Source organism: Humulus lupulus, chromosome X (assembly GCF_963169125.1).
Source record: "Humulus lupulus chromosome X, drHumLupu1.1, whole genome shotgun sequence".
Classification (NCBI taxonomy): Eukaryota; Viridiplantae; Streptophyta; class Magnoliopsida; order Rosales; family Cannabaceae; genus Humulus; species Humulus lupulus.
The window spans coordinates 77,002,610-77,074,698 of NC_084802.1; the positions used below are offsets into that span (position 1 = coordinate 77,002,610).

At 38.0% G+C, this 72,089-nt stretch overlaps 1 protein-coding gene across 1 annotated transcript; it reads left to right on the top strand.

The window, feature by feature from the left end:
• The first annotated feature begins 53,947 nt into the window (after nucleotides 1–53,947).
• Nucleotides 53,948–55,262, top strand: LOC133805980 (uncharacterized mitochondrial protein AtMg00810-like). Its single transcript, XM_062244122.1, has 3 exons — nucleotides 53,948–54,058; nucleotides 54,410–54,643; nucleotides 54,741–55,262. The coding sequence occupies exons 1-3, from the start codon at nucleotides 53,948–53,950 to the stop codon at nucleotides 55,260–55,262; spliced, it is 867 nt and encodes a 288-aa protein (XP_062100106.1).
• Nucleotides 55,263–72,089: the final 16,827 nt, after the last annotated feature.

The following is a 72,089-nucleotide window of genomic DNA, read 5'->3' on the forward strand; positions in this document are numbered from 1 at the left end:
TCTAAAAGAGTGGGATTGATTTAGAAAGCTAGCAACTCCTATCCAAAATTAAAGCACAAATTGGTCAACTTTGCTCCACGTGACAATATTGTGAATATAATCTCTATTATTTGGCAGATTTATTCTATGCGTGGAGAGCATATCATCAATAAGATAGTCATCAATTAGTGATATGATTTGGAGAAGCTGACTCCAACGATTTCTTCAATCTCCTCATGGTAGTTGGGCCTTGAGTAAGAGAATAAATCATCTTCCAATGGATTTGGACTTCCTTTCTATCATCATTTATTTATTCTCTTTGCAAAATTACCATATTGTTCTACCAAATCAAATAAATCAAATTAAAATCACATATTTTCATATCAAATAAATATTTTATATTAATTTCATGAAAATATATAATTAAAATGTAATTTAGTTAGATACTTTTGCTTGCATAAGTGCATTTTCATGCACTAATCAATGTGTCTAACCTAGAAGAGTGTTTTTGGCGTACTAAGGAGGTACGCCAAGAAGTTAAATCCCTAGAAGTGCACTTTTGGAGTCTCGTCGGGAAAAGTTTCTAGGGTTTATAGTCAACACAAAGGGGATATAGGCGAATCTAGAGAAAATTAGATCGTTATTAGAAATTCCTTCACCTTGGTCGCGTAAGGAAGTACAAAGTCTAACTGGAAAAGTGGCAGCCCTTAATCGCTTCGTTTCAAAATCCACTGACAATTGTCTCCCATTTTAAAACTTGCTCAGAGGAAACAAAAATTTTCAGTGGACAAAAGAATGTGAGCAAGCTTTTTACGACAAGAAAGCTCACCAAGTTCAACCCCCCGTACTATCGAAACCGAGAGCTGGAGAATGTTTGCTTCTATATCTGGCTATGATAGAAAATGCGGTCAGCGCTGTGTTAGTTCGAGAAGAGAATCAGGCGCAGAAACCAGTGTACTACATAAGTAAAATACTTCTCAGAGCTGAGTCCCGATATCCATTAATAAAAGCTCATGTTTTGTCTTATTTTGGCTTCAAGAAAGCTCAAACCGTACTTTCGGTCCCACACCATCCAAGTATTAACCAATCAACCTTTAAGGCAGGTCTTGCAAGAGCTTGAAACATCGGGATGTCTACTAAAGTGGGCCATCGAACTCAGCCAGTTCGAGATACTATATATGCCATGCACAACGATCAAGAGTCAAGCCCTTGCTGACTTTGTGGCCGAGTGCACAAGTGTTCAGGACGAGTTTATGAAAGAACAGTGCAGGAGTTTTGGAAAATCTTCATTGATGGATCCTCTAACAGAAACAGACCAGGAGCTGGAATAATTATGATCTCGCCTAAGGGGCATCGATTCCATATAGCTTTCAGGTTCGCATTCGAAGCATCCAACAATGAAGCCGAGTACGAAGCCCTATTGGCAAGAATAAAAGTGGTGAAAGAACTAAAAGCAAAAGAGATCCAATGCTATAGTGATTCCCAGCTCGTAGTTAATCAAATATTAGGGGAGTATCAAGCTCGCGATATCAAAATGGAGGCTTACTTAGCTAAGGTTAAAAGTGGGTTGTTTGAATTCGAGTTCAGCTCCGTTGAACAAGTACCTTGCGAACAGAATTCCAATGCAGATGCTTTAGCTCGACTTTCCACCCTCAAAGAGGCGGACACACTGAACGTAGTTCCGGTGGAGTTCTTTGAAAAACCGAGCATAGTAGTAGAATCAGTTGAGGTCAGAATGATTGACATAAAACAGACCTGGATGACCCCCATAGTGGAGTACCTCACAATCGGTAAGTTACCAAGGGATCAATAGGACGCAAGAAAATTCCTATATCAAACTCCGCGTTATGTTATGGTTGAAGGGACTCTATATTGATGAGGGCATTCGCTACCTCTCTTGCGGTGTGTTCTTCCCGAGGAAGCACAGACAATCTTGAAAGAAATACACGAAGGCTTCTATGGAGACCATGATGGGGGGAAAAACTTGGCTCTAAAGATATTGAGACATGGCTATTTTTGGCCTATGCTGAAAAAGGATTCAACCTTATACGTGCAGAAATGTGACAAGTGTTAGCATTTCACCACCATTGCTCGGGCAGCACCCGCTGAGCTAACAATGATCTCACCCCCCTGGATATTCGCAGTATGGAGAATCGACTTGATTGGTTCTTTACCAACAGGAAAGGAGGAGTTCGTTACGAGTTATTGCCATCGATTACTTCACAAAGTGGGTTAAGGCCGAGCCTCTGGCGACCATAACCTCGAAGAAAGTCCTGGAATTTTTTGTAAAGAACATCATATGTCATTTTGGGCTCCCAAAGAACATCGTGTCTGACAACATAACTCAGTTCGATAGCGATCCTTTCACAAATTTTTGTGAGAAATACGACAAGACTAAAGATTTCTCGTTAGTTTCGCACCTGCAATCTAATGGGCAGGCTGAGGTTGTAAACAAATCCCTAAAGGTGAACTTAAAGAAACTATTAGATGAAGCCAAGGGATTATGGCCCGAGCAGCTCCCACAGGAACTTTGGGCCTATAGAACCTCACATCGTACCTCCACAGGACACACTCACTTCTCTCTGACCTTTGGAAGTGAGGCTATGCTCCTGATTGAGGCATCGATGATGACCCATAGATAAAAAGCCTTTGATCAAAATCAAAACCATGAGCAACTCAGTGCATCCATGGATCTGATCGAAGAAAAACTTGAAGAGTCACAATTACAGCTCGCCCAATATTAATAGAGAATCACTCGCTACTTCAACTAGAAGGTAAAAGGACGTAGACTCGGACTCTATGATTTAGAGCTTCAGAGGGTGTTTTTGGCAAGCAAAGATCCCAAGGATGGTGTCTTAAGACCGAACTGGGAAAGGCCATACCAGATCGTGGAAATCCTACAAGAAGGGACCATTAAACTAGCTCGGTTGAATGGAGAAATAGTCCCACGGACCTGGAATGCCTCGTACCTTAAAAAATACTATCAATAGTAGTTGACATTATTATTATTTTGTTAATGTTTTTTGTACTGTTCCATGTAAGACTTATTTATAAAAGTCACTTTATCTTAATAACATTGGATTTTGACGTAGTCAATATGTTATCTTATTATTGTAAAGTATCACATGCTCATTTTGTAAAAGCGACCTAGAACATTTATAAATTCTGGTCGCTTGGGGGGCACAAAACCGAAGAGAGCTTTTTAAAAGAGTTTAGCATAATCGGATAAAGTTTGAAACTTAGAATTTGGAAAAATTGATTATTCAATGGCTTTTTAAAGCTCGGATTTTCAAAATAATTCCAAATACGAACTAAGTTGGAAAATTACTAAGACAAAACAAAACCTAGGCGGCAACTAGGATACCCTAGATATAACCAGGTTCGAGGCCTGATTCTTAATAGGAATAATGCTATTAAGAAGACAAAACTCCTGGAGACAACCAGGTCCGAGGCTTGATTCCTAACAGGAATAATGCAATTAGGCAGGCAAATACTTGGGTACAACCTCGATTTGAGCTCGAAGGCGATTGTTTCAATCCTTAAGGACTTAATTATAGGATAAAGAGTAAAATAAGCATAAAAAAAGGCAGCACTGAGCTCTGTCAACTTGCTTAAGTGATGTCACCACCTCGTCGTCTCCATTATCAGCTCTAGCAGCATCGACGGTGTCATAAGGTTCCTGTGAGAATCGAACCTTGACCTTGGAAAGATAAGGTCCCCAAAACTCCAGCTCCATGAAGGGAAAATCTCCATCCTGGTTGAAAGCCTAGCACCAGTAAAGCATCTCTTCCAGAGGATTTGTCCAGCCTGCAATCTCTAGCCTCGCCTTCTCGACCTCCTCCTTGGCTTTGGTCTCGACCTCAAACAACTTGTTCTTAAGCATCTCAACCTCGTCAATTTTCTTTTTTAGGCTATCAGTCTTGGCCTGCAGCTGGTCCTATCGTTGGCTCACTTCCATGACCTGGTCTTTGGTGATCCGTTCGTTCTTCTGGGAAGTCACCAAGACAGCCTTGGCAACCCGCTTGTTCTCCTTGTAGGTGGCTAGGGCGGCCTTGGAAATCTGCACGTTCTCTTGGGAAGTGGCCAGAGTGACTTGGAGATCATCTCTCCTAGCTAGAAACTAAGCAATATCGCAGATTTGAGCCAAGACAGACTGCAAAGGGAAAATGTAGGGCAAGATTAGTTCAAAAAAAGAAAGGAAAAGAAAAAAAAAGTACTATTGGAGGAATGAAGGTGGCTCACAGTGAGGTTCATGCCCATGGCGGACTCAAGAACATCTTCAGGAGTATGCTCCTTCATAGCCCTCAGGTCTTTAACATTGGCTCTATATGTGTGACCCACCATATGGCTTGCCAGCTCATAAACAGTCCCTCAGAAATCTTCTGGGATCCTGGCCAGCTTGAGTGGCTTTACCGGGATCTAAACAGAGGGGAGGTGAACAGAAGAGGCTTCGCTCTGAATAACCTGAGGAACCGGGTCAGGTGCATCCTGAGGAACCGGGTCAGGTGCATGTCGAGGAAGAGGAGGAGGAAGCTCAAGCACGGTGACTGTCATTACTAGAGCTAGGGACCTCCCACTCGTGTGTCAAAAATAAATATTTCAGCCCCGCCAAAAGCTGGTATGAGTTTGGCAGGAGCTGGAATGGAGCCAGTTCAACGTAGTTTAAAAATTCTACATAGTACTGGTCTAGGGGAAGGAAAGCACCTGCTTTCAGGTGCTCATCACTCGAGTCCCCGAAATCATCTTGAAGTGGGGTGCAACTCAGCTCTCCTTCAAGTGGAGGTCAGGAAATAATGCCATCAGTACCCATCTCAATCCCGTGGCTTAGCAATATCTTTTTCATCTTCCCTTGAGTCATTATTCGGGACACGATGTGCTCGGCCTCGAGAAAGGGATCAGGATCTACTAGGATCTCCTTGTCCACCACTAGGCCGAAGTGGGGGATAGGAGATTCGGACGCGATCTGCTTGCCCCTATCTTTGCTCTGAGAATAAGTGCCTGTAACATTTTTCATTTGTTGGGTCATGATCTAGCTTGCCTAACGACAAAGCGGCCTAATTAGTAGCAACCTAAAATAAAGTCTAGTTACGACGACAAAGGTCTAATGATCTTGGGGTTTGAATTTAGTTTTATTAGCCTAGAATATACTCGAGGTAAAAGGTGCCCTAGCACCAACGCATGTTGCCACGCATAGTCCTTAGCCATGGGCTATAGAATGGGGGAATTCCCTAATACTTTGGGTTTCGCATGTCAAGCCCGTCACCTTTTTGAAAGCGGTTTAATGCAATACCACTTAAGGAATTACGACCCTTAAGCTACCCAGAGCCAAACCTAAAACCTCTCGACTTCCACATCCAAACAGATATCTTAATCGATTCATCAACAAAAATTTCCTTACAAAACCCAGAAAAGTAGCGCAGTTTTCAAACACCTTATTTTTAAATAAGTCTACTATTGTTCTTTTAGCCTAAAAAAATCCCTATGGAACTCAGACATGGCTAGAATACGAGACAGTACTGAGAAAAAATATTTTTCGAAATAAAAGGAACTTATTGGATAATAAAGAGTGAAAGATTCAAACCAGATGAAAAGGTACATACAGTTTATACGTTTAGTCAATGAGGATGCCGGTGGTTCCAAAGGTAGGCGCTTGAGAGCTTCTGAAAAACGGAAGGATGATGAAGGATTTTGAAAGAGGTTTGAGAGAAAAAAGGAAGTTTTGTTTCTGAAAGGAAAGTTTTTGAATGCGAAGGTGGTGAAGTTCAGGCTTGATCTCCCTATTTATACGTAAGCTTCAGGAATTAATCTAGGCCATCTGATTGGGTCATCTCAAGATCCATGAGTAATTTAAATTACCCATGCGGTGACAAAAAGTTGACAGGATAGTTGTCACAGTCCTCGAAACCCGAACAGACGCAAATTATGGAAAACTATCCTGTCAACTTTTTGCCGCCGCATGGGTAATTTAGTTCCTGAGATAACATGAGTAATTTCCATAGGCAATCGTATCTCTATGTAAATGGGAATTATCTTGATTAATTGTTTACCATATGTATGCACACGATTACCCAAACCTGCCCAGGAATATCTACTACAAATATCAAGGAAAATGGATGACTTTTTGTAATACAGAAACTCTGCAGAAATTGTAAGAGATTAATAATATTGTCTCGTGGACTAGGTGAGTTTTAACCATTGAACTACGTAAAATTGTGAGTGTGAGAAGTTGTTCATACAATTCATTACGGTTTAGAAAAAAACACTAATATCTTTGTTGTTGGATTTCTTAATCTACTGTTGGTGAAAAATCGCGTCAACACACGTGTTAAAATAAACAAGCTACGTATAAACACTTACTAAATTTCACATAGTGAAGAGGCGAAATTTGAATTTCAACTATAGGCACTTTAAATATTGTTTTTTCGGGTCCAAAATTGTACATGGAGGTATGTACGGGTCACCAAAAAGTTTGGTGTCATTTACAGTAATTTTAGAAGCATTGAAAGGGTTGAAAGTCAGAAGGAATGTCGATGCGCCACCCGCTAAGTGGCGTAGCATTGTCAAAATTTGAAGGACTTCAAAAGCCCTAGGCCTTTAATGTATCGTCTGCTAGTAGGCGACGTATCGCCTGTATCGCTTGCCACGTCCGTACACATTACGTAAATATGCACCAAATGGTTAATGATCTTTACTAATATATTGGATAGAACTAATCACGATGGATTGAACATTCGAGCTAAAATGGTAGTGTATTGGAATACATGATCTCTCTCTAGCTTTAATGTAAATATAACTTAAAATTGATAAAGTTAATAACTTATAATTTTTTTCACTCTTGTTTTCATAATGTATTTCGATATGAAATATTTTCCTAGCTATCCACTGTATAAACTCATATATAGTAACAAGATTAATGTCTCAAATATATATTGGATTGTATGTCGGGTATGTGTTTCGTATCATATACATAGATTGTATTTTATATTAAAAAAAACGTATTTTTCTTGAAGAAAAACAATACTTTAAAAATAGTGAAAAAGTTAATAAAAAAAATAACAAAAAGACATTTGGAAAAAATCTCATTAATATATTTAAAACAATTCAATGCTTCTAAAATAAAAGTCCATATTAAAAATTCTCTAGAACGTGAGTTGAATCTAATTTCAACAATAAATTAAGATTTCCTCTTTTGGTCATTTTATTAAAAAAAAATATCGATTGTATGGGGTTCAATAATTTTATTTTGCCTCATGCCCTTTACGAGTACGACGATATTATCTAAAAGAGAGTGATCAAGAGATTAATGAATTGTTTAGTTAATTAGCCCTAACTCTTATGCATAGAATAGAAAGTACTACAATTGGTTGACCTCATGCCATATTGCCTAGCTTTATCACTTCTAATATGTACTTAAATATTTTTTATTTAATTCTTAAAGCTAATGAGATTCTAAACTCTTCTGATCTGGAACATTTTTTTGTGTGTGGTTTGGGCTTTATGGAATCACAGGTAAGCTTTTGCTTTTTAACCGTTATTATTATCTCTGCCTATGAAGGATGTTAGGTGATATTTTGTTGGAGGTTATGGAATTGAATGAAATGGAAATTTTTTTTTTTTTTATTCTATTATTTTTTATTTTATTTTAGAGTATTCGAATGTCATTTCAATGAAATAGTATTTCTATTATTTGGTGGAATGACTATTCCATTTTAAAAATGATAGTAAAGACTATTCCAATTCAAGATTAAAAAAAAATTAATAATTTTTTATTAATTATTTTTATTCATATTAATTTTTATTTTATTCTATTCCTATTCATTTTCTGAATTCTATTCTTATTTTCTTCATTTTCATTCTCTCTAATCAAATATTACCTTAGTTCCCGGGCTTCTCTTTTCAAGGAATTTAAGGATGCTGCTGGCACTTCATAATTCAGAACCTAAGTTGAATGGATTAATTTTATATTGTGCGGAAACCACCATGACAAGGTTATTATTATAAGATTAATACATGTGGATACTTCTATTTCTTTAGCCTCTTCGAAAATGGGAGTTGGAGTGGTTGTTAAAGGGGACTATGATTACTGGTTTGGCTGTGTCGGTTCAGGGATCATTCTCATCTAAATTGAGAATTTCGCTTGCTTTGCATTGGTGCTGTGCTATCTGTTTTCCTATTTCTATGGTTGGATCTGATACAAAGCTTGTAGTTGATAGGATTAATGGTGGCATTATTGGTTAATCTGTGTTGGATGACTTCATTAAAGAAATTAGATGTTATTTATATATCTAATTTTTCTGGAGTTAATATTAATCATGTAGTTAGACAATTTAATGGTTTTGTTCTTTTACTTTCTAAATATGCTCTAAAGACTAGATAATAGGGAGCTAGTTTGGAATGGAAATTAAATGTCCCAACTTGTATTGCAAACTTTGTTGGAAATCCACATACTGAACGTTTTATTACTTGAATGGATTATTGGTTTCTTAAAAAAAAAAAAAAAATCTATGGCACTTTCATTTGTCATTATTTCTAAAAGACATATATATTATTGTGGTAGGCGCTTTCTTCTTTTGATATTCTACAAATCCCAACTGATCTTCCCACTAGCGAAAACATTACTTATTGGAAAAATCATGGGTGCACCCCCAAAAAGGGTCACACCGATACACCCGTTCTCTAGTTTTTAGCTTGAGAAGTAATTTCGGCATAATTTTTTTATGATCGTGTATATTGTTGTTATTTAGAGCATTTTGCAAATTTTCAAGAAATTCCAAATAATTTACCGTGCCGAAAAACAAGGTTCAAATAGTTTGTTGCACGCGTGACTATTTTAATGAAGTGGAAAATAACTTATTTGAACATTGTTTTTAGCACTATAAATTATTCAGAATTTCTTGAAAATTTGTAGGATTCTCTAAATAACTACAATATATACGTCCATAAAAAATTTTGCCGCCGCATGTACTTTCCAGGTCAAAAACTAGAGAGGGGGTGCACCGGTGTACCCCTTTTTGGAGGTGCACCAGAGAACTACCCTATATCTCATAGTTATATAAATGAGGACTATAGGGATTTGATGTGGCACCCTAGAATGATCTATATATAATTTATCTATTTTTTTTTATATATAGTTTGTGGTTTCTTCGAATTTTTTTATTCCCACATTATTTAGAAACAATTGTGAGTGTTATACTTTAAGCTATAAATAAAGTAAGCTTCATTTATTTTGATTTGCCCAAATATTAGTGTTGTACCATGATTTTAGCACGAGTCCATGCACTCAGTTCGGGCACAGCTAGCAGATAAATATACGAAGAAATAGCCGAGAATGATATCTACTTTTATCCACGTGGAAACTCGAGATTTATAGTGGTCATCCATGGTGTAAGGCGTCCTCAGTTTATCCCGAGCTAAGGATGCAATGGCTGTGAAGCGCGAGCTCATAATTTTAACAGCTGTCGAAGCACGAGCTTGGAGGAGATATCCAGCTCGTGGTAATTCTAGTATATTGCATACCCGCAGATCCCTAGAGACTCGGGATCCCTTTTTACGTTTATTTATGACCAGTCTGTCATATTAGTTATCCGAGATAGCGAGAACCTGTTTATTCTATTATCAAATCATATCCCAATATAAATGGGAATCATTTGAATTAAATGTAATTATTATGTAAATGCGTGATTGACTCATGCTGTTACCCAAACCTGTCCATGAAATTCCCTTATAAATACTGGGAATATTGGACAGGAAAATGTACCATTATTCTGTAATACCAAAACTCTGCCAAAATAGAGAGAGAAACAACAATAATATTGACTCGTGGACTATGTGGATTTTAACCACTAAACCACATAAAAGTTTTGTGTTCTTGAATTAATTCATATTATTATTCATTATTGTTTACTATTAAGTACTAATTTGCTTTATTATTTCTTAATACACTACTGGCGAAAAATTGCGTCAACAGTTTGGTGGTTTCATTGAAAGCAAATTAGTGCTTCATCAAAATCCCAGTAGATTCTCATCATGGTGCTCACTCGTTCAATGCACGATAATGAGATAGAATAGCCTGGTGGGCAGGAGGCCCATCATACTGCTTTTTCAAAAGAACATGGCCATGAGATTCAACAGTATCCGTGAAAACAACTGGCGGTCATGGCGATACTGGGAGTTCGACGTCATTGCCACTGAATCCAAATCCAGACTACCTAACTGCAGTCGAATTGGAAAAATGCAATTGAGAAGCCATCTCGCTAAGGAAAACAGGAAAATTGAGGAGGTTTTGGCTCGATTACCCCCTCTTGAAACCGACGTTAATGTTGGAAAGAGGCAAAGTGGGTCTCATAAGTCCCACAGGAGTAATCGATCCAAACCAAGTTGATCAGTCAGAACTACCACCCCAAATTCTGTACCTATACGACGAGATCGCCAGAATGCTCAACCTAGTCACCCTCATAGGGGTCATCAGCATGTTAGTCGGTCGGTTGGAACCGCAACCCCAAGTTCGATGCCTCCTTCACAGGTCCCTAGAAATGCCCATGGAAATCCACGAGGAGGGGCTGGGATAGGCTCACAAAGACAAAATGTTCCAACAAACCCTCCTACGTCGCGATCGGATCATCAGGTGTAGAGAGCTAGAGACAATGGAGTAGAACATAGGCGGGCTAGTTTAGTCTGCCCTGATGGAACAAGGATTGCCTCACTAATAAGGCATCCCCCGTCACCTATAAGACATCCGACGCCACCTTTTCCTACACAGGATATTCTAGCTTATGGAGACAGTAGGAGAAATCCTCCCCCATCAGCCAATACTTACATCCCACAGACACGTGTTGAAAATCCAGATCCTCGGCCCCAACCACGAGCTGTAAGCTTTGCAAATGGAAGTTAATGGACCAAAAGCTGTTGTAGTGGTAGGTCTGAGGGTGACCTAAGAAATCAGTTGAGTTCAGGACAGAACCCTCGTACGATCCACAACCTGATTTGCACGATCGTCTGAATTCACAGAGGTGGAATCCAACTCGAAATGAAGATGTTAGTTATACTCGACAAGAGGGAGGTCCGACCATAGTATGCGATAATGGGAATAGTGCCCCACAAAACCAAGCTCGAGCTTGGAGGGAAAATAACCCATCAAACGCATATGCTATGATGGGAGTTGTTGAATAGCCCCCAGGTAACCTAGGGACCAGAGACCAAACCCTCGAGAGATTAGCTCTGATGGAAGAGCAAATGAAGAAGATTTTATCTGGAAAAGACAAAGACGATTGTGACTCAGAGGATGAGCTCGAGCCTTTCGCTCTGAATATTGCAACAGCCAAATATCCGGTAGGCTTTAGAATGCCACACTTGTCAAAATTTGATGGAGATGGAGATCCATCAGACCACCTCAGAATGTTTAACACCATGATCATGGCCCACAATGTCAGGCTCAATTTAAGGTGTATTTTATTCCCTGCAACTCTGATTGGGCCAGCCAAGCAGTGGTTTAAGCAATATAAGAGGCATTCCATAAGCTCGTGGAAGAAATTTTCTTGTGATTTTAAAAAAGCATTCCGAGATTCACAAGCAGCTCGGGTTGATACCAATTCACTGGCCAACGTAAAGCAACAAAGTGGTGAGACGTTGAAGGCATATCTAAGTAGGTTTGCCAATGTCTCTGCACAAGCTAGGGTTGCTGATGACAGCACCAAGCTCATGGCACTGAGGACAGGAATCCTCATCGAGGGCGATTTGTGGCAAGAATTACAGAGAAAAGGAGTTAAGATTGTGTACGAATTCATGGCCCGAGCCCAAGAGTGGATTAACCTAAAGGAGGCGTGATCTTCCATCGCGGGAGCCAGCCAGACCCCTGTCCAGCCCATTGGAGCAGTAACGGACGTTGCAGCTACGGCTCAAACCATTACCCAGAATAACCAAGGGGGGGTTAACAAGAGGAAGGGAAATGGTGAGGGCGACCAGAGCGAGACAAATAAAAATAAGTATGGGGAGAAATTCAAACCTGTTTACACTACTTATACTGACCTAATGGACACTAGGGAGTGCATCTTCCTGGAAAATTCTACTTGCCTTCCATGGAAGAAGCCAGAGCGATTGAAGAACTAGAGGGCAAAGAGAGAGTCTTCAAAGTTTTGTCGATTCCATAATGACATCGGGCATAACATTGATGACTATTGACAGCTGAAGGATGATATTGAAACTCTCATTAGAGCAGGACCTTTGGCCTAGTACGCCCGAAATCAGGTGGTCCCTAATCAGTCTGCTGGATCAAACCCTCCATCAGTCCCTGAAGCTCCAATAAGTCAAACTGGAGCTCAAGAAAATCAGGTCGACCCTTCTCCAATAGTAGGGGGAGATATAACTACTATTTCGGGAGGACCTCATTTGGCAGGCACGAGCAGCGAGGCCCAGAAGAGGTACATTAATGAATTGAAGTCCCATAACGGAGTGGAGTTCTTCCCGGAGCAGCGGCTATTGAAACAACAATGATTGGATAAGCAACCAATCATTTTCACAGAAGAGGGTTCTAGCCACGTCCAATTCCCACATAAAGATACCTTGGTCATAACCATTCAGCTCGCCAACCGAAGGGTCCGGAGGACACTGTTAGATAATGGAAGTTTTGTGAATCTACTTTTCAGGTCCACCTTGGAAAAAATGGGGTTGTCTGTAACATATTTGAAGGCAACCTCAATGATTTTGTACGATGTTTCTGGTGAACGGTCGGCAACCATCGGGACTATCGAATTGGTAGTGACATTGGGAGAATGCTCGCAAACTGTTTCCAGGTTAGTTGAGTTTGTGGTAATCGATTGTCCAGCTGCATATAATGCGATTTTGGGCCGACCTGCGCTGATGGCGTTTGAAGCTATAACCTCTGATGCGTTTGCTAGCAATAAAATTCCCCTCAGCTGTGGGAATATGCACTGTCAAAGGTGATCAGCTTGCTACCAGAGAATGCTATAGAATTTCTATGAAGGGAAAATCACAACCCGGGTAGAAGTTAATTATGGGACAAAAAACCTCAACAAAAAGAGGATAGTAACGTCATCCAACGCGATGACATTGATCCACGGATGGGTGAAGACAGGTCAGAACTCCAAGCCATAGAGGAGCTCGAGGAAGTAAACATTGACCCTAAAGAAGCTTCATGATTCATAAAGGTTGGGAGGAATCTTGATGATAAATGGAAGAAGGAGCTGGTCAATTTCTTACAAGAGAATCTAGACGTTTTCGCCTGGTCACATGAAGATATGGTGGGAATAAGTCCGAGTGTAATCATGCACACCTTAAATTTTAACAAGAACGTGCCTACGAAATCCCAAAAATGGAGATGCTTGGGAACGGTCTGAGCTGAAGCTCTTGAGGAAGAAGTAGCTCGACTATTAAAGTGCGGGTTTATCTACGAGGCAAAATACCCGATCTGGGTCGCCAGTCCTGTGCTTGTCCCAAAGCCAATTGGGAAATGGAGGAGTTGTATCTACTTCTCCGATTTGAATAAAGCTTGTCCCAAGGATTGTTTCCCACTGCCAAGGATTGATCAGTTGGTAGATGCCACGGCAGGTCACGAGCTCATGTCCTTCATGGATGCGTGTTCTGGATATAACCAGATCACGATGAATCCTGCGGACTAGGAACATACTAACTTCATGACCCCAAATAATGTATATTGTTATAAAGTTATGCCCTTCGGGCTGAAGAATACCGGAGCAACATATCAGCGTTGGTCAACAAGATGTTCGCTAATCAGATCGGGAGAAATATGGAAATGTATGTCAAAAATATGCTTGTCAAATCAAAGACTTTCGATAACCATGTAGCCGATCTAGAAGAATGTTTTGGAATCTAAAGGAGGTATGACATGAAGCTGAATCCTTAGAAGTGCACTTTCGGAGTGGCATTTGGAAAATTTTTGGGTTTCATAGTTAACACGAGGGGGATAGAGGCAAATCCTGAGAAAATCAGATCGTTGTTAGAAATGCCCTCGCCCAGGTCGTGTAAAGAAGTTCAAAGCTTGACTGGAAGGGTAGCAGCTTTGAATCATTTCATTTCGAAATCTACTGACAAATGCCTGCCATTCTACAACTTGCTCAAAGGAAACAAAAAATTTGAGTGGACTGAGGAGTGCGAAAAGACGTTCCTCGACCTAAAAATGCACTTGGCCGAGCCCCCAGTGTTATATAAGCCTATAGCTGGAGAACCTCTATTCCTTTATCTGGCCGTGATAGAAAATGCAGTAAGTGCCATGTTAGTTCGAGAGGAAGACCGTGCTAAAAAACCAGTATATTATATAGGCAAGAGACTTCTCGGAGCTAAATCACGATATCAACTGATAGAAAAACTGGCATCCTGTCTGATATTGGCTTCTAGGAAGCTCCGACCATATTTCCAGTCCCATTCAATCAACGTCATGACCGATTAACCTTTAAGGCAGGTTTTGCAAGAACCTGAAAAGTCGGGACATCTATTAAAATGGGCTATCAAACTTAGCCAGTTTGAGATATTTTACGTACCACGGACCTCAATCAAAAGTCAGGCCTTTGCTGATTTTATGGCTGAATGCACCAGATTTCAAGAGGAGCTCTTGAAGGAGCTGGTGCAGGAGTTTTGGAAAATATTCATGGATGGATCATCAAACGAGAACGGGTCGGGAGCTGGGATCATTTTAAACTCACCAGATGGGCATTGATTTCATACAACTCTGAGATTTGGATTCAAAGCATCCAACAACGAAGCCGAATATGAGGCCTTACTAGTTGGGCTGAGAGTGGCAAGGGAGCTCAAGGCGAAAGCCGTCCAATGCTATAGTGATTCTCAGCTCGTGATCAATCAGGTATTGGGAGATTACCAAGCTCGAGGTACCAAGATGGCGGCCTACCTAGCTAAGGTGAAGGGAGAACTGTCTGAATTTGAGTACAGTTCTGTTGTACAGATACCGTACGAGCAAAATTCAAATGCTGACGCCTTGGCACGACTTGCCACCACAAAAGAAGCCGAGACATTGAATGTAGTGACAATGGAGTTCTTAGAGAGTCCGAGTGCAACCGAAATGATAAAAGTCAAAATGATCAACACAAGACTGACCTGGATGACTCCTATAATGGAATACCTCACAATAGGAAAGCTACTTGATGACAGAAAAGACGCAAGAAAAATACTTTATCAAGCTCTACGGTACGTAATAGTGGATGGAACCTTGTATCTACATGGTCATTCGTTGCCTCTCCTACGATGCGTTCTGCTCGAGGAAGCCAAAGCCATTTTACAAGAAATACACGAAGGGTTTTGTGGAGATCATGCTGGGGGGCAAAACATAGCACTGAAAATACTGAGCCAGGGCTATTTTTGGCCCACTTTGACAAAAGACTCAATCTCGTATGTTCAGAAGTACGACAAATGCCAGCATTTTGCTACGATTGCCCAAGCTGCTCCGGTTGAGCTAACGATTATGTCATTCCAATGGCCATTTGCGGTATGGGGAATCGACCTAATAGGTTCCCTACCTATGGAAAGGGAGGAGTTCGTTACGCGGTGGTGGCGATCAACTATTTAATGAAGTGGATGGAAGCCAAACCTCTGGCAACCATCACTTCAAAAAGAGTCCTAGACTTCGTGGTGAAGAGTATTATATGTTGGTTTGGGCTTCTTAAAAAGACCGTGTCAGACAATGGGACACAATTCCACAATGATCTCTTCACTGACTTCTGTGAAAAATATGGCATCACTAAGAGTTTCTCCTTAGTAGCATATCCGCAGGCCAATGGGCAGCTCGAGGCTGTGAACAAAACCCTTAAGGCGAGCCTAAAGAAGAGGTTAGACAAAGCCAAAGGATTATGGCCTGAGCAACTCCCGCAAGTACTTTGGGCCTACCGAACTTCTCACAAAACCTCCACAGGGCATACTCCTTTTTCCTTAACTTTCAAAAGCGGGGCTGGGCTTCCAGTCGAAGCCATGATAGCCACCCACAGGCAAAGGTCATTTAGTCAAGAACAGAATGATGGACTACTTAACGCATCTCTCGTTCTGATTGAAGAAAAATGAGAAGAGTTGCAGTTACAACTCACCCATTATCAACAAAAACTCAATCATTATTTTAATTCTAAAGTTAAGAAGCGCAGACTCGGACTGGGTGGGACTACTTAATGCATCTCCAAAGGGTCTTTTTATCAAATAAAGATCCCAAGGACAGTGCATTAGGCCCGAACTGGGAGGGAGCATATCAGGTCGTTGAGGTTTTGTGTGAAGGAACTTTTAAGATAGCTCGGTTGAATGGGAAAGTAGTCCCGCGGATCTGGAATGCCCTACATTTGAAAAAGTATTATCAGTAGTACCACCATCAATGTAGGGCTTATTTATAAAAGCCATTTGATTAAATAATAGATGGATTATTAAATAATTTTTTTTAAGGGTGTATTAGTTCATGTTCTATTATTTGTAAAATCAACCAAGAAAGTTTCTACTTTCTGGTTACTTGGGGGCACATAACTCGAGGTTGGAAAAATTAAGCTTGCTTGATAAGATTAAGAAACTTAGAATCTTGGAAAAATTGATTATTCAACGGCTTTTTAAAGCTCGAGTTTTCAATAAACCTAGCACAAACTAAGATTAAAGTCATTTTAAACCCTGGACGTAACTAAGTCCGAAACTTAGAAGCTTAGAAAAATTGAGTATTCAATGGCTTTGTAAAGCTCAAGTGTTCAATAAGCCTAGCGCGAACTAAGTTTAAATCATTTAAAACCCTGGACATAACTAGGAAAAAAACTTGGAAATTTGGGAAAATTGATTATTCAAGGGTTTTTTAAGCTCGAGTTTTAAATGAACCCAAACTGAACTAAGTTTAAATCATTAAAAAAACCTGGATATAACCAGGTTCAAGGCCTGATTCTTAACATGTATGATGCAAATAATCAAACAAAAACTTGGATATAACCAAGCTCGATAAAATCTATCTTGATCTAAAAATCGATTTCTAAAATCACGAATGTACAAGTCTAAGGATTCATAAGCATGAGAGATAAGAAAGGAAATATAAGTGGATCAAAAGATAGATATATATCGAAATAAAGCCAATAAATTACACAAGGAGAAAAAACCTCGAACTGAGCTTGAAGGAAATTGTTTAATATAAAAAAACTGTTAAATAATTTCAAAGAAAAAAAATACAAAGGAGATCATTGGGCTCCTTCAGCTCGCCCCAAAGAGGTGACCTCCTCGCCATCTCCGTCCGCTGCTCCAGAGGCATCACCTGTCTTCGAGGGCTCTTGTAGAAGCCGAACCTTGAATTCGGCAAGGTACAGGTCCCACAACCCGAGCTCCATAAAAGAGAAGTTCCCGTCCTAGTTAAAAGCCCAGCACTGGTATAGCATCTCCTCCATGGATGATGATGATGCTGCCCTTTCCTCCTTGGCTTTGATCTCCGCCTCGAGTAGTCTTGCTTTAAGCTCACCAATCTCGACCTGAGCTTCTGAGCTTGAGAGGCAGATAATGCGGTTTTTGCTGCCTGCTCATTTTCTTAGGAGGTGGTGAGAGCAGCCTTGGAAGCTTGCTCATTCTTTTGAGCAGCTGTCAGGGCAGCTTTGGTGGCCTCCTCACTTTCCTTGGCAGCATTCAAGGTGGCTTTTGCAACATCCAGCTTGGCTTGGAGCTCATCATTCCTAGTCCGAGCCCATGTTATACTACAGTATTGGGCGAGGATGAACTGAAAAATAACAAACAAATCAGAACTCATAAAATATATATATAAAAAAATTCATCACCAGAGTTGAGAAAACTTACAGTGAGATTCATCCCCATAGCAGACTCGAAGACATTCTCCGGGTTGCGCTCCTCAATAGTCCTCAAGTCCCTCACGCTGGCTTTATACGCGTACCCCACCATATATGACGGCGTCTCATATATTATTCCCCGAAAGGCCTCAGAGATCCTCTCCAAGTCCTTAGGATCCACTGGTATTCGGACAGTGGGAGCCTCGACTTGAATGACTTGAGGAGGTGGGATCATATCTCGACAGGGAGGAGGGGGAAATGGCTCGGTAGAAACATTCACCGGAGCTGGCTCATGAGTTGAGCTTGTGTCCTTGCTCTTAGTCGGGGAATTTGAGGTATTCCCCACTACAAGAGCGGTCTTTTTTGCCACCCTGAGCCTCTTCACAACAGGGCTCGCACCAACCTTCCTAGCCTAAAAGGCAGTTCATAGGTCGAGAGCTCCTGGTTGTTCCATCTCTTCACCTAAAATGAATAAGAGGAGTTAGTTTACAAAAATAATGTTTCAAAAATCATTTAAAGAAAGAAAACAAAGATCCTACCCTCCGGGCTGGGGGAGGAGTCCATTATCACCAGCTCGGGTGTTTTGACCGGGATAGGAACCACCTCCGGCCTCAGAACTAATGGAGGAGAAGGGGAATCTATAGTTAATATTTCTTGGATCCTAAGGGGTTCAGGTTCTTCCTCGGGGCTAGACTCATCTACATATTATCTGAACTGAAGAGTAAATGCACCCTAGAGCAGAGAAGGCCAGGACCTACGGTTTGTTCCGTATTCTTCAAAAATAGCGGATCTAAAATTTAGGGTGTTGTCAACTACGATTGTGCCCCTAGGGTAACTATTTTCATGGTGTACCACTAGGTGGTCTACGCACTGGAGCAGGGTTATATTTAGATCCGGGTTGGAAGGATGACGGTGGATGAGCTGATTCGGATTATACCGAACTAACCTAAAATCGGCAACAACCCTATCTAATTCCCTAAAGAGGTATGTGTTACCTTGGCTGGAAGGGCCTGTTGCTGCCCCTGACTCAACTCGATCTGGATCAGGTTCCCGAACAGCCTCGAGAGCCCGTCTTTTTCGCACAAGAGGCACCTCGGCCTCTTCCTCCTCGCTGTTCTCACAGACCGGTAAGGCCTCGTGAGGAGTGGGGAGCTCGGGGATGGTTGGGAGCAGAGCTCGGGTCCTCAGAGCTAATGTCTGCCCCTCTCCGATCAGATTGCATGCCAACATGGTGGTATCGCTCAAGACCTGGCGATAGTCCTTTTCTCCATGGGGAAGTCTGGATAATTTTTCGCACTGACCCTCGAGGGTCACAGAATTTTCCGTCCTTGCAAATATGGCTGCATGAGAAAAAAATTTAATCAAGACATGTACAAAAAAAAAAGAAATATCTTAAAAGGAACAAAAATTCACGAGCTGAATTTACAAGGATAAAAGACTTACGAGGTTGGTTGAAGTAATGTTGTTCGAAGTTTCAGAAGCCATTCGACATAAAAAAATACATCTTTATAATCGTTTGGATGGCTAGGGAGCTCAATGACAGAGGCGGAGTTTGGGAATCACGTGAGGTAGTAGAATCCGTCATTGCGTCCCCGCAAAAAGTCTATACAAATTTGGGGGGAGCTGGAATGGAGCCAGCTTCACATAATTCAAGAATTCCGCGAAATACTGGTCCAGGGGAAGGAAGGCCCCAGCCTTCAGGTACTCATCACTCCAAGCCACGTAGTTGTCTTAGAGAGGGGAACAACTCCTTTCCCCTTCGAACGCAGGTCGGGCGAGGAGAGTTCCAGTTTTGACCTCTATGTTGTGGCTCAACATGATTTTATTCACTCTCCCCTGGGTCATGATCTTGGAGATGATGCGCTCAGCCTCAAAGTATGCGTTGGGATCGACCACGAGCTCCTTCTCCACCACCGGACCAAAGTGGGGGATGGGAGATTCGTGGATGACCTGCTTCCCCTTGTTCTTTGGTTGGGAGGACGAGCTCGAGGCATTCTTCTTTGGAACGTTCTTCTTTTGAGGAGCCATTAGATCGCCTAATGAAAAAATGACCTAGTTAGTAGGCGACCTAAGATGATCTAAAACTATGATGCGATAGTATGGAGAACGAAATAGGTTATTTTTGTTCTACGGGCTAAAGTTAGCCTCAGCCCCATCGCGTGATGCCACACGATGTCCTAGGCCATGCACCTCGGTTTCTTAACAGTCCCTTGATATTTAGGGATCTGTGTGTTAGAAATGGCAGGTCACTACTTTCCTTTGAAATGAGGTTTTGTGCAAAACTGCTTAAGGAATCGTAACCCATAAGCTACCTGGTTTTTAAACCTAGAAACCTTACGATTTTTTATGCCCCAAACATGTATTTCCTAAACTTATTTGAGATTAGAACTACCCCAGATTGACCCAGAAATTACCCAGTTTTATGAATACCTTCATATTCGGTTTCACTTATGGAGTTTAAAATCGAAACCTATTCCCTATGAAGATTCATAAATAGCCTACCAATAGCTGTAATAAGAGTTGCGGGTGAACATGGTTAATAACATAAATTCCATTGGATAAAAAAAAAAAAGAGGAAGTGTGTTCATCGACGGTAAGATGTAGATTCGACAACGGGAAGCTCCGGGAAAGCTTTTGAATGTTTGGGCACGATGAACGGTTTTGGGGATTCTGGGAAAGAAGGGAAGTTTGGAAGTCAAGAAAAAGGAAATTTTTAAATGCAAAGGTGGTGAAGTTTGAAATTTGGCCATCCTATTTATACATAAATTGTGGAAATTAATTTTGTCCATCCAATTGGGTTAGTTCAAGATCCAAGGGCCAAGATTAAATAGACTAAACGACAGCAAAAAGTCGATAAGACAATTATTGCAGTCCTCGAAACCCAAACATATGCCAATTGTGGTACACCATGTGTCCAATACTCGAGTAGTAGGCAGGCGTGGTTTTATGTGACAGAAGTCTAAAAGCCCCTACTGGGTATGTCAGAAAGTGACGACATCATACATGAGCAGGAGCTTGGGGGGAAAATGTTGTAGCATGATTTTAGGACGAGTCCATGCACTTAGCTCGGGTACAGCTGGCAAATAAATATACGAAGAAATAGTCGAGAATGATATCTACTTTTATTCACGTGGACAACTCGAGATTCATAGTGGTCATACGTGGTGTAAGGCGTCCTGAGTTTATCTCGAACTAAGGATGCAATGGCTATGAAGTGCGAGCTCATAATTTTAACAGCTATCGAAGCACGAGCTTGGAGGAGATATCCAGCTCGTGGTAATTCTAGTATATTGCATACCCGCGGATCCCTAGAGACTCGGGATCCCTTTATACGTTTATTTATGACCAGGCTGTCATATTAGTTATCCGAGATAGCGAGAACCTGTTTATTCTATTATCAAATCATATCCCAATATAAATGGGAATCATTTGTATTAAATGTAATTATTATGTAAATGCGTGATTGAGTCACGCGGGTACCCAAACTTGTCCATGAAATTTCCTTATAAATATTGGGAATATTGGACAGGAAAAGGGACCATTATTCTGTAATACCAAAACTCTGCCAAAATAGAGAGAGAAATAACAATAATATTGACTCATAGACTAGGTGGATTTTAACCACTGAACCATGTAAAAGTTCTGTGTTCTTGAGTGAATTCATATTATTATTCATTACGGTTTACTATTAAGTACTAATCTGCCTTATTATTTCTTAATACACTGTTGGCGAAAAATCGCGTCAACAATTACTATTTTTTATTCAAATTTATATTAATATTAAAAATATTATTTATATATTAATTTTGTAGTATGTATTTTTATATCATTTAAATTTATAAATTATATATTATATACTAAAAAAAATAACAAATATAGAGTGTAACATAAATGTATATGTATATGACATAATGTAACAAAAATGTATATATATATACTAGGTAAAAGTAACGTGCAATGACTTTTATTTAGATGTAATTATATTATATAACTTAGATATTTTTCTAAATTTAAACTTCATTGACCCAAACTTAAAAAAACTAGTTCATATCTCATTCATTCTCCATGCTATATTTGACCACTTTAAATAGACATATTTAGTCTTAGTTGAAAAGATGGACTGGCGTAAATGGTTTAAAATATATAGTTTTTAGTATTATAAGTTTGTATAATATTAATATAGGGAAATTCTTACGTGCAACCGTAAAAATCGCCTCTAACCTATAGGCGTTTTCAAAAGTTGTCGTGGCTTGATGGTAAGCTACCACTTGGAAAAATTCATCTTTAAGTAGTTTGTGGGGTTGTTTTTACAGTGACACATGGCGAACAATTTTCAATTAGGTTGATGGGTGTACTTTTTCACGTTTTTAATGGAACATTTTGTTTTTAAAAAAATTGACAGACATTTTTTGAAGGTAATTATAGGCGAAATAGTAGATTAAGATTGAAAAACTGAAAAAGTACAGTGAGTAGATGAAGAAAAAGAAGTGTAGTTTTTTTTTTCTTGTAACCGAGAACAAGAGCCAAAGCCCTTGCAACTATAGTCGATGATGGGTGAAGTGCTTTTTTATATTTCTGTTAAAAATTATAATTCTTGGGAGGTATGGGTTGGAAGAGTTTTGATTGATTAATTGGATTGTGTATATTTTTGAGGCCACACCCGACTTATGTGTGTTGCAGAAATGTATGTGGAAGTGGAGAGGGTTTGTTCAGTTTGAGAAATATTGTGTTGGATTGGGGCTGGATTGGAGGTCGTTCAAAGAAAGTTCAGGTTTGTGTCAGTTTTGTTGCTTTATTTTGTTTTTATTTTGTTCCATTCGTTCTAATCCTTTGTTTGGGTTCTATACCCATTTGGAATATTTTAATGTATATTTCATTAAGCTATAGTCAATGATGAGTATAGGTTCTTCTAAATCACAAGATATAATCTTGAAGTCAATAGCCTCTTCTTTGGTCGAGGAAATTAAAAACAAATTTGGAAATAGATTGATGTTTGAGGTTAGTCGCTGTCCTGCAGATATTAGCCGGGCAGGGCCAAATGAGTTGTTGTTTGGTCATGATAGATTGGTAAACATTTATTTCAGTGAAAGAAGTTTGAATAATTCTGAAATTTTTAAGCCAAATAATAAATTTGGGTTAGGGGATGATGGTTCCATTATTAATAATGTTGACATTTAAGGTGATACTGGTGATTGTAATGTCGAAGATCATCTTGTTCGTTTTACTACAAGTTTTGATTTGTTGTTGTCTAAAATGAGTAAAATGTCAAGTAAACGTCATTGAGTGTTAAGTCATTATGGTCTAGTAGATCCACACATATTGCATCAGAACGAGCAATTTATGGCTCATGATGGATTTGTACCAGACATTGTGTTGAATGATATTACCGATGGTGAAATGGTGTCCATGTTGGGAAAACTTATACAAGATCTTTATTTATTTTCATGTAGATATAATATTAAACAAGTTAATATGAGACAACCTAGAACATGTTTCTAAAATTGAATTCAAAGAGAAATAATGATAAGAATACTTACATTATGCGCAGCGAAATGAATGAGTTATTCCTTCAGTTTCTCTAACCCTTGTATCCTTTCTGTCGCAGAGTATTACTAAGAAACTGAACTGATCTTCAATTTTCTTCACAGTCTTCCAAAGTATCCTTGGAATCACCTAGACTAGAGTGGGAAATTATCAACACATGAGATAGATACAGAGAGAAGAAGAGAAAAGAATAATAAGGCTTAGAAAAGAACTTATGTTTAGAGAGAATCTAAAACCTATCAGAAAGTTGTGTTTCAGAAATCTGAACTTATGTTTTGACTTATCTTATATTTTCAACTCTCTCTTAACATTCCTTTTATAGACTCATTTATGATATTTATTTAATTAAAGAATCAATAAAATAATACCCAATTAACAGCTTTAGGTCAAAATTATCATGGGCTTTAGGCCCGTGAAATTTCCCATTTGATTATAAGCTCGTTGGACTTAAAATCAAGACTTGTATTATTTTCTATTAATTTAATTAATTAAATAATTATTTAAATTCATTATCAAATTAATTATTTATAATTTGAACCTTGATTTAAACTTATTTATTAATTTAGATACCAATTTATCTTAATTAATAAATCTGCCCTAATTTCTCTTTTCTTCTCTAAATTACATAACTATGTGAAACTATCCAAAATTGACCTGGTCAACTTTGATAATTCTAATAGATAATTAAATCAATTAATTGAGACTATCTAGATGATTTTATCCAAGGTACAGTGTGGACCATGGGCCTATGAAATCAAGCTCCAATAAGTTATCATAAATCTAACAAATAAATTTACTAACTTATTAATTCCTCGTGACTCCACTAAAGACTCGGAATTGCACTCTTGAATTCATAGAAGGCTCTATAGCAAATATTGATACGCTATTAATCATCCATTGTTACAACCATATTTGTCACTAAATCCTCTATAGACGGTCTATAATGAGATGGGACTAAAATACCGTTTTAGCACTCATTGTATTTTATCCTTAAAACACTTAGTTCCTTGTAAATGATATTTTAGTAAACTAATATTTGTTGAAGCAGTTTTTCGCCAAGAGTGTATTGAAGAAATAATAAGGTTGAATTAGTGCTTAATAATAAACCGAAATATGAAATGAATTCACAAGAACACAAATCTTTTTACATGGTTCAATGATTAAAATCTACCTAGTCCACGAGTCTATATTATTGCTATTTCTCTCTCTATTTTGGTAGAGTTTCAGTATTATAGAATAATCGTCTTTTTCCCTATCCAATATTCTCAGTATTTATAGAGAAATTCCATGGACAGGTTTGGGTAACTACATGAGTCAATTACAGATTTACATATTTATTACATTTAATTAGTGCTTAATAATAAACCGAAATATGAAATGAATTCACAAGAACACAAATCTTTTTACATGGTTCAGTGGTTAAAATCTACCTAGTCCACGAGTCTATATTATTGCTATTTCTCTCTCTATTTTGGCAGAGTTTCAGTATTATAGAATAATCGTTCTTTTCCCTATCCAATATTCTCAGTATTTATAGAGAAATTCCATGGACAGGTTTGGGTAACTACGTGAGTCAATTACAGATTTACATATTTATTACATTTAATACAAACAATTCCCATTTATAATGGGGTATGATTTGATCATAAAATAAATGGTCTCCTAATATCTAGGACATTAAATATGACAGGCTGGTCATAAATAACTATATAAAAGTACCCGAGTCTTTGGGGATCCGCGGGTACGCAGTATATTTTAATTATTCTGAGCTGGAGATCTCTCTGAGCTCATACTTCGGCAACAATTTGAATATCATGAGCTCGTGCTTCACAACCTTCATATATGTAGCTCAGGTGAAACCCAGGATGCCTAACACCGAAGTTGCTTATGTGGATAATAAACATATCATTTCATTGGTTATTTCTCTGTGTATTTATTTGCCAGCTGTACTCGAGCTGAATGAAGGACTCGCGCTGAAATTAGGGTACAACATTTGCCCCCCAAGTCCCTGCTCGTGGTTCATGTCATCACCTTCTGACCTACACAGTAGGGACTTTTAGACTTCTGTTGCATTAAAACATGTCTGCCCACTACTCAAGTACTAGGCATGTGGTATATCACAATTGGCGTCTGTTCGAGTTTCGAGGCCTATAATAATTGTCTTGTCACCTTTCTGCCGCCGTTTTGTCTTTTGAACAATGGCCCTTGGATCTTGTACTAACCAAATCGGATGGCCCAAATTAATTTATGCTGTTTATGTATAAATAGGGTAGGTAATATTCAGGGTTCACCACCTTTCATTTGAGACCTTTCTACATTTTCACTCTTTCGCATTTCCGAATCCTTCCTCCTTCTCAGAAAAACCCAGAAATCGTTCGTTGCACCCAGCTACTCAAGAGTCTTCCAGGAGCTTTCCCCTGCAAAATCTACCTCTTTTCATCGAAGAACATACTGTAAGTACTTCGTCTTTTGGTTTTTAAGAAAATTTTCTTTTATTGGTCTTTTTCTTTTTTCCTTCACCATGCTCACCCGCACTTCACCACAGTCAACATTAGGTTATTTCCCAAACATTTTTAGCAAATAGGCTTCGACTTAGATTTAATAAGTAGGTCATAAAATATCCTTAGAACTCCGACATTCATAAAACTGGGTAATTTCTGGGTAAAGTTGGGCAATTCATGGCGAATTTAGAAGATACCCATTCGGGATATAGAAGATGAAAAAATTTTAGGGTCCAAACCAGGTTGCTTAAGAGTCACGCTTTTTGGGTGGTTTTGCACTAAACCGCCTCCCAAGGAAAGTAGTGGCTTGATATTCTGACACACGAATCCATAAACATTAGGGGTCTGTTAGGAAACGTAGGTGCGTAACTTAGGGTAGTGCATGACATCATGTGATGGGGCCGAGGCTAACTCAGTTCGCACATCAAAAGTAAACCATCCCCCTCTGTACTTCTGCGCTATAACCTTTAAAAACTCTTAGGTTGCCTACTAATTAGGTCGTTTTGTTTGTTAGGCGATTTGATGGCTCCCAAGAAGAACGCACCCAAGAAGAATGCACCCAACTCGTCCTCTCAACAAAAGAAGAAGGGGAAGGAGGTCGTCCCTGAGTCTCCCACTCCCCACTTCGGTCCAATGGTGGAAAAGGAAGTAGTGGTTGATCCTAATGCCTACTTCGAGGCAGAAAGAATCGTCTCCAAGATCACGACCCAGGGGAGGGTAAACAAGATTATGCTAAGCCACAACATTGAGGTCAGGACTGGAGTTCTCATTGCTCGACCTGCCTTTGAAGGGGAACGGAGCCGCTCCCCTCTCCAGGACGATTTCACGGCCTGGAGTGACGAACACTTGAGGGCAGGTGCCTTCCTTCCCTTGGACCAATACTTCGCAGATTTTCTAAATTTCGTGAAGTTGGCTCCATTTCATCTCCCCCAAATTCTTATAGGCTTTTGGCGGGACTGAAATACCTATTTTTGAAGCATGAGTGGGAGGTCCCCACTCCGACAGATATTTTATACTTCTTCTGCCTCAAGGCTAGCCCAGATCAAAGAGGTCAACGTGACGAATTCTACAACCTCACCAGATTCCCAAATTTTGCTCTAGTCATTGAGCTCCCAAGCCACCCTAACGACTATAAAGACTTGTTCTTTATGTCGAATGAGTTTCGAAACTGTGAACACAGATACTTCAACAATCCATGTAAGTTCTTTATTCTCTTACCTTAGCTCGTGAAATTTTATTTTTTTTAAGATATTTCCCTTGTATATGTATTAACTAAGTTTATTTGTTGTGCAGCCATATTCGCGAGGACGGCGAAGTCCGTGATCCTTGGGGGTCAGTACGAGAAATTATCTGGGCTGCCCCCCAGTGAGAAGGATTACTACCAGATTGTGAATGACATCACGATGCTGGCGTGTAAGTTGATTGGCGAAGGCCAAACGTTAGCCTTAAGGACCCAAGCTACTCTCCCGATAATCCACGAACTCCCACCATCTCAAGAAGAGGCCTTGCCGACCATCGAATGCGAGAACGAGGAAGTGGACGAGGTGCCTCTTGTGCGAAAGAGACGGATTCCTGAGGCTGTTCGGGAACCTAATTTAGAGCGAGCTGCATCAGGGGCAGCAGCCGGTCCCTCCGGCCAAGGTAACCCATATCCTTATAGGGAACAAGATAGGGTTGTTGCTGATTTTAGGTTAGTTAGATTTAACCCAAATTAGCTCATCCATCGTCATTCTAACAACCCAGACCATAATATCACACTGCTCTAGTGTGTAGACCACTTGGTGGTGCATCATGACAGTAGTTACCCCAAGGGCACCATTGTTGTCGATAATACCTTAAATTTTAGGTCCACCATCTTTGAGGAGTACGGGACAAACCGTAGGACCTTGCCTTCTTTGCTCTAGGGTGCCTTTGCCCCTGGATTTAGGCAGTACATAGATGAGTCCAGTCCCGAGGTAGAACCAGAGCCTGAACCTCCTAGGATCCAAGAAATATTAGTCGTAGACTCTCCTTCTCCTCCAGTAACCCCAAGGCTGGAGGTCATGATAATAGACTCCTCCCCCAGCCCGGAGGGTAAGATCTTTATTTATTCTCTTTGTGTATGTTTTTGACATTACTTGTGAACTAATCCCCTTTTTGTTCTTTTCAGGCAATGAGATGGAACAAACTGGAGCTCCTGACCTCCGTATCGCTTTCCAGGCCGGGAAAACTGGCTTGGGCCCTATCGTGAAGAGGCCCAGATTTACAAAGAAGGCTCCTCCAGCAGGGGGAAATGTTTCAAAATCCCTTGCTAAAGGGAAAGACACGAGCTCGACAACTCCGGTGTCTTCCATTACTCAGAAAAGGATTCCTCCTCCTCCTCTTCCTCCTCCTCCACCTCGGTTCACGCCTTCTCGGGATCAAGTAATACAAGCTGATCCTCCAACTCCTCCTGCCCCAGCTGCAACTGTCCACATACCAGTTGATCCCCAGGATCTGGAGAAGATCCTCAAAGCCTTTCGAGGAATCCTCTACGAGATGGCGAGCCACATGGTGGGGGCACGCTTACAAAGCCAGCTTGAGGGACTTGAGGATGATTGAGGAGCGGAGCCCGGAAAACGTCCTGGAGTCAACCTTGGGGATGACCCTCATAGTAAGTTATCCTTCCTTGGTGACATCTTTCTTTTTATCGCGTCAAAGGATATATTTAACTTTCCTTGTTATTTTACAGTCTGCCCTGGCTCAACATCGTAGCATAGCCCGGGCTAAGGCTAGAAATGATGAGCTCAAGGCCAAAATCAATGTTGCCAAGACTACCCTGATCACTGCCCAAGATGGCGAGCAGGCCGCTAAAGCTACTTTTGCGGCTGCTCAAAAGAGCGAGTATGATGCCAAATTCACCCTCACCTCGTCCCATGAAAGCGAGCATGATGCAAAGATTGCCTTGGCTGCTCTCCAGGCTCAGACTGCATAACTCCAGGCCGAGGTTGATGAAGCCAAAGCAAAACAGCTAAAGGTCGAGGCTACGGTTAAAGAAGAGAGGGCAGCCTCACTGTCGTCCATGGAAGACATATTGTACCATTGCTGGGCCTTTAACCAAGATGGAAACTTTTCTTTCATGGCTCCCACACTGTGGGATCCGTACCTTGAAAAATTCAAGGCTCGGATCTTACAAGAATCATTAGAAATGGGGGATGTTTTTGCGGCGGATGAGCAGGAAGGCAAGGAGGTTACATCGTCAGAGCGACCTGGAGGAGCTCAGTGACAAAAAATTTCTTTTTGTTTTTATATTTGTTTGTAAACAATTTCCCTTGGGCTCAGTTCGAGGTTTTTCTCCTTGGGACAAATTTATATATCTAATCCTTTTTATCTATTCATCTTTCCTTTATTATCTCTCATGTTTATGACTCCTTAGACTTGTACACTCGATATTTTAGGAATCAATTTTTAGATCGAGATAGTATTTTAAGCTTGGTTATATCCAAACTTTATGTGTTGATTTATATCATACCTGTTAAAGAATCAGGCCTTGGACCCGGTTATATCCGCGATTTTAAATATCTTCAACTTAGTTCGTGTTAGGGTTATTGATAACACGAGCTTTAAAAAGCCCTTGATTTCAAACAATTTTCCCAACTTTCCAAGTTTTGTACCTAGTTGTTTCCAGGGTTTTAAATGATTAAAACTGAGTTTATGCTAGGTTTATTGACACCTCGAGCTCCTAAAAAGCCATTGAATATTCAATTTTCCAAACCTCTAAGTTTTGGACCTGGTTGTATCCAGGGTTTTAAATGATTTAAACTTAGTTTATGCTAGGTTTATTGACATCTCGAGCTCTTAAAAGGCCGTCGAATAATCAATTTTCCAAGCTTCTAAGTTTCTGACCTGGTTGTATCCAGGGTAGTTTTATACTTGGTTGTATCCAGGGTTTTAAGTAATTTAAACTTATCCAGCGATCTTACTCTGATCCACCTCAGGTTATATGCACCCCAAGTAACCAGAGTGTAAAGACTTTCTTGATTGCTTTTACAAACATCAGTACGCGAGCTAAGACAACCTCAACAAGAAAAATTATTTAAAACTACTTTAACAAGAAAAATCATTTATAATAATCCATCTATTATTTAATTAAATGGATTTTATAATTAAGCCTTACATGGATGATTGCACTATTGATAATACTTTTTTAAATGCATGGTGTTCCAGGTCCATGGGACTATCTCCCCATTCAGCTGAGCTATCTTGAAGGTTCCTTCACGCAAAAATTCCACGATCTGATATGGTCTTTCCCAGTTTGGTCCTAAAACATCGTCCTTAGGATCCTTATTCGCCAGAAAAACCCTTCAGAGAACCAAGTCGCCTAATCCAAAAATTCATCTATTGACTTTAGAATTAAAGTAACGAGTGGTTTTTTGTTGATAATGGGCGAGCTGAAACTGCGAATCCTCTCGTTTCTCATCAATCAGGTCAAGAGATGCGTTAAGTAATTTGACATTTCGTTCGTGGTTAAATGTCTTTCGCCAGTGAGTGTTTACCATAACTTCGATTGGAAGGACGACCTCGCTTCCAAAAGTTAGGGAGAATGGAGTGTGTCCCGTGGAGGTTCTGTGAGAAGTTTGGTATGCCTAAAGCACTTTCGGGAGCTGTTCGAGCCATACTCCTTTGGCCTCGTCTAACTTATTCTTAAGGCTCGTCTTGAGGGTTTTTTTCATAGCCTCGACCTGCCCATTGGCCTGGGGATATACTACTGAGGAGAAACTCTTAATAATGCCGTATTTTTCACAGAAGTTAGTGAAGAGATCACTGTCGAATTGGACCCCATTGTCTGACACGATCTTTTTAGGAAGCCCAAATTGACATACAATATTCTTCACCACAAAGTCCAAGACTCGCTTTGAAGTGATGGTTGCCAAAGGCTCGACCTCTACCCACTTCGTGAAATAGTCGATTGCCACCACCGCGTATCTAACTCCTCCTTTGCCCATTGGTAGTGATCCTATTAGGTCGATTCCCCACACCGCAAATGGCCACAGGGATGAGATCATTATTAGCTTGACTGGAGAAGCTTGGGCAACTATGGCGAAGCACTGGCATTTTTCGCATTTTTGAACATACGAGATGGAGTCTTTTGTTAAAGTGGGCCAAAAATAGCCCTGTCTCAATATTTTCAGTGCTAGGTTTTGCCCCCAGCATAATCTCCACAGAAGCCTTCATGCACTTCCTGCAAAATGGTTTTAGCCTCCTCAGGCAGAATGCACCGTAGGAGAGGCAATGAATGACCACGTCGGTAAAATGTACCATCCACTATCACATACCTCGGAGCTTGATAAAGTACTTTTCTTGCATCCTTTCTTTCCTCACGTAGCCTTCCCGTTGTGAGGTATTCCATTATGGGGGTCATCCAAGTTTGTCTTGTGTCGATCATCTTGACCTCTATCATTTTTTCTGTCACGCTTGGACTCTCCAAGAACTCTACTGACACTACATTCAAAGTTTCAGCTTCCTTAGTGGTGGCAAGCCTTGCCAAAGCTTCAGAATTTGAGTTCTGTTCGTGAGGTATCTGTTCAATAGTGCTGTACTGAAATTCGGATAGTTCCCCCTTCACCTTAGCTAGGTAAGTCACCGTCTTGGTGCCTCAAGCTTGATATTCCCCCATCTCCTAATTAATCACGAGCTGAGAATCGTTATAACACTGGACGACCTTTGCTTTGAGCTCCTTTGCCACTCTCAGTCCAGCCAATAAGGCCTCATATTCGACTTCATTGTTAGATGCTTCAAATCCGAATCTCAGAGGTGTATGAAATCGATGCTCTTCTGGAGAGATTAATATGATACTAGCTCCTGATTCGTTCTCATTCGATGATCAATCTATGAATATTTTCCACAACTCTTGCACCGGTTCCTTCAAAATCTCATCTTGAAATCTGGTGCATTTAGCCACAAAATCATCAAGGGCTTGACTTTTGATTGAGGTCTCCAGCATGTACAATATCTCGAACTGGCTGAGTTCAACTGCCCTTTTTAAAAGACATCTCGATGTTTCAGGTTTTTGCAATACCTGCCTTAAAGGTTAGTCGGTCATGACGTTGATTGAATGAGACTGGAAATATTGTCGGAGCTTCCTGGAAGCCAATGTCAGAAAAAATGCCATCTTTTCTATCAGTGGATATCATGATTCAGCTCCAAAAAGTCTCTTGCTTATATAATACACAGGTTTTTGAGCACGGTCTTCTTCTCGAACTAACACGGAACTAACTACATTTTCTGTTACAGCCAAATAAAGGAATAGAGGCTCTCCAGACATAGGCTTGGACAATACTGGGGGCTCGACCAAGTGTGTTTTTAGGTTGAGGAATGCCTACTCGCACTCCTCAGTCCATTCAAATTTCTTGTTTCCTCTTAGCAAGTTGTAGAATGGAAAACACTTGTAAGTGGATTTCAAAATAAAACGATTCAAGGCTGCTACCCTTCCAGTCAGGCTTTGAACTTCTTTGTGCGACCTGGGTGAGGGCATTTCTAACAGTGATCTAATTTTATCAGGATTCGCCTCTATCCCCCTTGTATTGACTATGAGTCCCATAAATTTTCCCGATGCTACTCCGAAAGTACACTTCTGGGGATTCAACCTCATACCATACCTCCTTAAGATCTCAAAACATTCTTTCAGATTGGATACGTGGTTACCAGAAATCTTGGATTTGACAAGCATATCGTCGACATACACTTCCATATTCCTCCCAATCTGATCAACAAACATTTTATTGACTCATCACTGATAGGTTGCTCCGACATTCTTCAGTCCGAAGGGCATCACTTTGTAACAATATACATTAGTTGGGGTCATAAAGCTTGTATGTTCTTGGTCCGCAGGATTCATCACGATCTGGTTATATAATAAATCAGCATTCGTTAATGACATGAGCTTGTGACCCGCCGTGGCATCTACCAACTTATCAATCCTTGGAAGTGGGAAGAAATCCTTGGGGCAAGCTTTGTTCAGGTCAGAGAAATCGATGCAGGTCCTCAATTTCCCATTTGGCTATGGGACCAGCACGGGATTGGCGACCCAGATCAGGTATTTTGCTTCACGAATAAACCCGCACTTTAACAGTCGAGTTACTTCTTCCTCCAGTGCTTCAGCTTGGACTGTTCCCAAACACCTTTGTTTTTGGGGTTATGCAGACACGTTCTTGTCCAAGTTTAGAGTGTGCGTGATTACACTCAGGCTTATTCCCACCATGTCTTCATGTGACTAGGCGAAGACATCCATGTTCTCTTGTAAGAAATTGATCAGCTCCTTCTTCCTTTCATCATCAAGATTTTTTCCAATCTTAATAACTCTTGAAGGCTCTTTGGGATCTATACTTACTTCCTCGAGCTCCTCAATGGCCTGGAGCTCTAATCTGTCCTTGCCCATTCGTGGGTCAATATCATCATGTGGGACGACGTCGCTGCCCTTTGCTTCTTGAGGTTCTTCCATCCCACAAGTGTTTTCCACTTCCTTGCACTCCTCACCTCTATCACTTATGGCCATAGCTTGCTGCCCGGGTTGTGATTTTCCCTTCATAGAAATGCTATAGCATTCCCTGGCAGCGACCTGATCACCTCTGATGATGTATATTCCCACAACTGAGGGGAATTTGATTGCTAGGTTGTGGATAGAGGTTATGGCTTCAAATTCCATCAACGCAGGTCGGCCCAAAATTGCATTGTATGCAGCTGGACAGTCGATCACAACGAACTCGAGTAACTTGGAGACAGTTCACGAGCCTTCTCCCAATGTTACCACTAACTCGATCATCCCGATGGCTGCTGATCCTTCGCTAGAAAATCCATACATAATCATTGAGGTCGCCTTCAGTTCTGTTATAGACAACCCCATCTATTCTAAGGTAGACATGAAAAGCAGATTCATAGAACTGCAGTTATCTACTAGTGTCCTCCGTACTCTTCGATTGACGAGCGAAACGGTTATGGCCAAAGCATCATTATGTGGGAACTAGATGTGACTAGCATCGTCTTCTATAAATATGATTGGTTGTTCTTCCAATCATTGTTGCTTTGTTAACCGCTGTTCTGGGATGAACTCCACTTCGTTATGGGATTTTAGTTCGTTAATGTACCTTTTCTGGGCACATCTGCTCATGCCTGCCAGATGGGGTCCTCCTGAAATGGTGGCTATATCTCCTCTTATTATCGGAGGAGGGGCGTCCTGATTCGCCTAGACTCTGACTTGATTCATTGGAGCTTCAGGAGCTGATAGAGGATTTTGTTCAGCGGGCTGACTAGGGACCACTCCGTTTCGAACGTACTGGCCAAAGGTTCTGCCCTGATTAGGGTCTTGATCTCATCCTTCAGCTGTCTACAATTATCAGTGTTGTGACCCGTATCATTGTGAAACCGGCAAAACTTCGAAGGATCTCTCTTCGCTCTTTGGTTTTTCAATGGTTCTGCCTTCCTCCATGGAAGATGAGTAGAATTGGCTAAAAAGATGTGCTCTCTGGTATCCATGAGGTCGGTATAAGTTGCATAAACAGGTTTGAATTTCTCCATGGACTTATTTTTCTTTGTCCCGCTCGGTCGCCCTCACCATTTCCCTTCCTCTTATTATTTCCCCCTTGGTTATTCTGGGTAACGGTTTGGGTCGTAACCGCAACATCTGTTACATCTCCAACGGGTTGGACAAGGATCTGGGTGGTTCCTGCGACAAAAGCTCAGACTTCTTCTAGGTTAACCCATCTTTGAGCTCGTGACATGAACTCGTCCACATTATTAAATTCTTTTCTCTATTATTCTTGCCACAAGTCGCCTCCAACAAGAATTCATGTCCTCATTGCCATGAGCTTGGAGCTATCGTTGGCATCTCTAGCTCGTGCGGTGAAATTGGAAAACCTACTTAGATATGCCTTCAACTGTTCACCAGGTTGTTTCTTTACATTAGCTAATGAATTAGCCTTAATCCAAGCTGTCTGGGAAGCCCTGAATGCTCTTTTGATATCAATAGAAAACTTCTTCCACGAGCTGATTGAATGATGCTTGTACTGTTTAAGTCACTGCCTGGCCCAATCAGAGTTGAGGGGAATAAAATGCACCTTAGATCAGATCTGACGTTGTGGGCCATCATCATGTTGTTAAACATCCCGAGGTGATCAGACGGATCCCCATAACTTTGACAAGTGTGGCATTCTGAAGCCAATCGGATATGTGGCTGCCGCAATATTTGGAGCGAAAAGCTCAAGCTCATCCTCTAAGTCACAATCGTCTTTGTCTATTTCCAGATAGAAGCTTCTTCATTTGCTCCTCCATCTGAGCTAGCCTCTCGAGAGTTTGGTCCCTAGTCCCTAGGTTATTTTGGGGATGTTCAACAGCTCCCATCCTATTGTACACGTTTGATGGGTTGTTGTCCATCCAAGCTCGAGCTTGGTTTTTTGGGGCATTCCTATTATCACGTACTTCAGAAGGACCTCCCTCTTGATGAATGGGACTAACACCTTCTTCTTGAGCTGAATTTCTTCTCTGCAAATTCAGGCGATCACGCAAATCAGGCTGTGAATCGTATTGAGGGCTTTGTGCCGAACTTAGATGATTTCTTAGATCGCCCTTGGACCCACCACTTCGACGAATTTCAGTTCAATAACTTCCATTTGTGAAGCTTACAGCTCGGGGTTGAGGCCGAGGATTTGGATTTTCAACACGTGTTCGTGGGACATAAGTATGGGCAGACGGAGGAGGGTTTCTCCTACTGTCTCCATAAGCAGGAATGTCCCGCGTAGGCCGAGGTGGTGTTGGGTGCCTAATAGGTGATAGGGGATGCCTTACAGGCAAGGCAATCCTCGTCCCATTAGGGTGAACTAAATTAGCCCGCCTATTTTCTACCCCATTATTTCTAGCTCTTTGCGCCTGGCGATCCGATCATGATGCAGGAGCGTTAGCTGGAACATTCTATCTCAATGAGCCAATCCCAGCCCCTCCTCATTGGTTGCCATGGGTATTCCCAGGTGTGTGTGACAGAGGCACCGAACTTGGGGTTGCGGTTCTAACCGATCGAATGATTTGATGATGACCCCTAGGAGGGCCACTAGGTTGAGCATTTTGGCGATCTTGCGCTGTAGGCATAGAACTTGGGGTGGCAGTTCTGATTGACCGACTTGGTTTGGATCAGTTATTCCTATGGGACTTATGAGACCCACTTTGCCTCTTTTCGACATTAACGTTGGTTGCAAGAGGGGGTAACCGAGCCAAAACCTCCTCAATTTGCCTATTTGCCTTAGCAAGATGGCTTCTTAACTGCATATTTTCCAACTCAACCACAGTTAAGTAGTCTGGGTTTGGATTCGGTGGCAATGACGCCGAACTCCCAGTATCATCGTGGCCCGCCGGTTGCTTTCCTGGACGTTGCTGAACTTCAGGGCCATGCTCGTTTGAAACAGCGGTATGATGGGCCTCCTGCCCACCAAGCTGTTCTATCTCATTGTCATTAATTGAGCGAGTGACCACCATGATGAGATTTGACTGGGATTTTGATGAAAGCATTAATTTCACCTCTAAATGAAAGCACCAAACTGTTAACGCAGTTTCTTCGCCAAGAGTGTATTGAAGAAATAATAAGGTTGAATTAGTGCTTAATAATAAACCAAAATATGAAATAAATTCACAAGAACACAAATCTTTTTAAGTGGTTCAGTGGTTAAAATCCACCTAGTCTACGAGTCTATATTATTGTTGTTTCTCTCTCTATTTTGGCAGAGTTTCAATATTACAGAACAATCGTCCCTTTCCCTGTCCAATATTCTCAGTATTTATAGAGAAATTCCATGGACAGGTTTGGGTAATCGCGTGAGTCAATCACGGATTTACATATTTATTACATTTAATACAAACAACTCCCATTTATACTGGGATATGATTCGATCATAAAATAAATGGTCTCATAATATCCGGGACATTAAATATGACAGGCTGGTCATAAATAACCGTATAAAAGTAGACGAGTCTTTGGGGATCTGTGGGTACGCAGTATATTTGAATTATTCTGAGCTGGATATCTCTCTGAGCTCGTACTTCGACAACCGTTTGAATATCATGAGCTCGTGCTTCACAACCTTCATAAATGTAGCTCAGGTTAAACCCAGGACGCCTAACATTGAAGTTGCTTACATGGATAATAAACAGATCATTTCCTTGGTTATTTCTCTGTGTATTTATTTGCCAACTATACCCGAGCTGAATGAAGGACTCGTGCTGAAATCAGGGTACAACAATATTAATTACTGAAATGAGATCTCTATCATTTAACACCTTGAGCCAAACTAAAAGGAAACCATCGTTTCACTTCTTCATCGGAAGCTATAGATGTTCATATCTATGATTAACACTCCCACTCAATTATACTACCGAGTTTCCAAGATGTAAGTATGGGCTAGTTTGTAGGGTAAGCTGGTAATGAACAAGTCAAAGAACTGTGTGATGAGTTGGCCCAGTGTACAAATTTTTTTTTGTAACATATTTAAACTACTTTTAAATATGAGTATCCATTAATATACATACATTAATTATAAACAAGAAAAGAATAAAGAACATACCTCTTGATGCCTATCAAGTGTCCTTGCTATCTTTTCGTAAAATAAACAATCTTCCTATCCAAGCTACTCCCAGGTACTCACACCAAGATCTTCCACAACGTTCTCTACACCTCAAGAAGTGTGTGGGAACTTAGAGAATAAAGGATGGTATATTTCTGATTCAACTTGATGTACTCAACACATGAGAACAAGAGAATAGGCCTGAGATTGGTTCTGTATCTTTTAAAGGAGTGATGGAAAGTATCGTTCTTTTTTTTAGAGCGAATAATTGAGTATTGAGTATATTTGTTATTTTCTAATAAGTCTAACTTATATAGAACATATTTAAATTTAAAAAATAAATATGTAACCAATTACAATTTATCTTTTAATTAATTAATTATCTTATTAATGAAAATATCAAAACTATCTTTTTGAATTTTTCATTAATTAATTATTTAAATAAATAAAAGTGAAAAATCCATTCCCTGATTTCTATAGCTGCACGCCACACACAGTCCAGGGACTTTGTGTGTCGTGCAGTGCCTATAAAATAGGGGAATATGATTTTTCCACAATTATTTAATTATTTATTCAAACTACCTTATCAGATAAAATCCAACAACTTGATAATTAATTCAAATTTGAATCTATTATCTTTTTAACTAATTATCACATATAATTAACTATTGGAATAAATATTAATCTTTTTAAATTCAAATCTAATTTGAACTTGTCAGATTATTATCTCCCACTCAAATAAAGATATTTAATTAATTCTACTAACTAATTGAAACCAATTTCAATTAAATATTAATTTCAAAAATTTAATTTTCATTTTATTATAATTTCAAAATTTATAATAAATTAATTATTTATATAATTTCAAAAATTATACAATAATTAATTATTAATTAATTTTGATTATTACAACTAATTTGTAATTAATTAATTAATCACTATTATCACATAATTACATATTTGGCCTGAATAACAAATTCGTCTTAAATATGTCTTTTTATCATTTTACCCTTTATATCAACTCTTGCCTTGCATAATGTTGATAGAGCCGCTGTGGGGATCTATGGACCTATAATTCCAAGCTCCAATAAATTTGTGATTATTAATTAAACTCTTTAATTAAATAATCTTAATTTATTAATCTCATGATTACTCCACTATAAATATGAGACTGCACTCTTGTAATTATAGACATTTCATTTACTGAGTACTTTATAACCTTGGTTCATAATTAACCAGGAATAAAATTATTGTTTTACCCTTTTAATTATATCTTGTTTCCTTAAATACCAACGACTTTATTAGTGAAGGTTAATTCATAACCAAATTATGAATTTGAGCTCAATAACCTTTCAGTCCCAAAAGTCAACCCTTAAGAAAACCATTATTCAATCTCTTACGAGAAGGTATAGATTTCTTATCTGTATACTATGTCCCCAGTCGTTTATATTAATGAGTTCCCAAAACAAAAGTTTCTAGCCTGATCATTCTTACAAACCCTAACGAGTGAATCAAAGAACTCATATAACATAAACAGGAGTTCATAGTAGCTTCAGGATTAAGATCTATTTGTATATGATCATCAGTTGATGTATTTAATTAATACTTTGAAACAGTATTTAACTAAGTATTAATATACATATCTGGTCCAGTTCTATATATTCTCTAATTTATAAAGCACCTCCAGTAAAGTTTCCTACTACACTAGTAATCCGGATCTAGATCACATGTATTCATAATACTAGTGGACCATACTTGCAGTAATTAATCTAAAGAACCCATAACTTAATTTTAATGCGAACTATTCAAGTTCATTTATCTCAATCACAATCTTCCCGTACCAATACGTGGTTGAGATCACATATATGAACTTAGGAATTTTTCTGATATTTACTTAATATTATCATAGAATAATATTTTTCATAAAATATATGCATACCAAATTCAATTTATTTATTTATTTCTTAAAAACAATGTATACTACATATGCTTTCAGGGAACAATTCACAACAATCTCCCACTTGCCCTAAAGCAAATGAAGAATCTCTCTCATTCTCATGTTTCTTACACGCTCCTTGAAAGATTTCATAGAGAAAGTCTTTGTGAAAGGTTCTGCAAGATTATGCTCTGAAGCTATCTTCTTAACTGCAACATCTCCTCGGTGAACTATCTCTCTAATCAAGTGATACTTCCTTTCGATGTGCTTTCCCCTCTTGTGACTCCGTGGTTCCTTTGAGTTAGCTGCTGCCCCACTGTTGTCATAGTATAGGACTAATGGCTTACCCACATCTGGCACTACTTCCAGATCGTTATAGAACTTCTTGAGCTACACAACCTCTTTAGCTACTTCACACACTGCTATATACTCGACTTCCATGGTGGAGTCTGCAATGCTGGTTTGTTTAATACATCGCCAGACTATTGCTCCTCCTCCAAGAGTAAACACTGATCCAAAAGTCGATTTCCGACTATCTCCGTCTGATATAAAATCAGAATCAGTGTAACAAGTGGGATTCAGGTCTCCACCTAAATATACAAGCATATAATCTCTAGTATTTCTAAGATACTTGAGAATATTCGTCACTGCAATCCAATGACTCAATCCAGGATTGGATTGATAACGGCTGGCTATCCCTAATGCATAACAAATGTCAAGTCTTGTACAAAGCATAGCGTACATAACACTGCCTACCGCTGAGGCATAGGGATACTCTCTCATATCTTCCTCTTCCTGAGGTGTTTTGGGACACTGCTCGTTGGAAAGGACTACTCCAGAATGAGTTGGAATATCACCCTTTTTGAAGTTTTGCATATTAAAGCGTTCTAGCACCTTATCAATATATGTTGCTTGAGTCAGTGCCAAAGTCTTGTTCTGTCTATCTCTAAGAATTTGAATGCCCATAACATATTTGGCTTCTCCCAAATCTTTCATTTGGAATTGTTCAGCTAACTAGTTCTTTACCTTTGATAACGATGTTACGTCATTGCCAATCAGTAATATATCATCAACGTAAAGAACGCGGAATACTACTACACCATCTTTGATTTGTTTATAGACACATGGTTCGTCAACATTTTGTTCAAAAACAAACATTTTAATTGTGTCATCAAATCTAAGATTCCAAGATCTAGAAGCTTGTTTGAGTCCACAGATGGACCTATGAAGCTTGCAAACTGTTTTCTCTTAACCTTTTAATTCGAACCCTTCTGGTTGAGACATGTAAATGGTTTCGTCAAGGTAGCCATTTAGAAATGCTATTTTGACATCCATTTTCCAAATCTCATAATTCATGCACGCAACAATGGATAAGAGTATACGTATGGATTTTAGCATGGCAACAGAAGAAAAAATTTCTTCATAATCAACCCCTTCTTTCTGTGTGTAGCCTTTGGCTACAAGCCTTGCTTTGAAATTCTTTACTTTCCCATCCACTCCTCTTTTCTTCTTGAATATCCACTTGCAACCAATGGGCTTGATATTCTTAGGTGAATCTTCAAGAACCCAGATAGAATTGGAATACATCGATTCCATTTCTTGGTTCATGGCGTCTTTCCATTTGTCCTTGTCAGAATCATTCATTGCATCTTTAAATGTCAATGGATAGTCTTTGTTTGTGTCAGACACAAGCATTTGAACTTCATATTCATAGCATATGGGTTGCTTATTAACCCTCCCACTACGACGAAGCTCTCTACAATTCTGACTAGAATTACCAGTTTCCTTTTGCCGTTTTTCATTGGTTATTGCTGGTGACTTTGCAACTTTATTCGAGATCATCTCCTCCAGTACAACCTTACTGCAAGGTTTGTGGTTATTAACATAGTCATGTTCAAGAAAAGTTTCATTTTTCGATACAAATATTTTATTTTATTTGGGACTATAGAAAATTCCACCTCTAGTCTCTTTGGAATAGCCCACAAACATGCACACTTTAGAGCGTGATTCCAACTTCCCGGTCTTTCCTTTTACCACATGTGTAGGACACCCCCAAATGCAAAAATGGTGTAAACTAGGTTTGCAACCATTCCATAATTCCATGGGTGTCTTCTGGATAGACTTAGATTGAACAACATTCAATATGTATAGAGCACATTGAATCGTATAGCCCTAGAATGACAGTGGTAACGATATGAAGCTCATCATTGATCTAACCATATCTAGTAACATTCGGTTCCATCTTTCTGAAAAACCATTTTGCTGTGGTGTTCCAGGTGCTGTGAGTTGGGATTGAATACCATGCTCACGCAGATGGTCCTCGAATTCAAAATCCAAGTTCTCTCCTCCTCGATCATATCAAAGAACTTTTAGTGATTTACCTAATTTCTTTTCAGCCTCTGCTCGAAATTCTTTGAACATTCCAAAAGTTTCAGATTTTCTTTCCATTAAGTATAGATAACCATATCTTGAATAATTCTATCTAGACCAATATGGCCCAATCTCAAGTGCCACAGATATGTTTCACTATCGAAATCAATCTTTTTTTAATAGATCTAGGATTAGCTGTTAAATAATTCAAAATTAAATAAATCATTTTTCATTCATTATAAGTATGTCAATTTGTTTATCCCAAAGCATTTGCATAACAAATAAATAGATAATTTCTTTAAATAATAACAACTTTATTAAGAAAAGAAATAAATGTCATGAAAAAATAGAAATAAGTTTCCAAACATTAATAATCAAAATTACTAATAATAAACTAAATTTCTATACTCTAGTTTTATTTGTTCAAAGAAATGTAGAATTTCTAAAACAAAATAAAGAAATTTATATTGTTCAACTAACAATAAAATTTCTAAATAAAACTACTCTCCAACTCCTCTAGCTTTACTGGCTATCAAAATCCTCATCCGTCTCTTCCTTATTTTCAGGATTCTGATTCTTCAAAAGGAAAAACAAAGAAAAATAGATTAGTGGCATATATTTTTGAATCTACCATCCAAAAATTGAATATGCTATTCATAGTATTTGAATCTACTATTCAAAGTTGAAAAAATATATGTAAATCTCATTTACCTTTTTTGTTTGTTACAAACGATGGCACTCAGCAAAGACTTCCTTTGTCATTGCTTGCCACATCTCATGTGCTGAGTCATAGTGTATATACGTTTCATTTGTTTTGTCAGTCATGGTTGAAAGCATGCAATAATGTGCCAACCGATTGGATTTCATCCAATTTGTATATTTTTCTTCTGCTTCATAGCTAGTAGCCAAATGTGGTTCTGTTGGAGGTTTGTTATAGACAGTTGACATTAATTTCTTATAAGAAAAAATGCTCAAAATGCCTCGAAACTAGTGTTGCATGTGTTTAGTTTCAAAAACCAAAGATCTAAGAAAAGCATCGGTGGGTAATTCACCAATAGATATCTTTGCTGGGAATAAATAAATAAAAACAATTAATTTATGCATGTAATAAATATCAGTAATTTTCGGAAAAGTAAACGTGATGCATGAATGCAACAATTAAAGAACACATAAAAATAATTACTAATTCCACGATTAATTAATTTGAACATTAATGGACCAGCCTCAGGGTAGGTCAGACTAATTGCAAATTAATTTTGAGACAATTTCTCAAATTTATAAGTGAAATCTCAAATCAACATTTCTCTTTTGACTTATAAACAACCGCTTGTTTGGTTAAGGATACACTAGTCCGCTCGAAAGCCTAATGTACCTTGTGAGTGTAACTCATTAGTTTAGATCAATGACTTAACTCAAGAGTGTGCCTTGGGGTCAGTCAAACCTGAAATACATCATTAAATCCTATTCTTAAAGAAGTTTGCCTTGAGAATAACACAGTCGGGAGCCTTCCTTAGGGGGACACAAGCAATGGTGTCGCGAGGCTCTCTCCATGTTACCTCGGTGCCAACTAATAATGGAGACCATGGGCTTATTATCATAACTCCCTCTCCCACTCAATATTTTAAAATATGTGTTTTCTCAAAACATCCTATGCTTTTTAATTAGTTTGTAAAAATGAAGTGATCTATTTTTACCAAATAATACTCTAATAATTACTAATCCAATTAAGCAAAATTAAAATTATAGAACAATGCCCTAATTAATTCAATTTTAATTTTCTATAATGACTAGGAATATCATTTATTATTTAATAAAATAATTTTATTAAATACTAGAAATTAAACTACTTTCAAAATCTATTTCTGCTCTTGAACTAGTTAAAACTAGATTTATTATTATATGGTCCATCACATAAAGCATATAATCACAAAGGACAATCCTAAGGCATGTTTATATGAGATGCATGCTAATTTTAAATACTGTGTGGGTAATATGTATGGCATGTCAAAAAATGCATGATAAAGTATTAAACAATTTAATCACATTCAAATATTTAAATAAATAAATGCAGGGCGGAAATCTTGGGTATTTCTAGAAAAATTACAACACTTGCAAAATTAAACACAAAAATGTAAGAAACTAAATAAAACCTAAAGAGATCTCTATCTTCAGCTTTGGGCCTTCACAAGTAGTCTTGATCCATTAAGCCATTTATCCGTTTGATTTTGAATTAAAATAACTTTTAATTATCTGAAACAAATTTTAAGACTAATTAATTTGAGCTTTAATGCCCAACAAGTTATTAGGCCCACTTTTGAACTTGGGCTCAAACAATTAATTCAAAACAAAATAATTTTAATTATGGGCTTAAATTAATTAGGCCCATAATTTAAATAGATAACATTGTGCAAACCTTAGGGCCAGCGACAAAAGGTGGCTCGACATGGGGCAGGAGGCATGGTGGGAGGCCACGGCAGTGATCGGCAACAGCTCGACGGGGTGCGCACGGGGCACGGGCCAGCAGCTAGGGCCATGGCTGGAAGGTGCGCAGGCTGCGGCAGGGAGCCAGCAGGGTGCGCGCGGATGCAGGTGCAGGGGCGCGCAGTTGGGGAGCCATAGGCCACGGGGCCGTACGGCAAAGTGCGATAGCCTTGGACTCGGGCCTTACATAATTTTTTCAATAATTTAATGCAGAAAATTAAATTAAAAAAATTCCTATGCCCCAAAATGGCTTACATTTTTCATCTAGAAATTTAAGAACAATCCTAAAACCTAAAACACCATATAATTAACGACCCTTAAGAATAAACTTTAAACATACATGCATTCATCCATTCACACATATTACGATAACATAAGAATGCATATTATGCCCACACAGTAATTAAAGTATGCAGAGATTAATGATTGCTCTGGCATCAATTGTTAGGAACAAGTTTCCTAATACACAGCGAAATTGTGTGATGGGTTGGCCCAGTTTACAACAAAATTTTTGTAACATATATAAACTACTTTAAAATATGCGAATCCATTAATGTACATTCCTTAATCATAAACAAGAAAATAATACATAACATACCTCTTGATGCCTATCAAGTGTCATTGCTATATTTTCGTAAAATAAACGATCTTCCTATCCATGATTATTAATTAAACTCTTTAATTAAATAATCTTAATTTATTAATCTCGTGAGTACTCCACTATAAATATGAGACTATACTCTTATAATTATAGACATTTCATTTACTGAGTACTTTATAACAATAAGCGCCCACTGATGTAATCATTACATACAAATTAATCGTCTAATAATAGTTCATAATTAACCGGGAATAAAATTACCGTTATACCCTTTTAATTATATCTTGTTTCCTTAAGTACCAACGACTTTACTAGTGAAGGTTAATTCATAACCAAATTATGAATTTGAGCTCAATAACCTTTCAGTCCCAAAAGTCAACCCTTAAGAGAACCATTATTCAATCTCTTACGAGAAGGTATAGATTCCTTATCTTTATACTATATCCCCATGCATTTACATTAATGAGTTCCCAAAACAAAAGTTTCTAGCCTGATCATTCTGACAAACCCTAACGAGTGAATCAAAGAACTCATATAAAATAAACAGGAGCTCATAGTAACTTCAGGATTAAGATCTATTTGTATATGATCATTAGTTGACATATTTAATTAATACTTCGAAACGGTATTTAACAAAGTATTAATATGCATATCTGGTCCAGTTCTATATATTCTCTAATATATAAAGCACTGCCACTAAAGTTTCCTACTACACTAGTAATCCAGATCTAGATCACATGTAGTCATAATACTAGTGGACCGTACTTGCAGTAATTAGTCTAAAGATTCCTTAACTTTATTTTTATGCGAACTATTCAAGTTCATTTATCTCAATCACAATCCTCCCGTAAAAATACGTGGTTGAGATCACATAAATGAACTTAGGAATTTTTCTGATATTTACTTAATATTATCACAGAATAATATACTCCACAAAATATATGCATACCAAATTCAATTTATTTATTTATTTCATAAAAACAATGTGTACTACATATGCTTTTAGGGCACAATTCCCAACATTTAGGTCATCTATTTAATTAAAATATCAATAAAATAATATCCAATTAACATCCTTAGGTCAAAATTATCATGGGCTTTAGGCCCGTGAAATTTTCCATTTGATTATAAGCCCATTGGACTTAAAATCAAGGTCTTTATTATTTTCTATTGATTTAATTAATTAAATAATTATTTAAATCCTTTATCAAATTAATTATTTATAAATTGAACATTGATTTAAACTTATTTATTAATTTAGATATCAATTTATCTTGATTAATAAATCTGCCCTAATTTCTCTTTTCTTCTCTAAATTACATAACTCTGTGAAACTATCCAAAATTGACCTGGTCAACTCTGATAGTTCTAATTGATAATTAAATCAATTAATTGAGAGTATCTAGATGATTTTATCCAAGGTACAGTGGGGACCATGGGCCTATGAAATCAAGCTCCAATAAGTTATCATAAATCTAACAAATAAATTTACTAACTTATTAATTCCTCGTGACTCCACTAAAGACTCGGAATTGCACTCTTGAATTCATAGAAGGCTCTATAGCAAATATTGATACGCTATTAATCATCCATTGTTACAACCATAATTGTCACTAAATCCTCTATATACGGTCTACAATGAGATGGGACTAAAATACCGTTCTACCCCTCATTGTATTTTATCCTTAAAACACTTAGTTCCTTATAAATGATATTTCAGTAAACTAATATTAATTACTGAAATGAGATCTCTATCATTTAACACCTTGAACAAAACTAAAAGAAAACCATCCTTTCATTTCTTCATCAGAAGCTATAGATGTTCATATCGATGATTAACACTCCCACTCAATTATACTACTGAGTTCCCAAGATGTAGGTATGGGCTAGTCCGTAGGGTAAGCTGGTAACGAACAAGTCAAAGAACTCAAATAATACAATCAGTTAGAATACTAACCACTTATAATTGAGATTGAATTGACCTATGGTCGGGATTTAATAGAAGTTTATATTAAACAAATAATCATGAAAATAAAATATGTGAGCAAAGTGATTGACCAAGTCAAAAAATAATTTCTATTCTTTTGTTGATAATAAATGAGATTACAAAGAAATTGTGTTTTAACTAGGGCAGAAAACCCTAACAGTCAATTATTGGAGATACTAGTATTTCCAATGTGAGTAAAAAGATTTGATAATTTCACATTTCCTCATTTGTATTTCTGAGATTTGATTAATTTTATGCTTTTTAATCATTTAATTGTTAAATTTTGTCCCCACACTTAGAAAGTGTTCCATTTTATTTACAAGGTGTTAATGATGTTGGTGCAAATAATGGTCAGAGGAGGGGGTATGTTGACCAGTCGGGAAATAGTGAGTTGTTGTGTTATGTTCCTTGCGTTGGTGGGGATAAGAAGTTAAGCTATTATGAATTACATGTGTTCAATTTAATTGGGGATTGTAACAAGAATCTAAGGTGAGATATTAGGAAATCATAGATGTATAACTTGTGAAAATATTTTAGATAATTGCACGAAAATTTCAGTGTGAGTTAGTAATATGAGTGATATTCTATTTTCATGTTTTGATTGTTGCAGAGAAGTAATATTTCTTAGCGATAGGGTGGTTGCTCATAGAAAAGATTTCTTTTCATTGGGCGTCAACAAATTGCTTCGTGCGAGAGTAAGTCACGTTGATAGTTTTTTTTCCTTTTTTTATTTAATGGTGATGAATTTATTGTTTCATTTTGAATGAAGATACTTAATAGTTTCTTGTATTTGTTGTGGGAGTATGAAGGATATTTACGAGAAGTTAGGCGAAAGTATTAGTTCATACCATCTACTTTATCGATGAAATTTATTTTAATTTTAATAGAGAACTTATATTTGTCTGTAGTCAATGTAGTGTACTGAATAAACATTATGGTTTTTAATTTGTTTTCAATGTAGATGCCTGATGTAGTGCACCAAATTTTTTTTTTTAGATTATTTAAATTTTGTGATTTATTTTATTTAAATGTTAAGTGTGATGAATTATTTTATTTAAATGATATTTATTTTATTTAGTTGTTGTTTTTTTTTATTTGATTGTTTGTTATTTTATTTAATTGTTAGAATTGTTTGGTATAATCTTTTTGAATTTAAATTTGTTAATTGTTTGTTTGGTTATTTATTTTAATAAGTGAATAATTGTGTAACATGTTTATTTTACTATTAGTGTTACATTTCAAATAAGTGTGACAATTGATGTGATTATGTGAGATTTGGTTGAATGCACTAAGGTGCATGGTAGATAGTGATGCACCCTAGTGATTTAGTGTGTGCTAGTGCATGGTAGCATGATACACATGTGTAGATTTTCTACACACTTTTATTCCTTTATTAGATTTATTTTAGTTAATTAACATGATGAAAAATAAATAAATAAAGAAAAAAGAAAGAGGGTGGGCGTGTAAGGCAAATGGGAAGACAATAATTTCTCTTTTCCTAAATGAGTTTGGTTTACATTTGATTTATTAAATATCATTTGTATAATTTATATTTGATTGATTGATTGTTAATTGTATGAATTATATTTGATTGATTGGATGTTATTTTATTTGGTATAATTATTATGTGAACTATTAGGAATTACTTGAAATCTTTTCTTTCCTTTTGATTTGCCTTTGCCGCGTATGTGTGGTGTTGTGGTCAAATAAGTATTGTAAGAAGTTTCCTTTATGAGGTGTGAAAAGAAATAAGGAAAAGACCCATTTTTTTATTATTATTATTTATGAAATGATATGGGAATTTATTAAGACAATTATAAAGGAAGAGAATAGGCAACTATGTATATTCTACCCTAGTATTCGGCCAACCTATCATAAGTAGAAAAGAAAGAAAATTTGTTATTCCTTTTCATCACACCAAGCCACTAGCCCATATAGTTGTATAGGGAGAGAGTAACGTGGGGAAGGAGGATAAGATCAAGAGGTGTTCAATTGTGTAAAGAACTAGATGTAACATTTGTTCATGATTTCTTTAAGACTTTTCTTTCTTCATTTTGATTCTAAGCTTTGTTATTTTGGATGTATGGTGTTTGAAAATCCCCTATAGGTGACAAGGTTTTTCTTGCTAGAGTATTCTTGATTCAACAATCAAGAGAGGTAATGATTTTTCTTAACCTAGATGCATACTAGGTTTTATGTGAAGGTAGATGAGAATTTTTGTGATGTTTTATGGTGGATCTTAAATGTTTAGGCCTAGGGGTAAAAAGTTCAATCATGTTTGTTTTCTTGTATATTTTGAAATAATGATGATTGTAAAAAAAAAAAATGATAATATGTATATGATTTTATGTGCCAATGAATCATGATATGCATAAAAGGAAAAATGATAGAAACATGTTAGGATTATTATAAAGGCATGTATGAAATATGGTGTTTATGAATTAATGTATGTTATTGTTATTGTTAGTGTTTTGTTGGATTTCATGTATAGATTCAATGGAATAGAAAAATGGGATTTTATACGATTGCATGTGAATATGTTAGTAATATTCTTAGAATTATGTATATAATAAGAGCATGATGAGATTTTGGACATGTATGATTTTATGTGAAATTTTTGAGATAAAAGATGAATTTCATGAGAAATTAAGCTTGCTGATTTTTGTAAATAATTGGGTAAAAGTTTGATAAAAAAATAATTTGCATGCATGAGTAATGTCCTTGACGTTATGTTAATTTTATGAAATTAAAAAGGGTATTTTAAGTCACAATAAAATGATATTTTACTCAAATAAATACCTACAGAATTTTTATTGTATTTTTAGAAAAATATGAGGTTTTAAATTGAATATGGTAATTTTTAAAGATAAAAATGGTTGCTCGAATTTTTGTAAAAAAAATGTGAAGTGTTTCAATAAAATGAATTTGATGAGTATTTGAAATAAAATTAATACCCTAAATTATGGTAATATTAAAAATGGTATTTTAATATGGTATGACTGCATATTTTGATAAGTTATGATTTTTTCTTTATTTTGATTGAGAAAAATATTTAGAATCAATTTATTTGTGATTTTTTAAGAAATTAAATAGTGGCTGAAAGTTTGGTTTAAAAAGTTAAAAATGATTATTTAATTGTCACATATGGGTTTATGTTACATAAAACTAAGTCTTAAATAATTTAAATAAAATATATTTTCCCACACTTAAAAATATATTTTTCTCACATCATTTATGTAACACAATTAACCAATATTAAAATTGATTTTCTAAAGAAACATAGTAATCATAGGTATTTTAAATAAATTCCAAGCTTTTTGTTAATTCTTTGTAATTTGATAATAATAAATGAAATTGTCACATATTTTATTTTTTTTAGGCTAAATAAAATTATTTTATAAAATGAAATAATGTTTTGAGAAATTTAATCAACCTAGAAATTTTAAGAAAAATAAAGCATGTTGTAAGTCTTTTAATTTTTAAAAAACAAGAGAAGTAATACGTGTAGAATTATCGTTTTTAAAACGTCACAATTACGCAATGTTCCCACGTATGCATGTTACATGCAAATCCACTTTTACGTCCAAAATTATGTCTATTATTCAACCATGTGGTTTTTATAGAAAGATCATGCATGTAAAATAGGTAAAATGAGTATTATTCTTTGATGGCTTAATGTGTAGTTAAGCATAATTGCATGTTATGTGTAACTCTTATTATGTGTGCATGGCCCATGCACACATGAGTTTTATGAAAGGGAAAAATAGTAATTTTATGAACCTAAGAAATGTTGTTTTGGTTATGGTATAAGCTTGTTGAGAGGTTGTGAAATTTCTTAGCTCGGACCTGAGGTAAGGAAGTTAGATAGATTCTATGATTTTATGTTATGAATGGTAAGACTGTTGTATGAATGAATTGTTATGAATTATGAATGCCATAATGTGATGATATGTGGCTTGTATGAATATGATATGTTTATGAATGGATGTTAGCGTGATGAACGCGACACATCAAATGGGTTGCTAAGGATATGAAGACATAACTCCTAGGGTGGACGCGCCGAGGTTATTCAAGGACCAAAGACTCTTGTTTACCTCATAGGGTGACATGGACAAGTTAGCGGGCCATGTTCACCATGAATGCTGTATGAATATGCTATGATGTTATGTTACGATAATGTTATGATATGCTATGATGATATGTTACGATAATGTTATGATATGCTATGATGTTATGTTACGATAATGTTATGATATGCTATGATGTCATGATGTTTAAGATGAACGATAGTGTTTGTATTTGTTGTATCCTTACTTGCTTATTGTTTGTACTTCCTTACTGGACTTTTAGCTCACCCCCTTACTTTCCCTTCCAGGTAGCAAATAGGATTTCTCTGTGGCACGCGTGGTGACGTGAGGAGTTCTATCGTCGTAGGGTGTATGGCGTGGGGTATCCTATGGACGGAATAAACGATCACTTTAGGACGCCATTTTAATTATGTTATGTTTTAAGAGACTTTCTAAATTATGAGTGGGACTTAATTATTTAATTTTGTTTCTTTTGAACTTTGCATAAAAACTCATATTTTTTTTTTAAACTAATGGGCCCAACTTGCATTGTTTTAAGCAAGTCCCCACTGAGACCTTTATAAAAAGTGGTTTTTTTATGGACCAATGATATGTGAATGTTTTATTAAGTACTAGTCTAGGGCGTTCTTTACACCTGACTTTGTTGGCTACGAGAAATTGGTAACCCTGATGAATGGCTCATGTGGGTTGGTGAGTTATCATGTTGCGAGAAGGTACGTGTGTCCGATTCAGAACTGTTTTATTTGTGATTAGTCGTATAGATTAATTGTATTCTATTGTTGGACCTTGTGACAGATATTTGTTCTAGTTGTTGATATTGTTGCTGAAAACGTTTTTGTGTTCGACAATTTAAAGAAAGTATATGCTGCTATAGTTGACACAAAAAGTAATCTCTAATTACTTCTATGCTTATGTATTCTAGATTAAGTTATTTTTTATGAGTTATAATATATGGTTATTTTGTTATTGTGTTTTTATTTATTGGATGTATAACACTTTGTTGAACAAATGACTTACAACGGTTATTTTTTTTTTCATTTGTGGACATTAGACTTAGTATTTGGAGAGGTCAATTTTTCTTCTAATTGTCCTAATTGGTGGAAGAAGAAGTTGTGTGATGTTGAAGAAGTGGAAGGCTCTTATGATAACGAAGAATCCAATAAATGGAAATCTGGCTTATTTGTCATTAAACTAATAAAAGTTGCTTATATGAAGGCATTTTATGTGATCATGTCTGTAATATAAGTGTATTTAATAGGAATTTATTTATTACTAATACGATTGTTTTCAGATGATTATCTTGATCAGTTCAGGTTATGTGTTACAGGGTGAAGAAAATGTAGATCGGCAACTACTTGGAGCCACTATAGCACTGTCTCCCTCTAATTTGGTTCGTGGAAAATGGTGTTTAGGATAGTATTTTATCTATCTGATGGTGGTCTATATGAATTGCATTTAAGTTTAGGCTAAATTTATCTTAGATTCGTGTTATATTTATATGTTCGCATGGTGTTTCATTTTGATCTTTTGGACATGTGAAAGAATATGGAGATATGGTGTAATGTTTTAAACTTTTTTTTTTGTAATTGATTACAATTGATGGTGAAAGAATATTTGGTCAGTTTGAAGCATTTTTTATCACTCTATTCCCATTACAGTGTTTGGAGAGGCGTAATGTTATTGAAATGTAATATCTATGTTATTCATATTGTTGATAGTTCGCTTTCATCATATACTAAATTGTGAATTAGGTTCACATATTGTATATATCATATTTCCAACCTAATTTTGATGGGTAAAATATAATGGTCAATTTTAATCAATTTTCAACAATTAAACAACCGAGCATGACATAATAACTAGTGTTAAATTTATATAGAGTAACTGGTTATACATATACTATCGAAGAATTTGTTGTAATTTTTAGTGCGGTACCTGGTTACAATCATGATATACAAAGTAAAAAGATTATTTCCAGTGATGACTAGCTCGTTACAATCCGTAGCAAGTAATTTTTCTTTTTGCTTGTTAACCGATTTATCACTCATCACACAATAATTGTTTATAATCCTTTCTAACCGAAAAAAGAAATAGCATAATTACTAGTTACAGCTTGTGAAGGCTGTACTCATCCACCGTGTTTTGATGACAAATACATACTGTTTTTTCAGCTAGTAGGTAGAATTTATCATTAACAATTTTCAAATGTAACCAGTTACGAAGAACATGAAAGATTGTGTAGGAATTTGTTACGATATTTAGTGTTAGATCTGCCAGTTTTGGTTGTAGCAGTTATATGTTCATTCCCTAGTGTATGTAACCGATTACAAACATTTCAAATATCGGGGTTGATTCGGCCAACTTTACTTGTAACTGATTTTAAAAAATTCAATCAAATATATTAATAAACAACAAGTTTTATTACTAAGTAATGGGACTTTGCGGTCTCTAAATCAAGGGAGGCAATGATGTTGGTGTACCTGTTCAATGCGCCTTCTACAAACTACTCACAAGTATTACCTTTGTTTTTATTAAAGTTACATGTGTGTTGTCCACAAAGACAGATGGGCAGTTTTCATTAACTATATGGCCTAGTCCTGGCAGCCCTGAATTGTATCTAGTTGCAAACCAATTTCTCCACATGCGATTGGTTCTATTATTCTACTTTTCCTACTATGAGGTACTAACTGAGCCTTGTAACCTGTTACTAAAAGTTCCAAGTCTTTATTGTAACCGATTTCAAGCTGATTTAATCAACTAAATTAACAAAGAACACCACTTTGTATTATTTCCTGTTCAACTGGTAAGACTGGATTTTTTTTATAACGTCCGCTTAATGAGGTATTTTTAAGATGCCTCACGCAATGTAAACATACATTGAAGTTGCATATCTAAGTACACATTGGAAAATACATAGGGTAGTTGATTGATTGGGTTACATAGTTTCTTTAGCTTTACATAACTAATGTTAATTAATCATGTCTCTAACAAGTTTTGGTAAAGTGTTACATAAAAGATACATTGACTAACAAACTGAATATGTATGTTACAACAAAACTAATGAAACTCGTTCTTCACATCCTTTGTTCATGCACCATGGCGCCAGTGTAATTATTTCGGTTGTTTTAGGGAACATGGGTAACTTTACATCAAGCTTTGAACCAAAAAATGTGAAAGAAGCTTTGAGTGATGAGTCATGGATAAAAGCAATGCAAGAGGAATTAGAACAATTTACAAGAAATGAGGTATGGACTCTTGTTCCTAGACCGAAACATACCAATGTTATTGGTACCAAATGGATCTTAAAAAATAAAATTGATTAATTTGGTACAATAATAAGAAATAAAGCTAGGCTAGTTGCCCAAGGGTATACTCAAATTGAAGGAGTTGAATTCGATGAAACTTTTGCCCCTGTCGCAAGACTTGAGTAAATAAGATTGCTATTGGCTGTTTCTTGTATTGTTGGTTTCAAATTATTCCAAATGGATGTTAAATCTACCTTTTTAAATGAAATTTTGAATGAAGAAGAATTTGTTGAACAACCAAAAGGTTTTGAAGTTAAACATTATCCTGATCATGTTTTTCAACTTAAAAAGGCTTTCTACAGTTTAAAACAGGCTCCTATAGCTTGGTATGAAAGATTGACTCAATTTCTTGTTCTGAATGGTTATAAAAGAGGCGGAGTCAATAAAACTCTTTTCATCAAAAATGTTGATTATGATATTGTTATTGCACAAATCTATGTTGATGATATTGTTTTTGGCTCTACTTCTAACACCCTAGTGCAGGAGTTTGTCAAACAAACGAAAAATGAGTTCGAAATGAGCATGGTAGGTGAGTTAAACTATTTTCTAGGACTGCAAGTCAAACAGTCAGAAGATGGAAACTTTCATCTCTCAAAGTAACTATGAAAAAAATCTGATCAAGAAATTTGGGACGGAGTCTGCTAAACATGCCAAAATACCAATGGGAATCACAGTCAAACTGACCAAGGATGAAAATGGTGTAAAAGTAGATCCAACATTGTACAGAAGCATGATTGGAAGTCTTCTGTATCTCACAGCTAGTCGTCCTGACATTAGCTACAGTGTTGGGGTATGTGCTCAGTATAAAGGGAATCCTATGGAATCCCATGTGACAGTTGTAAAGCGAATCATTCGCTATGTGAATGGTATTCAGGAATATGGAATTTGGTACTCAAAGGAAACAAACTCTAACCTTGTTTGTTTTAGTCATGCTGATTGGGTAGGCAATGTAGATGACAGAAAAAGTACAAGTGGTGGATGTTTCTATCTAGGAAACAATCTGGTTTCTTGGCATAGCAAGAAACAAAATTCAATCTCCTTGTCGAGTGCTGAGGCTGAGTACATAGCTGCAGGAAGCTATTGTACTCAATTATTATGGATGAAACAAATGATGACGGATTATGGGTTTGATCTTAAAACTTGACTATATTTTGTGATAACACTAGTGCAATTAATATATCAAAAAATCCTATTCAACATTCTCGCACTAAACACATTGACATTCGTCATCATTTTATCAGGGAACTTGTTGAAAATAAAACTTTGATCTTAGAATATATTGAGACGGACAAACAAATTGCCGATTTTTTACAAAAGCCCTTGATATAGTCAGGTTTGATTCCCTCAGGAAATCCTTGGGGGTGTGTCCTAATTAATTCTTGTTTCTATTGTGCCATATCCTTGTGCTAGAAAAAGTTGCATAATTTCTTCATGTCCTTGTCCTCCGAAAAAGTCTCAATCATTGTCAAAATATATTTTTACTTCAGGTTATAATTTATTGTCAATATATATCATGAACATTTAAAAAAAAATCAAAGTAAATAGTCCCTCCAATTAATATTCTTCCAAGTCAATTTGTGTTTAGTGTATGAGCATTTGATCCTTGAAAAGTATTTTCAGGCTCCATCTTAGAATAAAGCTACCTACACTGTTGTGTAATTGTTATCTTTGAGTAAGTTGGAACTATGTAACAAAAATTATGTAGAAGATACTCTACCACTGATAAAGGCTGCTTTCAGTATAGTGTGAAAGCGTCTAATTTGGGTACTCTTCGAGAAAAAGGCTAAAAAATTGCCACATAAGGAAATGTCCCTGAAAAATGCTAAAATTTCCATACAGGGCAATGATCTCTGCTTTCACAATCACACACAAATGCTTAAGAAATACTGTTGGAAAAATTTGTAAGCCTCATATACACTTATTGATTTGCCTAAAATATTTTTTGACAGGAGTAAATATTTTGTGATATTTTGTTAAATAAAAGCATGATTTATATAAAATATATTTTCTAACCTTATAGTAAAAGTTTGTTTTGAATTAATGATTGTTTCTCTCTCCACAGACAAGGGCACGAGGACTTTGGGCACAAATCAAAATGGGTTATTTTTTGTACATTTGGTCATATATATAATAATTAAATAAAAATCAATAAAATATATATATATATATATTCATTTGAAGGAGAATCAAATCTATGTGTGTCAAAAAGGGCATGTTGTATCAATTTTGTTTTGTCTTTATCACATATTTTTTTAAGATAAAAAGTTTCCTATTATGGCTTGTTTCCCAATTATGTGTTGTGTACAAATGTTGGCAGTTAGTGTTTTTTGGGATATTATCGTGTACTTTACAAAAGTGTATATTCCATTTAATTCTCAAAAAGGGAATAAAAGATCAAATCCCTATCTCTCTCTTTCTTTATATTCGGACATCCTAGGCCCCATTCTCACAACCGTCTCCATCCTTCTTCTTCGTTTTTCTTTTTCGGTTTCTCTTTTTCCTTGTGAAAGTTTGCTCTCTTTCTCGTGCAACCATGGTGAAAACTGGAGGAAGTGGCTCTCGGTCTGCCAAGGATTTGAAGGCTGGCTCATTGACTGCATCTCCATCTCTCACCAAGAAAAATGCTCGAAAGAGTACCTTGTCTCAACCAAGCCTCATTGACGCAACCACCACCACGAGCAAAGCCGTAGTCTTTCCTGACCTCGAAGCCCCCAAAGCACCATCTGCACCTCCTTCAACGGCGGCTTCACTCGCCTCTGTTCCGAGGTCTTCCAGAAAGGTTCGAGCATCCCTCTCAAATGATGTCTCTGATTATGAAGGTGCTTCGGCCAAAACCCATTCTGACTCCACCGAATCTCCTGATGTTCTTGCACCCAAGAAGAAAAACAAAGGGTGGTTCCAGGTTTCTTGTTCTTGAAAATCCCCTCGATCCAAAGGTACTAATCCTTTGGATTCCACTCCAAAGGCCTCTTCTCCTGTGGGTTCCACTCCTCTATCCAAGTTTCGGATGAAGGTAAAGAAGATTCCTCCACCCTGTTCCTCTTCTGAAACTAACCCATTTGAAGCTTTGGTACCCTCTAATGATGATCCCCTTGAAGATGATGCCTCTATTGACGATGATGTTGCATCTGAAGCCGAATCTGACCCATCAGAGGACCCTTCTGTTTCTCCAAAGGGCAAGAATGCTGTGAAAATTCCTGAGTCCGCACAAAGTCACAGTTGTTCCTAAAGCAACATTAGGTTCATCTTTTAAAGCTCACTCTTTGAATTTCTGTTTCAATGACAATGGGAAAAATATGTAGCATTATGTGCATCGAGATGTTATTTGTGAGAAAAAAATTTCTTTCTCTGCCCATAGAGTGTTTGGAGTCATTAAGAATATTGAGGATAGAGGGTGGTTAGGTTGTTTAACTGGGTTTGATGGTTTTGTTCCTCGGGTTGTTCATGAATTCTATGCTAATCTTAATGATGATTTGTTAGACAGAAAGTCTTTTATGTTTGGTCAAGTTTATGTTCGGGGCCATTGGTATTTGATTAGTGCTTCTGAAATTGCCAAGGTTCTCAATATACATTCTGCTGTTATCAATGATGCTGTGGAGTTCAACAAAGATAAGGTTTTATCTGAGTTGGTGGGACAGAATATGGTTTGGGAACAACACTCGGTTCTCAAGGTGACCGATCTTACTCATTACTATGCCATGCTTCACAAATTTGCCATCAACAACTGGATTCCCACCACTCATACTCCACCATTACCTTTGACACGACCTTCTTTCTGTTCAAAGTCAGGACTGGTCTCCAAGTTGATCTTGCTACTCTCATTTTTGATCAAATCACTACCTTGGGAAAAGCCAAAAAGAAAGGCCAATATTTGGTGTTTCCTCATTTGATCTACAGGTTTCTTGATTTTCAAAAGTCTCTCCGGTTGGAATATGAAATCGTGACACCTCCCACTGCCGGTGTAGATTACAAACTGAAGAAGGAATCCTCATCTGCTAAGACGACTAAAGGGATTGCTCTCAAGGCTGGCGATGTTGATTCTGTCATTACTGAACTCGCTGGTGTCAAGGCCACTCTGGAAACTGTTCAGAGAGAAGTTCACAGTCTCAAGAATTGTCTCTCGACCAAAGAGCAACTTCAGCACACCATGATGTCTCAATTTGCTGCGGGTCCTTCATAATGAGACCATCTATTTCTCCCTTTGTTTTGATTACCACTTTTTCAGTTTAAATAAATTGTAAAAGAATGCTTTTAGTGTCTTTTCATTTGGTTTCTTTTGTTTGTGTTGTTTTTACTCCTTCGGCTTATTGCTAGACAACAAGGGGGAGTAAGAAGGTTTATTTATGTTTATTTATCTTTCACCGTGTTTGTGATATTTGTTACAATTGAGTTGTCTTTCGCAGGGGGAGTAATTACATTACTATTTTGCTCTAACGTGGTTTGTATTTTCAGGGTCTTTCAAAATAAACCCTTAAAATAATTTTGTCTATCAAGTTGCCAAAGGGGGAGATTGTAAAATCATTTATTGGCTAACTTTAATTTAGACAAAATATTTTAAAGTTATCGAAGAAAATCTGTAGCATATCCTTATTGATTCATGATTTAATTATCAAATTGATTTAGCTGATTTTTTAGCGTGAAAATATCTTTTAAGTGTGAATACATTTTTTTACCTTATTGATCACAAATAAACAATATTTGGTAAAAATATGTTTTTCAATTATCTTTAGATTATTTTTAGGGATTATGTTTATTCTGGAATAAAGAAGGTGTCAAAAATGAACATGGTCAAAAGAAATGACCATGTTCGTTCTGCCAGATAAAACTGATGACATTGCTGACTCATCAGTTTCCTTTTCCGTCGACACAAAGTTCATCTAGCTGGCTGATTTCCTAAATCAAAGGAATTTGCAATTTGATTTCAAAGATCTGAGAAAATGATGGCATTGGACGATTTCTTTGCCTATAAATATCTTGCCAAGGCCTATGGAAATTTTATCTCTTCCATTTTGAATATTTGTAAACATTATGTTATTTTGAAGAGTGTTTTTATTTGTTGAGATTAAGTTTGTTCACCTTAATCTTTGTGAGAGTGCTGAGTGTACTTGTGGATATCTGTCTAGTCCATTGTAAACAGGTAGTGTCTATTGTGAACGTGTTCATAAGGATATTCGGGAGAGGATTCTATCTAAGTCTCACTTCGGGAGGAAGTGAATACTCGCTATTCTTTGAAGAGATTTCAAGAGAATCAACATTTCATCAAAACCAGATTCGTAGAGAAGAATACAATAAGATTGCGGAAATGGTTTAAGAGGGAGTCTTACATTGTTTAAGTCAATGCTTTTATACACATTGTTTCTTTACTAATTGGTTTATTCTCTGGGCATGACCCCGTGGATGTAGGTTATCTGAAATGATTTTTGAACCACGTAAAAATTATTGTGTGTTGAATTTTTACCTGTTTTTCTATTTCTGTTTAAACCGTTGCATAAGTAGTGTGAACAAAACTGAAGTCTATCTAAACAACTTAATCAATATTCCACAATTAATTAAGTTGTTTTTTTTAAATCACTTGGTAATATTAAAATACTGAATTTCAAAATGGATTCCCCAACAGTCTCCCTAGTTCAACTTCATTTTTGTGGACACATTTATCTAGTTCTATTGGCTTCCCTCTTACTGGAAACTCTGTAATTGCACTAAAATATGTTGTTGTCATTGTCATTTCACCCAACTCTTCAAACATGAAGGTGTGGGTTGTGTCCCACCATTTCTCCGCCAGAGCTTGAGTAAGTGCACCATCCAACTCTCCTGTAGTTAACCCGTCCACAAGACATTGTAATCTAGTAATACAGAATCGATTCCTAACATTTGTAGGAATGTTTTTGTACCACATCTTCACTAGTTGCGTATCTCCACACTTCGAAATATTGACATCTTTGAACTTCATTGAAAAAATATTTCATATAAAACAAATATCAATATCACTATGCTCAAACACACTCAGTAAACTATGTAAATTATTTTATTATGGACAACTTCTATATTATTCTTGCCTCATTAAAAGACATACTTTTTGATAACTTTTATCCATTTATTACATGCAACCTGTAACCAGTTACATTTTCATTTATTATTTTTAAAACAATCTACAGATTTGCATATCAACTAACCTCCATCGACATGTGTTGCATGGGGAACATTCTTAAACATCGTATGCCATCCATGCCTTTCACAATTAGCATCTTCCCAAACCCATAATCCCTAGGGGGATTTCGGGAAATACAAAAGGCTCCGATTGTGAGCATAGTTCTGTTTCTTTGGACGCTAGTGATGAAGTTGATTGGATGGTGTACACAGCTAGACCTTTCCTCTTTCTATTCTTTCGTGTATTTGTGTGTTCACCGCTTGGTGTCATGGTTAACGTACGACCTTCTCAAATGGAGAAAGAAATGGAGGAGCTAGTCATGGTAAAACAACTGTTTACCCTTTCCCACCACATTTTCTTTACAAAGATAATATAATTGTATTAAATTTTTCGAATAAGGTATTAATTCCTAACTCTGATAAATATGCACACTTAAAGGTGAATGAAATATGTTGAGTGAGTACCCCATAGATGCAAACCTTAATCTTTGGGAAAAATAAAGGTTGCATGGATTATGTGCATTTGTTCGTAACCTACAAATTCGCGTTGTACTGCAAACCTTCCTAAGCCATAAGAGTGAACTTAGTTCTCTTGAATTTCCCCATGAATTAACTAAAACTAGTTTACATGTGACTATTTAAATAAGTGATGGATTGGCTTACAATGTTACAAGTCGATCTTGCTATTCGATTGGCAGTTGTCCAGTTTTGATCCCCATTTCTAACTTTCTCCATCATCCGGGAAATTTTTTTGTACGTTTTGTGTTTGACTTGGGGAGGGTGTGAAGCATTTCCCAGTATCGGCGTAGGAGGAGGAGGTCATCGTGGGAAGTTTGAGTATTATTGAGCCCCTTTTCTCCAATCCGACCCCGTTTTTCGAGAGCACCTGTAGGATTTTAGTGCTCTGCATGAAATAGGCTTGACAAACCCCCAAATGGGCAACATTATGAGCTGCACTTCTGTTTGGGCTGTCCACGGAGGTCCTTCCAACATGGATTATTTATTAAAAAAATTATATTATTTTTCAATCTTTTTTTTTCATTATTTTTTTCTTCCATTTTTATTTCCTTCGTTTTTTCCATTTATTCCTACAAATTTCTCCTAATCTTAATTTTCATTCTATTTCCGATTGTTTTGTTCTTATTTTTTTTAACTTTATTTTCCTTTATCTACTTTATTGGAAAAAATTTGTTGGTTCATCATTTTTTTTGTTTTTTTTTTTATCATTTTTCCTTCATTTGTTTTTTACAAGTTTGTCCCTTTTATGTTGTTATTTTGTACTAATTATTTTCTCCTTCACAAATTTGAAATTTTCATTTACTGTTTTTTAGCCTATATTAGGATTACATAATTATTTTAGTTTGTTATTTTTTATTTGATATTGTTATTAATTTTTTTTAACAATTTACTCCATTATATAAATTGAAATGTTTATTCCAACCATTTTCAATTTACTGTAACGTTCATATGAACATCCAATTTATGAAAGAAAAACCCTAAAAATGTGGTGGTTAGTGATTAAAACCATAAAAAATTAATTATAACAATTTTTAAAGTGTAATTAGTTAACCTAGTGGGAACATCCAAATATGCAAAAAAAAGTAGAAGTGAAAACTTCATTGGGTAAATACTAATTGTTGACGCGATTTTTCGCCAACAATATATTAAGAAATAAAATGGGTGGATTAGTGCTAGATAATAAACTGTAATGAAATAACTAATACCCACTCAAAAGCTCAGAACTTTTACGTGGTTCAGTGGTTAAAATTTACCTTGTCCACAAGTCAACATTATTACTGTTTCTCTCTCTATTTTGGCAGAGTTTCGGTAATACAGAAACAATTGGTCCTCCTCCCTGTCCATCATTCCTAGTATTTATAGGGGGATTCCCTTAATAGGTTTGGGTCACTGTGTAAATAAATCGTGTAATTATACATGGTATATAATTAATACAAATTATTCCCATTTACATTGGGATATGATTTGATAACATAATAAATATGCTTCTGCTATCTCAGCAATAAATTATATATATATGAGACAGCCTGGTCATTAATGAGCGTATAAAGATATCTTGAGTCTCTTGGGATCCTTCAGTATACGTTATATCTAGGTCTTCGCAAGTTGAATATCTCACCTGATCTCGTGTTTGACAGCAATCTGACTCCAAGCTCGTAGTAAGTCCAGGATGCCTAATATTGGATCTGATGATTGTGGGTCTCGAGCTGCTCACATGGTTAATAAGTAGGTATTGTACTTGGTTATAACATATTTATCTGCCAGTTGTACCCGAGCTGGGTAAGTGAAGTAGTGTTAAATTTAGGGTACAACATTTCCCCCCCCAAGCTCCTGGTTGTGTTTGATGTCATCACTTTCTGACATACACGGTAGGGGCTTTTAGACTTTTGTCATATAAAATCGTGCCCGCCCTGTAACGCCCTGGATAGCCAAGACCGTTACACTGTGTACTTGTAAAGGTGCAAGACTCGCTATTCAAGTCATTAATTTGAAAACGTGTTACTAAACATGTAAGATCTATGGTTAAAAAGGTTTTGGTCTCAAAAGACTCATTTCATATATTTAAACTGTGGTAAACAAGGGATCCCATAAACACAAAAATAAAATAAGTTTACAGACTCCCAAAAGTATGTGAATATCCACTAGCCATACTAAGGCAAAACAGACAGCTTTTAGGTTCCATGTCCTTGCCTAGACCTCAACCGTGGCGGCCGAGCACCTGGTTATGTACATTCTGCTCGCCGAGCTCTCCATCAGGGCTGATCTGACTTGCCCTTGCCTTTACCTGCACCACGTAGCACCCGTGAGCCAAGGCCCAGCAAGAAAACATCACAGATAACTCAAATGATAATAACAGAAAAATAGCGCAATAAACACGTATACTCATTAGATAGTCCACAGCAGGTAATCAGCATATACAATCCAATACAAGATACATTCTATCACATAATACTGCTCATATCACAAAATAATCAGGGCCGACGACTTAGGCCGCACCCTCTATTTAACCCACTGACTCTGGCCCGCTTAAACCAAGCTCAGTGCATAATAAGCTGTCCTCGGCTACCAGTGGCCGAGCCCCGCCCTGTGCGCTAGTGAGACCCTTGGCACCCTTAGGTCGTTGGTTCACTAAATAGCTTGCATGGCATAATACCATCCTTTCAAGCTTTTACAATAGGGATCCCTTAGTCCCGTCACATATAATCAACCGGGTGCAGTTTTCTTACCTTTAGCTTTCAAATGAATTAGTTACGGGCGATACTCCTTGAGCGCGATCCGATCCTCGAGCCCTAGCTTAACACCTAGTCACAACCATGAAGAAATACACCATTAACAACCTTAAATGAGCTTCCAAGCCAAGTTCTAGTACTCGGAACATTGAACTTCACCAAATATGGTGAAAGACTCAACCCCGAGCACCCTAGGTTAAATTCCCAAGCCTAAAATCTCAAAATCCCAAAATCCCTTAAGCGCCGCGGCATAGGCCACCCATGCCGCGGCATGGCCCCCAAACAGAACCCCCAAAGGCTCAAAAACAGGTAAGGGCCGCGGCATTGCTTGGGCCATGCCGCGGCCCGCTCTTCTTCTTCAGCATGCAACTTCTTCGAAGGGCCGCGGCTCACCAAGAACCATGCCGCGGCCCGACCCTTCGAACCCAGAAAAAAACCACCATTTTAATCTCTAAACCTCACCTTAAACCATCTCAAAGCCCCCAACTCAAAACCAATTAATAATAACAACATTAGAATGATTAAAGCAGCGCCATCCAACCAGAAATCCAGCCTAAGACTCACCAAAACCCCCAATTCCAACTTCTGAAATTTCAAACCCAAAGAACTTAAAACCAGCCATGATAACCCCCAAATTCAATCACCAAACTATAATTTAAACCTTACCTCGACTGTAGAATCGATTCACCAAGCTGTGGCCAAGCTAGGTCCCCAAGTTCCCTTCTTAATTCTGCCTTAGAACATCACAACTTAACTTGTTTCAGCACTTAACTAAAACCCAATTTAAACTCATATTTCAGCCACAGAAAACAGAGTTGATTGCTTACCTTAGTCCCTGTTCTGGTGCTTGATAAATCCCTGAGCTAGACCTTCAGTTCCTCACCTCAAATCACAGAATCTAGCTTGTTCCCCCTTTGATTTTCTGTGTTTTTTCTTCCTTTGGTTTTTCTCCTTAAGCGTGAGAGAGAGAGAGATAAAGCTAAGTTAAGGTCGGTTTATAATTTTCTGTCTAGTAATTTCCTAAGTCTTCCTAGTATACCCTTAAGTTATTAAACTAATCCCAAAGCTCGGGGTGCCGGAAACGTCCCCGAGGCCAAAACGGTAAAATCCCCCAATATTCCCGCCTAGATATCCTAACCTCAAATATATCTCCAATTATTTATTTCCATCACCCGACAGTCTAAATCATTACCTGATACCTAGAATACCCCTGACTTGTCCAAAGTCAATTATAATACTCCGTCATGACTTTTCCCCGCTATCTAGCCCTAGGATCGCCTCGAGTCACCGGCTGCAGATTTATCCACATCATAATGTGGTTCTCGCATATATCTCAAACATTTATATCACATCATCATATAATATAATCAATTATCATGTAAGCTTCATTAAACGTATAATTACTCATTAAATCACAATTATTCCAGTAATGCCCTCCTGGCACACTAATCAAGGCCCTTAAGCCTTATTAGTGAATTTGGGTCGTTACACGCCCACTACTCGAGTATTGGATACGTGGCTTCCTGCAATTGGCGTCCGTTCAGGTTTTGAGGATTGAAACAACTGTCCTGTTAACTTTTTGCTGCCATGTGGTCTATTTAACCTTAACCCTTGGATCTCGAACTAACCCAATTGGATGGCCCAGATTGATTTACGCGGTTTACGTATAAATATGGTGATCAGTCTTGAGACCTCACCACTTTTGTATTAAAAAATTCCCCTTTTCAAATACTCAAGCTTTCCTTCTTCTTCTCCAGAATCCCTAGAAATTTTCATCATCTCGTACAACTTCAGAAGCTTTCAAGGAGCTTCCATTGGCCATACTTACATTACCTCTGAATCGAACGTATTTTCTTTAAATATTTCATCCCATGATTTGAATTTTTTTTTATTCTCAATTTTCCAATGAGATTTTTTTTTACTTCGAAAATGTTTGTTGTTCAATATCGTTAGGCTATTTCTGAGTGCCAATAGGAAATGGATTTCGGTTTACGCTTCATGAATGAACCCAATCTAATTTAGAAATTAGACACTCATAAATCTGGGCTATTTTCTGGGTTAATCTGGGAGAACCCCAATGCCAAATTGGTTTGAAGAATACTTGTTTGGGGTATTGAAACCAAAGGGGTTTTAGGTTTAATCCTAGGTAGCTTAGGGGTTATGATTCCTTAGGCGATTTTGCATTAAACCGCTTTCCAAAGGAAAGTAGTGGGTCTGACAGTTCTAACACGCGGATCTCAACGTATCTGGGGATTTTAAGAAATCGCGGCGCGTGGCCTAGGATACCGTGTGGGGCACCGCATTAAGGCTAGGACTGTAATGCCCTGGATAACCAAGACCGTTACACTATGTGTTTATAAAGGTGTAAGACTTGCTAATCAAGTCATTTAGTTGAAAATGTGAGGCTAAACCATTATTGAACTAGGGTTAAAAGATTTTTGTCATAAAAGATAAATTTCCATTTTAAATAAGAGTTTGATATACGGGATCCCAAAAATAGGGTTAAATAATAGTTTACAAAATTTTCAGAGGTTATAAACAACCACAAGCAACTCTACTGGAAAAATAGGCATTTTAAGGTCTTCTATCCCTGTATCATCCCTTGGTCGTGGCGGCCGAGCAGCCGACTATGTACATTCTGCCCCCAGAGCTCTCCAATTCAGGGTTGGCCCAGCTTACCCTTGCCTTTTCCTGCACCACGTAGCACCCATGAGCCATGGCCCAGCAAGAAAACCATATCACAGAGCATAATCAATAATCAGTAATCAAATAATTCACAAATCATCAATCAGATACTTAGCAGACCACATTGTCACATAATTAGTGATATCAATCATCAAACCACATTCTATCATTCAGGTAATTATCATGCCATAATCGTTAGATTAACAACAGTAAACATATTATACAATATCCAGGGTTGACACCCTTAGGCTGCACCCTCTATTTATCCCACTGACTCCTGCTCGCTTAGGCCAAGATCAGTGATTATATAATTAACCTCAGCTACCAGTGGCCGAGTCGTGTCCTGTACGCCAATATTAATCCTGACACTCTTAGGTTGTTTATTTCACGTTCACATGGCATAATACCATCATACAACATTGCATACAAGTATAGGGAACTCTTAGTCCCAACATATCCACATAACCGGGTGCAATTTTCTTACCTTTGATTTCGAGCGGAGAAGGTGAACTAATTCCGAGCATGATCCCTAGCCTTGAGCCTTGGCGACAAACCTAGTCACAAGAGTCATTGATATCTATCAACTTCCAATTAGAAATAAAATACCTAGGGAACAAATCTAGCCTCCGGGACCTCAATTTCTACTAAACCAGGTAGTAGAAATTGTCTCGAGCCCCTAGGTTCGAACCCCGAAGCTCTAACAACACTAAGAACTCCTCTAAGCTTAAAACTCCTAGGCGGGTCGTGACTTGGCTCAGCAAGTCGTGACTTGCCCCAAGTCAGAGAGCAAGATCTCACGCCAAAGGGGAGGTGGGTCGCGACTTGGCCAAGCAAGTCGCAGAGCGCCCCCAAGTCAGAGAGCAAGCTAGGCCAGAAATGCCACACGCGTCGCAGCGCCCCCAGGCTGGGTCACGGTGCGCCCTGCGAACCCAGGGAAAACCTAGGTTTTCTCCTCCTCCCAGCCAAGAGCATTCAACCAAGCCCATAATTTTACCCCATTTATCCGATCAATTAAACACCAATCAAGTTACGAATTAAGACCCATATTCACCTATTTCTTTTATCTAATACTCTCAATAACTAACACAGAAACCATACCTCAATTCAGACATAGTAATCCCACTGAAATTCCTACCTAATACTCAATCTAACACCACACTCATGTCTACCTTAATCCTCATACTGAAACTCAGCAAACCAAAGATTTCAATCAGTATTTTTACCTTCTATTGCAGCCCAAATTCCCAAGCAACAACTCAGTATAATCCCAGCTTTAAACGTTCAAGATTCTCCAATAATTCAAGCCTTCCTTCCTTTCAATTTCCTTCCATTACGTACCTCAAGGATTTTCAGCTCACTTCCAAGAGAGAGAGAAGGGAAAAAATCGTTAGAGAGAGAGAGAGAGAGAGAGAGACTTTCTGTTCTTTAATATTTCCACTACCTTCTATGATGTTCTAACTAAAGAAAAATCTGACTATATCCTTACTAACAAAAAGACCATTTTACCCCTCCCAACAAAACTAACCTTTAACTTAATCTAGGGCTATAATAGTCATTTGTTCCCAATTCCCACTAATTCCTCAAGTGTTCCTAATATTTACCACTTAAATCCCACCATCCAAATAATCACCAATTATTTACCAAATGTCTAATAATCTCAAATATATATCCTAAATTCTCGAAAAATATCCCCAGGCTTCCCCGAGCCAGGTGTAAATCCCAACTGTGATTATTTCGCCAAACCGCTCGCTAGGACCATCTCGAGCCATATACTGCAAATATATCCACATAATAATGTGGTCTCAACAATTTATCGCAAATAATCACATTTATGCCCTCAACGGGCCAAAATTACAAATATGCCCCTATAAGCTAAACAGGGCCTACATGCATACTAATATTCATAATTATGCATTTCACATATCCATATAATCATATAAGCATGCTTATCACATAATCATGCATTAAATCATTTAAATCAAACATAAACCAATTATGCCCTCCTGACACACTAATCAAGGCCCTTAAGCCTTATTCGTAATTTTGGGACGTTACAACTATCCCCTCCTACTGAGAATTTTGTCCTCAAAATTTACCTGAATAACTCAGGATACTGATCCCGCATCGCTGAATCAACCTCCCAGGTCGCCTCTTTGATCCTACTATTCCTCCATAACACTTTAACTAGAGGGATTGTCTTGTTTCGTAGAACTATATCTTTTCGATCTAAGATCTGAACCGGTCGCTCCTCATAGGACAAATCTGTCTGCGATTCCAAGTCTTCATACTTCAACACATGTGTCATATCTGAGACATACTTCTGAAGCTTAGAAACATGGAATACGTCATGAACTCCCAATAACGACGGTGGCAAAGCTAACCTGTAAGCCACCTGTCCGATCCTCTCCAGGATCTCAAAAGGCCAATGAATCTAGGGCTCAGCTTGCCCTTCTTCCCAAACCTCCTCACCCCTTGCAGTGGTGAAACTCGTAGAAACACCTGGTCCCCAACCTGGAACTCCACGTCCCTACGCTTAGGATCAACGTAGCTTTACTGTCTGCTCTGTGAAGCAAGCATTCTAGCTCAGATCTTCTCAATAGCTTCATTCGTCTTCTAAACCATGCTCGGCCCCAAAAACTTACTCTCACCCATCTCATCCCAATGAATGGACGATCTACATTTCCTCCCATATAACATCTCATATGGAGCCACTCCAATCGTCGATTGATAGCTGTTGTTGTATGAGAACTCAATCAATGGGAGATACTTACTCCAAGATCCTTCAAAGTCGATCACAAATGCCCTAAGCATATCCTCCAACACCTGAATCGTCCTCTCAGACTGACCATCCAGCTAAGGATGAAAGGTTATGCTGAACTTCAACTGAGTCCCCATAGCCTTCTGCAAACTACTCCAAAACTTGGAGGTAAAGATAGGATCCCGGTCTGACACTATAGACTTAGGAACCCCATGGAGACGTACGATCTCCCTCACATACAACTATGCATACTAATCCACCGTATATGTCATCTTCATTGGAAGAAAATGAGCTGACTTGGTGTATCTATCCACTATCACCCACACCGAGTCATGAAGCCCCACTGTCCTGGGTAAACCTCCCACAAAGTCCATCATAATATCCTCCCATTTCCACTAAGGAATACCCAAAGGCTGAAGCAACCCCGCTGGTCGCTGATGTTCAGCTTTCACCTGCTAATATGTTAAACACTTGGCCACGTACTCCACCACATCCTTCTTCATCCCAGGCCACCAATACAACGTCCGTAGATCCTGATACATCTTCGTGGTACCCGAATGAAGTGAGTACGGCGTAGTATGCGATTCATCCAGTATCTCTCGTATGATCCCCACATCATTCGGAACACAAATCCGACCCTGATACCGTAGCAGACCAACCTCAGAAATAGAATAATCCTTAGCTACTCCTGCTAAGACTTTCTCTCTAACCTCCTATAACTGTACATCCACCAACTGTCCCTCCTTAATCCACTCCAGTAGGGTTAACTGCAAAGTAATGTTGGTCAGCCGGCCCACGACCAACTCTATCCTTGCTCTGGACATCTCATCAGCCAACTTTCTTGAAATCTGAGTGGAACTAAATAACTGCCCCGAGCCCCTCCGGCTCAATGCATCCGCCACTACGTTGGCTTTCCCCGGGTGGTAAAGAATATCACAGTCATGGTCTTTTAACAACTCCAGTCAATGCTTCTGCCTCATGTTCAGGTCATGCTGGGTGAAGAAGTACTTCAACCTCTTATGATCGTTGTATATCTTGCACTTCTCCCTATACAGATAATGCCGCCAAACCTTTAGTGTGAATACCACCGATGCCAATTCTAAGTCATGGGTAGGATACCGTTGCTCATACTCCTTCAGTTGCCATGATGCATAAGCTATAACCTTCCCATTCTACATCAACACACAACCTAAACCAAACCTTGACGCATCACAATATACCACAAAATTTCCCTCCTCCGAAGGAAGACTCAACACAGGTGCAGTAATAAGTTGTCGCTTCAATTCTTGAAAACTGTTCTCACACTTGTCTGACCAGAAGAACTTCAAATTCTTCTGTGTCAATTTCGTCATTGGTGCAGCAATCTTCGAGAACCCTTCTAAAAACTGTCTGTAGTAACCTGCTAACCCGAGGAAACTCCGAACCTCTGAGGCGTTCCTTGGCCTCGACTAATTTCTCACTACCTCCACTTAGATGGATCCACCTTAATCCCATCTTTGCCAACTATGTGTCCAAGGAATGTCACTTCTGGTAAGAAAACTCACAATTCTTAAACTTGGCCTACAACAAATGTTCTCTTAACCTCTGCAAGACCTGTCGAAGATGTTGCTCGTGTTCTGCCTCTGAACTAGAGTACACCAAGATGTCATCGATGAAGACAATCGCGAATTGATCCAAGAAGTCCTTGACCACCCTGTTCATTAAGTCCATGAAGGCTGCTGGTGCATTGGTCAAACCAAACTACATGACCAGAAACTCATAGTGCCCATACCTCGTTCGGAAGGCCGTCTTTAGTATATCCTCGTCCTTGATCCTCAGCTGGTGATAACCAGATCGAAGATCAATCTTCGAGAATACCTTCTTTCCCTGCAGCTAATTGAACATCACAACCGCGAGCTGTAAGTTTCGCAAATAGGAATTACTAGACTAAAATTCGTTGCAGCGGTAGGTTCTAGGGCGACCTAAGGAATCTATTGAGTTCAACACAGAGGTCTCAATATGATCCGCAACCTGATTTGTGTGATCTTCTGAATCCGTTGAGAAGAAATCTAGCTCAGAATGAAGATATTAGCTATACTCGACAAGAAGGAGGTCCATACATAGTACGCAATAACGGGAATGCCCCACAAAACTAAGCTTGAGCTTTGAGGGACAATAACCCATCAAATGCATACGATAGGATGGGAGCTGTTGAACAACCCCCAAGTAACCTAGGGACTAGGGACCAAACCCTCGAAAGACTAGCTTTGATGGAAGAAAAAATGAAGAGGCTTTTATCTCGAAAAGAAAAAGACGATTGTGACTCAGAAGATGAGCTCGAGCCTCTTGCTCCAAATATTGCGACAGCCACATATCCAGTAGGCTTTAGAATGCCACACTTGTCAAAATTTGATGGAGATGGAGATTTGTCGGATCACCTCGGAATGTTTAACATCATGATGATGGCTCACAATGTCGGGCTCGATCTGAGGTGTATTGTATTCTCTACAACTCTGGTCGGGCTAGCCAGGCAGTGGTTTAGGCAATATAAGAGGCATTCCATAAGCTCGTGGAAGAAGTTTTCTTCTGAGTTCAAAAAAGCATTCCGAGCTTCACAGGTAACTCGGGTTGATACCGAATCATTGGCCAACATAAAGCAGCAACCTGGATGAAGGCATATCTTAGTAGGTTTTCCAATGTCGCTGCACGAGCTAGAGATGCTGATGACAGCTCCAAACTCATGGCAATGAGGACGGGAATCCTTGTTGGGGGCGACCTGTGGCAGGAACACCAAAGAAAATGAGTTAAGAGTGTGGGCGAATTCTTGGCTCAAGCTCAAGAGAGGATTAACCTAGAAGAGGTGCGAGGTTCCGTCGCGGGAACCGGACAGACCCCTGTCCAGCCCGTCGGAGCGATAACGGACGTTGCAGCTACGTCTCAAATCGTTAACCAGAATAACAAAGTGGGGAATAACAAAAGGAAGGGAAATGGCGAGGGCGACCAGAGCGGGACTAAGAAAAATAAATTTGTGGAGAAGTTTAAACCTGTTTACGCTACTTATACTGACCTAATGGACACCAGGGAGCACATCTTCCTGGAAAATTCTACTCACTTTTCATGGAAGAAGCCAGAACCGTTGAAGAACCAAAGAGCA

Coding starts and splice junctions, on each gene's coding strand:
- LOC133805980 (XM_062244122.1), top strand. CDS start 53,948: ATGGGTAACTTTACATCAAGCTTTGAACCAAAAAATGTGAAAGAAGCT. Junction 54,059..54,409: donor AACAATTTACAAGAAATGAG/GTATGGACTCTT, acceptor CAACTTAAAAAG/GCTTTCTACAGTTTAAAACA. Junction 54,644..54,740: donor ATGAGTTCGAAATGAGCATG/GTAGGTGAGTTA, acceptor AATCTGATCAAG/AAATTTGGGACGGAGTCTGC.